Here is a 72,089-nt window from a genome sequence, read left to right on the forward strand (position 1 = left end):
CATGTGGCCTCCCCAGCAAAACAGCCAACAAATGTATACAACAGCAATGAAATTTATCAAGAACCTGCAGCTTCTCACTCGATCACTCACCGAAGAACATTCTTTGCTAGCAAGTTGCAATCCCACATATAGTGAAACTTGAAATCTCTTTTACCATTCACAAGTACAAATTACAATGCTTAAGAGTTCAATAAAGTGAAGGTTTTTGTCGAGTAGAGTCCCGTATGATGTAAGCAAAAATATAAAACAAAGAATAAAAAAATAATAATAATAAAAAAACCAAACCTTTTAAAACTGTCATTCCTTTTTCTTTTCCTATGTTTTCTCAACAACCAAACAAAACCCAGATTCCAAAACAAATGGAAGCCCCAGAATCTTCCACATTTAGAAGGATTTCACACAAAATGGTATAGTTTATAGAAACCCAAAACCACATTACAAAAACAAAACAAAAATAAGACACCCATTTAGAAAAACAAAACAAAACATGAAGAAAATAAGACATACCCAGGTCATCATTTAGTTCAAAAACCAATAAAATGGAGAAGATCTGAGAAAAGAAATGAGGCACTCACGCACAAAAAAAGTGAAGCAACTAAGAGAGAAAACGGAGAAAGGGGCAAGGGCAAAATGGGGGAAAAGAGGGAACTTTAGTCTTAATAGAGCATAAGATAAGAAAAAGTCACAAACCTGAAGGAGGAGAAACAAAAACAGAAACAAAAGTAGTAGCTTCTGAAATGGTGACGGTACACACTAACAAGGCGAGGGAGCTTCAAGGCATTTTTATGGGTTCGATTTTGGGTTTTGGGAGAGGCACTCTATTGAAGGGGTGAAGGGGAAATGAGAAGTGAAGGAAATGGGAAGTGGGTTCCGCGAGTAGACTAACAGAAGGGTCTGACTTGGTGATCAGGTATGGGTCCCACAAAAAGGTTGAAATATTTGAGTTATGTGAAGTGAAAACAGTGTCCAAATGGTGGGGTAGTGAAAATTGGGATATTTTGAGTGATGAGTGACGAAAATTGAGTGATGAAAAAAAATAACCAAACAAGCCCTTTATTCTCTCTCCTATCTCTTTCTCTCTAGCTCTCCGTCTCTCACTCTCCGTCTTATCCTTCTCACTTCATTGATTTTCTCTCCTTCAATAATTTCTCGTTCTCTCTCTCTCTCTCTCTCTCTCTCTCTCTCGTTTAGACCTTGCCAATGAAGTTAGGTCATGGGTCGTTTTGCATGGAGATCGGTGTAAAGCATGGCTTGTGGTGTTGAGATCGGTGTGAACTTTTCTGGTTGTGTAGGAGATTGGCATGGGTTTTTCAAGTTATGGAGGAGATTAGCATAGGCTTTTCTGTTGTGAGTGTTGAATTTGTGTACTTAGGTGTTGCATGTGTGTTTTTTTTTCTTGGTTATTTGATGATGGTTCTTCTGGGATTGGGGTTTGGCTGTGTGTTTTTCTCTTGGTTATTAGATGATAGTTCTTCTGGGTTTGGGTGCTATGTGTGTGGCTCTGTTGTTGCTCTATTGATGGTTTTTTTTAAAAATGGATTTGCTAGGATACATGGGGATGGTGTTGGGATATGTAAGGGTTTTGGTTTGAGGGTGTTTTTTTTTTTTTTTTTTTTTTTTTTTTTTTTTTTTTTTTTTTTTTTTTAAATTGGTTTTGGTTTGAGGGTTTGGTGAGTGGTTCTAGGATATGTGAGGGTGGCGGTGTATTGTTGTGGTTGTTTAGTGGTTTTTTTTAATGGGTTTTGGTGGGTGGCGTGGTGGAGGCTATTGTGGTTGTAGTGGCTGATGTGGGTTCATGGTGGCCAGTGGGTTTGCTGAAATGTGAGTAGCGATGGTTGCTGGGTTGGGAGTTTGGTTATAGGTGGTGGTTGCTTGTAGGAGGAAGAGAGAGAGAGAGAGAGAGATAGTAAATAAATAATAAAGATATGGTAAATAATTAATAAAAAAGAATATTTATATAAGTGCAAAATTTAGATCCAGTACCTTAGAGCATTTGCAGCAGTGGAGCTAAAAAGCTATAATGCTATTTTAGCTCCACTAATATTGCAAAACAAGCTCACAGCAGTGGAGCTAAAGCCAAAATATTTGGCTGATTCGCTACAGTGCACATCTATATATGGATGTGCACTGTAGCACTCATTTAAAAAAAAAAAAAAAATTTTAAGCAGCCTCATCTGTCCTTCCCGATTAAAATAATCCATCCTTCTCAATTTTTTTTCATTCTTTTATTTTCATTCTCCTTCACCGTCACTCCTCATTCTCCTTCTCCCTCACTCTCATCTCTTCTCCCTCACTCTCATCTCCCAAATCACTCCTGCCCTCCTGCCTCACTCGTCACCGTCGCCGCCACAGACCAGCCCAGCCCACGCCGTCCTTCGCCGTCCCAGCCCAGCCCAGCCCACACCGTCCCAACCGCATCTCCCTCACTCCTCTCTCTCACCCATCGCCGTTCGTCGCCGTCCAGCCCAAACCAGCCCACGCCAACGCCGTCCGTCGCCGTCCCAGACCAGCCTTGCCCACGCCGTCCGTTGCCGCATCTCCCTCGCTCATCGCACTCCAGCTCATCTCCCTCACTCATCACCGTCACCGTCCGTCGCCGTCGCAAGCTCTCATCTCACTCATCAAGCTCTCCACGCCGTCGCCGTCCCAGCCCAGCCCACGCCATTGCCGTCGCCGTCGCTGTCCCAGCCGATCCACTTCAGGTCAGTGCTCTCTCTTTTATTTTGTAGTGAATTTTTTTCTGTTATTTGGTCTCTGTGCACATGAATTTTTTCTGTTTTTTCTGTTTTGGGTTTAGTGTGATTTTGTGGTCCCTGTATTGGCAATTTGATAGATGAATTGTTGTGTGGATTCTGTGCTCTCTGTATTGGGATTTTTCTGTGTGCAGGAATTGGTTGTGTGGATTATGTGTCTCTGTATTGGAAATTTTGTGTTTGGAAATTTTGTGTTATTTTGTTGAGTGGATTCTGTGCACTCTGTATTGGGAATTTTCTGTTTGCAGGAATTGATTGTGTGGATTATGTGGTCTCTTAGTGTGAATTTGTGGTCTCTGTGCCCTTGGAATTGGTTGTGTGAATTTGTGCGGGAAAGCTATGTTTTGTTGTTAGTGTAAATTGTGTGCACAAAACCACGTTCCTGTGTTGCATAAAACCAAAATTGACTCATGGCTCATATAAATGTCTCTGTAATATAACCTATAAAAAAAAAAAAAAAAAGTCTTTGTAATATAAATGTAAGTTTATTGTGTAATTTATCTATGTAATTTGTTGTGTCGATATAAATGTTAGTTTGGAAATTTTCTGTGTGCAGGGAGTTTATATATATTTTTTCTAATTTTTTCTAATTTTATAGACCTAATCTTATAAATCTATGGACTACATTATAAAGTTCCTTCATTTCATAGTTCACATTATTTCAAGGTTGCTTCCGGATAATTGAGACGATAATACGTTATCATGATAATTGAAAAATTGTTTTACTAAAAAAAAAATGTATGAGTATAATTTGGGGTTAAAAAAAAATATAACACTAGACGATTATTTGCTATCACGCGGCGGCGGCGGCGGCGGAAAAAGAGTTGTCGGTGGCGGTGGCGGCGGCGACGGCGACGACGGCGGTGGAAAAAAAGTCGTCGGCGATGGCGGCGGCGGCGACAGCGGCGATGGTGGTGGCGGCGGTGGCGGTGGCGGTTGAAGGTGGTTGTGGTTGTTGTTTATTATATAAGATATATTATTTTATTGTAGTGGATATATTATTTTATTGTAATGGATATATTATTTTATTGTGATGTTTATATTATTTTATTGTGTTAAAAGCTAAAATAGATCCACTGCTGCAGCATGTATGTAACTAAAATAGATAAAGTAACTTTTGGTGGAGCTAAAAAGCTAAATTTTTAGCTCCACTGCTGTGGATGCTCTTATGTCCTATACCTCAGATTCCCTTTTTAAAATTTTGACATGTGACTACTTAACAAAATTCATATAACCGGCTCTAAATATTAAAAATTCTTTCAATTCTAATTCAATACCCACATAAATGCCACAAGTTCCGAAAACTAGATTTAGCAATTCCATTATTTTGCCTATGAATTTGTCCAAAATCAGTAACTTTCAATTCACAGCAGAACCAGATTGCAGTGAGACCAGGAGGAGAAGGTTCTTTTGTAGAACCCTTAATTTGTAAGGAAATCCTAATGCCACAAAGATTATAATTAGAATAGTATTCCCGGTAACAATTTCTCAAAGATAAATACAAGTTCGAGAATTACACCAAGAATTCCACAACCACCAAAAAATAATGATGATAAACTAAGATGACCAATGCAACCACAGCTTGGACTATAAAAAGTATATTTATTCACTGAAGTAGAAGAAATATGTTACAATACAATACTATGTTACAGTCTCTAACAGACCGTAAAAGACAGCCAGTGCCACTATCAATACAATAATATCTTAAAAGGGTTGGAAGAGGGGAATCAAGTGAGCATTGCTTGTTCTATGATACAATTCCAAATGTATAATTAACCAATCTATCTACCCACAAGAAGAGACAACCTCGAACCTCCAAGCACATATTGCAGTTTATTGTTGTATTACATGACAAAAATCCAAAAGAAAAAAAAAAAATTGTAATATACAACATGTCGGTGCCATTGGACACAGAACAAATTGCGGATTTCTGACCCACAAAATGTTCCAATCACATCTCTATGTCTTCAAGGTCGGGCAGTGGGAAGCGCAGGATTGCTGCAATGCCAGTTATCGTCGCCAGTTCTGTTCAGAATGATATTGAAATAAACCGTCATAGGGAAAAAATTTGCATAACCCCACCCAACCACACAGTTCCCAAAAAAGGGGGGGGGGGAAGGGAAAAACAAAACCACATTTCTTCACTAATCCAATTCCGCACGTTTTGTAATTTATATGGGTTTTAAGCACAAAAGAAATCAAGGTATAGCAAAATAATACTCACGTTCTCCTGAGACATGCAAAGATGAAAAAATATGAACAGTGCCCCCTGAATCCTTCACTGAATCAACCAAATTGGCATATTTTTTCCTTGTAGCTACATCAGAATTCCTACACACAGAAATTCTTGTTATTGACACTCCTGGCCTTTTAGTATTGTAACTCATCAAAGTTACACAAATTTTTAATGCTACAATATGAAATTTTCAGAGTGCGTGCCAAAATAAACAAGTCAAGAAAGAGAGATCAATCTGTAACTCATGAGTTAAGTAAAGAAAACACAATGGAGTTAAGTAAGCAACATTGCATGAATAAAGAAAGCAAAAAAAGATGGAGTAAATTAACCAGTGAAGGAGACAAGTAACTCATGACCAAATAGGCAAAGAGAGAGAGAGATCTATATCAATGTACTAGAGGTTGTAACTGCAAAATTGCATGTGTAATTAACAGATTATAAATCAAGTTCACAAGAATACATTTCAGAACCACAAACTGCAATATGCTATGCTTCCGTATATACTCCCTCCACCCCTTTTTTTGTTTATGCTTAGATGCCCCATCTTTTTAAGAGAACTCTGTATATACTCCCTCCATCCTTTTTTCATTGGTCCTCTTTATAAAATCCAACTTTTAAAGAGAAAATAATTTAATACATTGTCTTTTGCATTGTTATTGCATGGGTTGTACCCTTGTGCTGTACAGGTCATTCCCTACAAGAAGTCTAGAATATTTAGGTGATGTGGTGTCCCGACCAGCTGACACCATTGGAATATTCCACATAACGTCTGTTTTTCCTCTAGACGTTGCAAGAGTGGACAAATGCTTCAGGTGTTTTTTTATTTTAATTCTTTGGCTGATTTGTTTAAATAGTTGTACTCTCTTTAGTTTTTTTTCCTGATTTTGCTGGCTCCATAGTACACTAACCCTGTATCAATTTCTTTTTTCAATGAATTTATATTACCTATCAAAAAATATTGTAACCAATTCTCTAAATAAACCTAATGAATTGACTGAGGGCAGGAGAACCTCCTATTTCTTTTAATCTTTCTAATTGAATACTTTTATGAAATGCTTCTCTAACATGGCATCAGAGCATTACTCTAATTCAGTCTTTCAATACATTCATTCTTTGAGTACATTCCTTCCTTACTTCTCATCTGAAATTTCATACCATTTTTTTTATCCATTGTTCTCATCAAGCACAGGGGTTGGCACAGTTAGTGGAATCTGTTAGTGGTTAGGGTGGATGAAGATTAGACTTCACTGCCAGTGTTGTTGTCATGGTTCAGAAGGGGAACTGCATATCCGGCATCGCAACTGCCGAAAGTTCTTGTTTGTTGTTATTCATGATAGTTGGTGGTTTTTAAGGGGATTAGGGGTGTTTTCTAGTAGCTATTGGCACTTTTCTTCAGCTCCAGAGCCGGCAGGCAGTGTCTAATGTACTTCCCAGGTGGATTCTAGTTGTCACCATGTTTTCTTAACGTTGAAATAGATGCTGCCAGCCATTTTCAAGTGGTTTCTAGTCATCAACATCGTGCTTTGACATCAAAGAAGTTTTATCTGGCCAGTTCTGAATCCTGCCAGCAGAGTACCTCGTTGGAAAGAAAAGGGAACACCCCTGTGCTCGGTTACACCTAGGAAGCACGGGTATGGGTATGATACAGGAACATAGCAATTTTTGAAATATTAGGACATGAGTACAACAGAGATACATATATTAATTAATTAATTATATATATATATTTATATATTTCAAAGCTTACAAAAATTTGTTTCATAACAAAAATATTATTATTTTTTAAATAATTGTTAAAAATTCTTTTGTAAGCATATTAAAAGCTTAGCCACTATATATATATACACATGTATCTACTGTCTACTTAAATGATGAAAAAAGAATGGTAAAAAGTTAACTCATAAATGACAAATTTGAAAAGCAGCTATTCACGTGGGTGGGAAGGTAGAGATAAATGCTTCACATGTGTGCTAGTGCGAAATAGATCTACTGGCCTGAGTACACATGGACAAAACAAAAAAAAGGGCAAAAGGCAGAAATTGCAAAAGAGAAATAGATCTAAGAAGCTTGTCCTAAGCGAGATCGATGTGACTCGCATGAGAAGTACAGCCAATGTGAACCTTAGATCTTTTAAAAGCTCTTCTCTTTGGTACTTTGTCTCAGTGGGCGCATGTCTAGTGTTTTACGAATTGTATTTCCATTTCCAAATTATTACACTCTATTAGATTAAGTTTTTGAACCTGCTGTATTTTTTCTTAGTCAGAATGTTCACCATCGTGAACATGATGCTCAACATTATTGAATAAAAGTTTTATTACCTATCAAAAAAAAAAAAAAAAAGTACAGTCTGTGTGCCAACTGTATCCCCGCCGTGTCCATTATTTTTCAAAACATAAAAAATAAAAAATGGCCTGGGACACGTGTGCAGCTGTGTCCAACGCGTGTCCCATGTCCCTGTTGTGTCAGACATGGGCACAGCAACCCAAATGCCGTGTTCGTGCTTTCCAGGTTTACACGTTGTGGGTACTCCATCTCCAGGATAAGCATAACCTTATCCATTATAAGGTCAGGCTCTTAAGCTTATTTGGTTATGCATTTTACTGACCTTAATCTAGAATGAGGATATCCTCATCCAAACCAAACCAACCTCAGCCCAATTTGGATCCAATCCATAGCAATCAACCCAAAACGTCAACAGGAGACCCATTGAGCTTTGATACCTCTGACACCGTGTCATTCTGCTCAAAGCCCCAAACAAAGGCGGAAAGCATATAAAATTAACAACTTGAGGCTCCAACTCATCTTTGTTAATTCCAGTAATTTCCCTCATTAATTTTAATCTATTATCCATGCATTCCTTGGCAATAAAAATAGAATCTAAAATCTGTCTACCTTGAATAAAAGCTTCCCAAAACCATCTTCAATCTATTGGTCAACACTTTTGCACTTATTTAGCGAATCCCACAAAGAAAGATTAACATGCCTAAAATAGTTAATAACCACAAACCCCGCTTTCTTGGGAATATGAGGAATGAAAGAAGCATCAAGGCTTTTTCCCTGGATATCTTATTTGAGAACAGCTCAGCAAGTGTGGAAGAACACAATAGAAAAGCAATCTGGGCCTGTAGCTTTATCACCATCCATATGAATTATTGCCTCAAATCCTCTTCTTCAAATGCTCTTTCTAACCATTCAGCCTTTTTATGATTGATAGACAAAAATTGTCAACCATCCAAAGACGATTGCAATCAACAGAATTTGTAGAATTCTGACAGCCTTAGACAGTGTTCATTCCACGTCCACCTCATTTGTAGAATTTATTGATCTTTTGAAATTTCAATATAATATTGCAGGTGATGCGGGAGATGAAAGAGAATTATTATTTAATATTATTTATGTTTGCAAGTCAATTGTATTTTTATGTTTTAGGTCCTAGTAGTTTATTGAGCTTTTAGTATTTTAATTTAGAAGTAAGGTTATTTTTGTAATAAGGCAATTAGGGTTTCCTAGCCAGCAAGGGTATTTTTGTAATAAGGCAATTAGGATTTCCTAGCCAATTAGAACTAGAGTTTAGTAATCCTTTATAAACAACCTATTGTACTCCTTGAGGGGACAGTTGATATTTTGATGAATGAAAACAATGGCCGTTTGGTCTTTCTTTGATCTGGTGCTGACTCCAGGTCTATCCTAGGTGCTGACTCCTAGTGGTTTCCCCGCTTGGTGCTGACTCCAAGTAAGGCCTAGGTGCTGACTCCTAGGTCATATCTTTTATTTTTCCGTTATTTCAATTTTGTTCTGGTTGTCCTGCGTCAGTTTTGGTATCAGAGCAAACACCGATCTGTTGAAGCATCACCGCAGGAAAGAACCAGAAAATATCACCCGCAAAAAAAAAAAAAAAAAAAAAAAAACCCACAAGATCAACACCCACCGCCTCAAAACCCATCAACCACCAGCCGCGAAACCACAAGATCAACACCCACCGCCCCAAAACCCAACAGCCACCAGCCGCCGAACCCATTATCACGTCGACCACCGTCATGTCTCGTGCCGCCGCTGCCTTCCCTGTCGTCGCGCCACCACAGTTGTCAACCCCTAGCCCCGCAAGCCCATCGCCAAGCAACCTTCTTTCAATTTAGAGATTCCGCTCTCTTTCATTAGTTTCTGTGGTTTCTTTTTCATAAGTCTGTACTTTGAGTCCGTGTCTTTCAATTTAGAGTCTTTCGTTTGACTTTCTTTTAAAGTCCGTGTCTGTAGCTTCTTCAATTTTAAGTCCGTGTACTGTATTTTATTATTTTGCAAAAAAAAAAAAAAAAAAAAAAAAAAAAAGAAGAAGAAGAAGAAGAAGAAAAAGTCTTGTTGCTGCCAGCCCATTGCACGTATAGGCCCCAAAGCTGTTATCCACAGTTGCTGCCAGCCCGTAACTATAGTACAGTAAGTTGGCCACTATCAAGGAGAAAATCACAGTAGCTATTTGTTGAAGCACTATTTTAGAGAATCATGGAAATATTAGAAGCACCTTATTTTGATGGTTATGAAACTTATCCACGAGATTTTGTCAACTGGATGAATGGGATGGAGCGATTCTTTGAGCAAGCAAATTTTGCAGATAACATAAAGGTTAGGTATGCCAAGTCGAAGTTAATAGGTAAAGCACAGAGGTTTTGGGAGAATCTTGAACGTTTCCGCTATATGAATTATGAACCTGCCATTACTGTGTGGGAAGATATGAAAGAAAAGTTTTGTGATGAGTATTTGCCACCATACTATCGAGCTAAGTATCTACCCCAATCTCAGTGTGGTACTTTTCAAGTTGAAGCAAATGCGATGAATCCTCATCCTCATCCCATATCATGTCCTCAGTGCACTTTTGAACAATCTGCCAAGGAATTATCTACCAGGAAAGTAACGGAATTAACTGTAAAGCTCATGAAAGAGATTCAAGACAGGACTGCTCAGATGAAGCAAATGAAGACTCAACTCGATTCAATTGGGAAACCAAGGATAATTGATCCTAATGAACTTATTGCTACCCCCATAGAAGACAACATTGATGGTGATATTTCAATTTTGTTCCGGTTGTCCTGCGTCAGCAGGAGTTGTCCAAGTATACTTCCTATCTACTGGATTAAAATTTATATATGAGTGCAGTACTGACTGATACATGGATTAAACAATTACCTAAAAGACCAAGCCTAGGACTTAAGATGACCAGGAAACAAAAAACCATGTTTTGAACACTTAAAATAATAAAATATGTTTCTCAGCTTGTGTACTTCAGCAAGGAAAAAAAAAATTGCATTGTGTTCTTTTATTTGTGAATGTATACTACACATAAACCTTCACACCACCAGAGATAATATGCATAAATGGATAGAACACGCAGCAGAATATAACTGGGTTGAGTGCAGCAAACATGGGTGACACATCCAAGTAAAAGAAGATTTTCCAATCAAAATACCAATATACTATGGCTTTTAGCATATCCTGCTGAAGTCCAAAATTTATAATGCTAACCTGAAAAGTTCATCTGTAAGGAGAAGTGTTTGTATAGCCAATCGTTCATGGGCAACTTCAACGTGCTTTGGTCCGTAGCAAGCACGAGAAGGATCCTGCATAGTACTAAACTTCAGTTACTTAAAACAGTCAAAATAGCTTAAGTAGATAAATATATAGTTTAAGTAATGGTACTTAAAAATAAAAACTATAATAAAAATAAAACCTAGATATTTTCAGAGGAAACTTGATAGTAGGGGCAAACAGAGATCTAGCCCAACAATGACTTTCAGAGGATAGCATTCAACATGAATGAATTATAATAAACAACCCAAAAAGGATTTATACACAAAAACTACAGACTTCCAACGACAAGAATCAATAGAAGTCAAGAACACCCACAAAACCAGCTAATATAATATTTCTTTTCTACTAAATTCCTGTAATTTTACAAAAAAAAATCACCTTGAAAGTCACCAGAAAAGCACACGGGCACAACAGTCAACTCCTCACATGAGAACCTCCAAACAAAAATATCATCACATGGGTTTGGTGACTCATTAAAGTTTTATTGATATCAAAAAAAGGGACACCGTAGTACACAGGGAGTGTACTAGGGTCAACAAATCAAGTAAAAAAATTACAAGAATCAAGAAAAGCAAGAAGAGAAGAGAATGATTGGTTTTGCAAAGCAGACAACCAATCCAATAAAGTTCTAAAGAAAAATAGCTTGAGGTCTGGTATGGATCTCTCATTATTTTCAAAACACCTACTATTTCTTTTCTCCCAAAGACAAACATTATTAAACAATGGGGAATAATTATCCATATATGCCCATTTCGATGACGACCAAACCAGCCTTGCCAGCAAGCTAGGAGTCCGACAATTGATTGTGACATAACCCAACTTACTCCAAATAAACCCAAAACCATAGACCACAAATCCATAGCAACTGGACAATGAATAAAAAGATGGTCAACCGATTCATCATTGCACTTGCAAATGCTTTTCTAGGAAAAACAATAATCATGAGAGCCCACTAGAAGACTATAATAATCATTAACCATGAACCCCCTATTTTTTATCTAGTTTCCAATTCACCTTATCCTCCCCAAACACCCTTGCTAAAGAGCCATATATGGTATCTATGAAGCTCGACATAGCCTCTAATTCCCGAACATGAATACCCCTAAAGAAACTAACATCCCAAAAAAGGACCCCATTAGTGAACTTCATAAGCTCAGCCACACTTGCCTCCCTATCTCTGAAAAATTTAAACAATTCAGGATAGCTAACAGCAAGAGGTGTCTACCCACACCAACAGTCTTGCCAAAACTTAACCCTTGATCCATCACCAATATCATATAGAATATAACAAGAAAAAGAAAGTCATCCCCGACTAATATTTTTCCACAAACCAACACCATAAGGAGCAGAAACTGGGCTGGAGCACCAGCCACCCCATCTACATCCATATTTCACCTCTATCACTAGCATCCAAAGGGCATCCCTTTCAAGCCCAAATCTCCATAGCCACTTCCCAAGCAAAGCTTCATTAAAAAATCTTACTTTCCTTATCCCCAAGCCACTTGAAGAAAGAGGAGTACAAACAGTAGGGGAAAGACAGGAAACCATATAATGAGTTATCAAGCAACTTGTTGTTTCTTCAATTCTTTGGCACGAACCAATAGACCAGGGGGAAATTATGTGGCACATACCAATAGACTAGGGGAAAGAGCTGCATAAGATCTCGTGACAAAGCACCTGACTAGTATTTACTTCCTTTCCTATATCACCGTTCCATAATCCAAGATTTTGAAAAAAGCTTTTGAAGAGCAAATCAACTAATCCATATAAGACATAGGTTACCGGATAACGGAGGACAGAAGCAGCCTTTATAGACTTGTCCAAGCATGTCAAAGCTAATTTCAATGCCTAAGCAATACCAAGGCCACTCAGGACACGCATTTTAAACTAAAACAAACAAACCCTTAGTTGTTTCCAATGGCCTATCTTTTAGGACTTTATCAAGAGTCTACTATTTATAAGAATTATATTTATTTGTTTTGCTATTACGATGTAATGAAAGATTTTTTATATGAATTAGGTACAAAGTATCAAGTAGAAAGTAGCTGGATCATGTTTAAAAAGGTAGCTGCAAGTCACTTGGGATAAATGTACATATATATTAATCAAGTCAATAAGAAAGGTGCTTATGGGTCAATGCTTCCCTATTGAGTATCTAAAACTTAGTTCTATGGTTGCATCACTTATCCACCTAAACCCATCGTTTCTCTGTCCCAGCCCTCTTTTCTTTTTTTAGGTAATAGATATTTTCATTAAAAAAAGTACATGTTCACGATGGTGAACAAAGTACTAGGAACAAATACAAACAAATCAAACAGAAACAAAAATAGATTGCACGAAATCAGAAACAAAGATACATTATGTGAAACCCCAAATATGAGACCACCCAAACAAAGTCTCAACTAACAAAGACTTCAAAAAATCAGCAGATTTCTCAACATCCTCAAAAATGCAGGTATTACATTCCTTCCAAATCAACCACATCAAACAGGCCGGCACCATATTCCAGACCGAAGAATAGTGTAACCCCAAAAAATTCTCTGATGCAAAAAGAAGAGAAACAATCGTCCTTGGCACCACCCATTGCAAACCAAACATCAAAAACACTTCTCCATAAGGCTTGTGCAAACTAACAATGAATTAAAAGATGATCCACTGTTTCTTCATCGCAACGGCACAAGAAACACCAATTAACCAAAGAAAGGTTCCTTTTTACAAGGTTGTCAATAGTAAAAATACTATCCCGAGTTGCAGTCCATAAAAAGAAAGACACTCTTCTAGGTACCTTAATACTCCAAATATACTTCCAAGGGAAAGGAAAGGTAGGAAGAGTAGATAAGGAATTATAGAAAGAAAGCACATCAAAAACACCATTTGGGGTTAACTTCCAAAACAAACTATCAATCCCCTCACCCCTAGGCATTTTGGAATAAACATGCTCGTAAAAAGCAAACACTATCTCCTTTTCCCAATCATCAGGAGCCCTGTGGAATTGGTATTCCAACTCCTACTACCACCATTTGATGAAATAGTAATCAACTCAGAAATCAAAGCTTCTATTCCCATAGCACGAGAGAAAAGATCAGGGTAAAGATCCTTTAAGGGAATATGCCCACACCAAAGATCATACCAGAATCGAATACAAAGACCCTCTCCCGCCACATACAATACATGACCAAAGAAACTCTAAACACCTTTCCTAATATTCTTCCGCAGTCCACATCCCTAAGCACCTCTGCTAACTCTAGTGCACCAACCTCTACTGACAGATTCTATGTATGGTATGTGTGGATAGCTATATATGGTATAATCTTGGGCGTGAAGGTGAAGGAAATATTTAGAGAAGGAAATATTCAGAAAAGGAAACTGAGTAATTAGAGATTATATGATTTCTTATTTCTGCTATTGTATTCCTATTATAAGTTTAGGGTTTCTCTATTTAATCAGAGTTGTACATAGTGGAATAAGCAAGTAATAATACAATCATTTGATTCCTCTCTTCTCTAGTTACTAGTTTCTTTTGTTTCTTCATGGTATCAGAGCTTCTCTGGGTGTCGTCCATCTGGTTTGTTTTCTGTTTCCTGCCCAGCTTTACCACATGTAATTATTCTTAAAAAAAAAAAAAAAAAAAAAAAAAAAAAAAAAAAAAAAAAAAAAAAACCTGTCTCTTTATTTGAATATTACTCTATGTTTTGATTTGTGCTACTCAGTTTTTTTTTTTTTGTATTAAGCCCGGTTGTGGAGCTATTTTATTTGGATGGCTGATTCGGAGAAGTCAGAAGTTAGTAAGACTTCCGAAACTCACACTAGAGGGGTAGAGAGTCAAGTGACCTCCCTGAGTGAGAATCCAACTCTCCAGATTACAACTCAAAAGTTGGACGGGCTAAACTACCTAACATGGTCCCAATCTGCATTAATGTTTATTCGCAGTAAAGGGAAAATGGGCTATTTGAATGGGAAAATCACAGAGCCCTTGGAGACTGATCCCACATATGACAGATGGGAGGCAGAGAACTCTACTGTCATGTCTTGGTTGGTGCATTCTATGAAACCAGAGATCAGTCAAGGATATTTATTTCTTTGTACTGCAAAGGAGATTTGGGATGCAGCAGCTCAAACCTACTCCAAAATGGGAAATAAAGCACAAGTTTATGATTTGAAGCGTTGTATTCAAGCGACTTCGCAGGGTGATTGGTCTGTCGCAACTTACTACCATAACCTTCGCGGTTTGTGGCAAGAATTAGATCACTATCAAACTTTCAAAGCTAAATGTACACAAGATGCGATAGACTTTCAAAATTTTGTTGAAGATGAACGTATTTATGAATTCTTGGGAGGACTACGAGCTGAATATGATCAAGTTTGAGTCCAAATCTTGGGAAAGGATCCCCTTCCCTCACTCAAAGAGGTGTTCTCATATGTTCAGAATGAAGAAAGTCGTCGGGGTGTCATGTTATATTCATCTACTCTAGAACAATCTGCACTGGCCACTACTTTTCAAAGTGGTGCCAAAGGAGATTCTAAGAATCGGGACAAAAGTCATTGGAATGAGAATGCTCTAGATGACAAGGACAAATTATTTTGTGATCATTGTAATAGGCCATGCCATACTCAGGAGACATGTTGGAGGCTCCATGGCTGTCCTACAAGGGGGCGAGGGGGCCGTTCTAGTGGATTCTCTCGTCCACGTGCAAATCACACTACTTCCACAGAGGACATACCTCTAGCACCTACTCCAGCACCTACTCCAGCTCCTAATCATGAAAGGGCACTTAACACAGAGGAGTTAGCACAGCTGCGTCAGTTTATGGCTCGATTGGAAACACCTACTGATACATCCTCATCCTTTGCCCATTCAGGTAATTTAGCTACAGCCCTTAATGCATTGTCAACGGAGTATGATAATCCTTGGGTAATTGACTCGGGAACTACAGATCATATGACTGGTAAATCCTCATCTTTTTCTTCCTATAACCTCTGTTCCAGCAAGGACAAAATCAGAGTAGCCAATGGTTCTTTATCACCTATCTGTGGTAAAGGTTCAATTGTTGTGACTCCATCCATGCCTTTATCCTCTGTGCTTCATGTTCCTAACCTGGCAGCAAATTTATTATCTATTGCTCGTATAACCCTTGAGTTAAATTGCCGAGCCATTTTTTACTCATCTTACTGTTGTTTTCAGGACCTAACCACGGGGCGGATGATTGGCAGTGATAGCCTTAAGGATGGTCTCTACTATCTGGACAAACAGCCCAAAGCAAGTTTAGAGCAATGGCCCATGGGATATGTGAGATATTATGGATGAAGATACTATTGAGGGAGCTTGGATATGATAGTAAGGATCCCATCAAGCTGTTTTGTGACAATAAAGCAGCAATTAATATTGCTCATAATCCAGTTCTACATGATCGGACAAAACATATGGAAATTGATAGAAACTTTATCAAGGAGAAACTGCGTAAAGGCATCATTTGCACTAAATATGTAAGAACTGGAGATCAACGCGCAGACATCTTGACAAAGGGTGCAGCAACTAATCACTTCCATAGAATCTTGGACAAGCTGGGCATGAGAGATATCTATGCCTCAGCTTGAGGGGGAGTGTTGACAGATTCTATGTATGGTATGTGTGGATAGCTATATATGGTATAATCTTGGGCGTGAAGGTAAAGGAAATATTTAGAGAAGGAAATATTCAGAAAAGGAAACTGAGTAATTAGAGATTATTTGATTTCCTATTTCTGCTATTGTATTCCTATTATAAGTTTAGGGTTTCTCTATTTAATCAGAGTTGTACATAGTGGAATAAGCAAATAATAATACAATCATTTGATTCCTCTCTTCTCTAGTTACTAGTTTCTTTTGTTTCTTCAACCTCCACTAGACACTCCACACTTGGTAGCTATAACCTAACGCCATAAATGATTGGTTTCACTTCCAAACCGCCATAACCATTTTCCAAGCAGGGCTTGATTAAACAAACCAATCTTTTGAATCCCCAAACCTCCATTCTCCACTGGCCAACCCACCTTATTCTAGGCAACAAGTGGATATTTGAAAGCTTCCTCAGAACTCCCCCATAGGAAATTTCTCTGGATCCTTTCTAATCTATCTGCTACAGCTTGAGGGATAGAAAAGAAGGATAAGAAATAGGTGGGAAGGCTTGAAAGGGTACCTTTCAATAAAGTTAATCTTCCCCCTTTCGACAAATATAAACATTTCCAACCAAAAAGCTTCTTCTCCATTTTTTTCTATAATAGGATTCCAAATTGATGGATCCTTAAAATGAGCTCCAAGAGGCATACCCAAGTACATCATGGGCAACCTACCAACATTGCAACCTAAAACACTAGCCAGAGTAGTCAAATTCCCTACCACCCCCACTGGAACAATCTCTCTCTTACCAATATTACTTTTCAAGCTTGTGATAGCCTCAAAGAAAATCATCACCATCCGAACATATAAGAGTTGTTCCCTGGTTGCATCACAAAAAAGGATAGTGTCATCAGCAAAAAGAAGATGAGAAATACACAAACCTCCTCGTGAATGGGAATTTGCTTGAAAATCCCTAATAAAGCCACCCTCTTCTATTCTTTTCAACAACCTACTCAAAACTTCCATTACCAACAGGAAAAGAAGAGGAGACAAGGAGTCCCTTTGGCGAAGGCCTCGAGTACCACCAAAAAATCCCACTAGAGAGCCATTAACAAGAACTGAAAAATGGACTGTGGAAACACAAAACTTCATCCACCTTCTCCACTTCTCTCCAAAACCCATCCTCTCCATGAGATAAAACAAAGCATCCCAATTCACATGATCATAAGCCTTCTCAATATCCAACTTGACAATCACACCTAGAATTCCACTCTTCATTCTACTATCCAAGCATTCATTAGCAATCTGTCCCAGTCCTCTTTTACTTGATATTCACAACAATCATAGAAAGATAGCCCCATAATCTTCAGGTTTTAAAGCTATCATGCATCAAAAATCTCGCAATGACTTTATGTTAGGTGATGACTGCCAGTTGCAGGATACCATGACCATCAATCAGATTGCAGACCCTACAAACATGCACAACCTACATCTTGTGGCTTAACCCAAGCAATCATGTGTTAAGCTAAATTTGGTCAGCAATAATTATCTATAGTGTGTGACTAGGCATCTAAATCATAAAAAGACATAAAACAAACTGTAATCTTAAGAATGATAACATCTCAGATATAGAACCTGACATTTGAAAGCATGTCGAAAAAATCCTTGAGAGCTCGAATCTGAAGAAAAGTGGAGAGAATCAAAGCTGTTATTGCCCGGTCAAACAACCAAAAACAGAAAGTATGTTAAAACAAACATAAGACTAGAAATAAAGCAAATCCTGAGACCAAAAATAACAACTTTTCCATGTAAAGGTCCAAGTGAAAAATGATATCCAATTTGGGCTTTCCATGATACCTCTTGTGCTGCTTTAGTATCTTTTATCATATTCATGACATTAGGGGCATCCAAAACCTCTCTCAAACTATGCCTGCACAGAACATTTTTAAGTTAGGTGACATCTGTATTTGAATAAAAATTCAATGATATTAAATTCATTCTTGCAAGAAATAAATCAACACGGGATGCTAATTCCCAGGAAAGGCATAAACCACAGGAAGTACTAGCTACATAACAACGTTAAAAATTTTAAATAATGCAAAACAATGGATAATTTACAGGTAGCAAAATTGACAAAACATAATAGAAAGATGTAATCTTTACATAATTTTTTTTCTAGGTAAGTAACATTTTGTCATAGTATTTTTCAACTAGTATTCCCCTTCTCTAGCATGTAACATGATTGTTCTACCTTTTCCTCTACAGATCCAACCTTTACTGTAGACACATGGAGACAGGTATAATAATACTACATAACAATGTTAAAATAATGCAAAACAATGGATAATTTACAGATATAAAAATTGACAGAACATAATAGAAAAGATGTAATATTTACATACTTTTTGTTTTTCTAGATAAGTAACATTTTGTCATAGTATTTTTCAACTAAGTTCACTAGCATTCTCTTTCTCTAGCATGTAACCTGATTGTTCTAACTTTTCCTCTATAGATCTAACCTTTCACTGTAGACACATGAAAACAGATATTTAATATCACTCACTAGTTACCTCTGTTGCCCAAGAAAATTGTTAAATAGACAGCACAAGGCATAGTGACACATCAATTACCCATATCAGATAATATTGAAATTTGATAAAATTTTATAGCCCAAAATATTTAGTTTGCAAACTTGATACATTCAGTTGGCTATAAACTCCTTATTGATTATAACTAACACAGTTCTACTCTCAAACAAGGATATGGAACCATAAGGATGTATAAAATCCTGATAATTTTTACACATTCCACAAACAACAAATTGGCAAAAGGAGCACAGATAAAGTTGCGATGTTTAGATGGACCAATGAAATCGGGGAAGGAGGGGAAAAAAGGAACAAGTTTACTAGTGAATGCATTCTGAGATGTCAGAAGTAACACCAATAGCAGATAAACTGAGAGAAAATGCAATCATGAAGAGTAAAAGGTCCAAATGATGATAAAAAAACTAAGAGAAAATGGAGGGCTAAAAGGTCTATCTAGATGCAGTTAAGAGTTAAAACCATTCCTACAATGTTATAATGTATCGGCTAAAGCAACACAAAGACAAGAATAAAACTGAAAAGATCTACAATGCAAGAAGACTAGCTGTCTTACAACTTGACCTCAAGGTTATTCCTTACACAGAGCATTCAAAGACAAGAATAAAACTGAAAAGATCTACAATGCAAGAAGACTAACTGCCTTACAACTTGACCTCAAGGTTATTCCTTATACAGAGCACAAATGTGAAAAGGATATTTGAGTTTTACTCAGAGATACAGATACTGACAAAACAAACAATTAAGGGAATTTCATCCACAGCTACATCCACGTGTGTGCAAATCAATATTTTTTGGATCCCTATTAGCTTACTGTTAGTTACTATCACAGACTATCTCCTTTACTACTATAAAAACTTTAGCACCAGAAGTAAAAAAGATAGCCACCATACTTGTATCCTGATGTTGTATGCACAAGAACTATCCGTGACTTGTTCTCGATAATAGGTCTCAGCTGTCTTCTTTCTGCCTCCAACAATAAGTGACGATGAAACTGATCCTGAAACATATTTGGAGGCACCAATCAGGGGAAAAAAAATGTAAACCTATATACTCCAAACATATGTAGTTTATACTTAAAAGGAAAGATCATAAAACCTACACCAGACCTTTGTGAAACCAGGACTTGCAATCACAGCACAGCGGACAACTTCAAAATCAACATGCTTCAAGAAAGCCTAAAACATATTGATAAAACACCCACATATTGATTAAACTTACTAGAAGTTGTTGAACACTCCATTAAGATTTATAATTGGAAAACACATTCAGAAATGGCACTAAAAGTGTCACAACAGAAATTGAACTAACCTGCAACACATTCTCAAAGAACTTATTCAGAGCCTGCAAGACAGAAAGATTCTCAGTCAAATTGCTGAAATGAAATATTGGAGATAAAGGCCTTGAAATAAGAGAGAATAATTTCCTATAACTTAATAACCATACCGACTCATAACCAGCAATAGCAGGTCCATGTTTCCGAGGAATTGAAGTTTCTATCCGTGAACGAGTAATTGTCACACTGTTAAATATTATTCACACAACATAAGTTAGTTATAATTGTAAAGATACCATCAAAAAAATAGCACTAAATAATGGAACGAACAGAATGTCATGCAAAATCATTTTATTTATAATTGATATGCAATTTTTTTTGTAAGAGGAACACCCCTTGTACACAGGACATATAACCTAAAAAAGTACAATGTTCAATAACTACAAAATAAAGAAATGAAATCAATAAAATCTACTTTTTTTATAAGTAAAATTTCTTTTAAAAAAAAAGGGCCCCGGGGGGGGGGGGGGTGGGGCTTGAAAGGACAACAAATTAAATGCTAGAAGTTCATCGATCAATCAAATCAGGCAAAGAAGTAAAAGAAAACAACCCAGAAGCAATTATCCACTCAAACAAAGTGTTGAGGAATAAAAGCTTCAGATCATGAACAGATTTCTAACAACCCTTAGAATTCCAAGCATTCCTCTCCAAATTGGGCACATTAAGCACAGGAGGATCATTTTCCAAATAGACCTCCTTGGTATACCGTAGCAGTTCTTCCATCCACCAAGTACTTCGACTATCCTCTTAGGCACTACCCAAGCACCCCAGTCATAGAGAAAACATAATACCACAGATCATAGGCCACTGCACAATGAAGTAACAAATGATCCAGTCTCTCCATCCCCTCCACACATGCAACAACTATCCACTAATGTTATGCCTCTCATAATAAGATCAACAATCGTAACTTACCACATGAACACCAACTCCTGACATGCCGCCATGTTTATGGTCCACCACCCTCCTCAATAAAGCCTTTTTTCTCAAATGTGTACCCCCAAAATCATTTCCCCAACAAAGTCTGATTAAACAAGACTAAATTAAAGATGCCTAAACCGACACATTGAAGAGGTTTACAAACTATTCTCCGATTTACCAAATGAAACTTAAACTCGTCTCTAATTTTGCCACACAAGAAATCCCTTTTTAAATTGTAAATTCTCTGACAAACAACAACCATGGGGATGGAAAATTAAGATAGGTAGTAAGTAGGTAGGTTGAATAAGACGCTCTTAGTTAGGTCAGTCTATTGCCCATAGAGAGAGACATTCTTTTCCAAGCATCCAAATGTCTCCATTTTCTCTAAAACTGAAATCCACACAACCTTCTCTTTAAAAGTGGATCCCAAGGCTTTTACTCCCCAAGGTGGGTCCAAAGGGCCCTGCTTTTGGTGAGGTTCCACATCATCAAAAAAAATTGGATCCTAAGGGTGTTGCCAACACTTTACAACCCAAAATGTCTGCAATTGCTTCTACATTAAACATATGACCTGCCTGAACCAATTCAGATTCCCCCAAATATGTCAAGGGTAGTGCCAGCAATTTACATAGGAATACTAAACCCTATTTCTAATTGGAATAGGTAAAAGTAATTGCCTTATTACAAAAATAAACATGACTTAAATAAAAATATTCATAAACCTAACCAAATACTAAAACCTAAAATAAAACACAATTGACCAAAAATACAATTGATTACTAAATTGGCATAAATATCTCATTGTGTCTCTTGCATCACTCCTCTCGCTTACAAAATTGCTATGACCGTCCTTGTTGCCATTATAAATCTACTGCTGGAAATAAGTACTATTCTTTTTTCTTTAGTATAAAGCCCAAGACCATGCCAGTCATTCCACCCTTAAGGGAAAAAGTTCCACTTGAGCTAGGAAAAAAACCTAATAACTTAAAATTAAAACTTGTCAAGAATCTTGTAACTTAACTGGCACCTCCTAGTGTTTCCAAAGAAGACATCCAGGGTTAAAATCCCTCCTCCCCCATTGTAACCATTGAATTATCAAATTTATTACTTAATCTATTGCTTATATATTTATTACATATATGAAAAAATGAAAACTGGGATAAAAAGGTCTTATACTTACTACAAATAAGCACATAAATCAATTCTACAAAATGATTAGAACGAGAGAAGTGCCTTTCTTTTAGTTCCTTAGGACATGCAAGTACTTCGAAGCACCTAACAAATCCTAAGGTAAACGTAATCACCCATCCACATGTATTTATAAACTACATGAAATATCCCCACAACTGGATTCAAACTCAAAAAAATAAAAATAAATAAATAAAAATCATGAAGCACTTGAACTCCAAGCTGAATAACCATTTTAGCCCTAATCTCTTGGGATTAAAAAGTGCCTACTTGCAAAATGGTGTGTATGGATTACAAATGTCAAAACATTCAAAGACAACCATCATCTAATGGCATATAATAAGGATTTACAAATGAACCATATCCCTAATGAAATCATGCATACCTTTTACCAACAAGTAAAACATGCGCTAATCCTTCTTGCATTAAAACCACAGCTAAATCAGCACTTGCAGAAGGGTCTGAAAAGTACAGAGAGAACACCATTATTACAATAAATGGCCATTATCCGATGAAAGTCCCACCAGAGAGGCATCAAAAGAGGGATATCTTGGATGTGATCCAACACACAATTTCACAAGTTGATGAATTTAATAAATAATCAATACATGAACTGAAATCCAATTCCATCCATTAAGCATCAATCCTGAAAAGCATTGCATGGCTGAGAGGTGGTACCCTCGACACCACCTTACCCAGCTGGACCACTTCAATCTGCCATTGCATATGAATTTTTGTGCAATATAACATCAACAAAGTTTTCTCCCTCATGAAACACTTCTATTTACATTGTCCTTAGATAAAGGAGCCCAAGTTAAAAAGATGTGTAATAAACCAAGATTCTTGAATCAACATATACTATCCTCCTTACTGATCCTGTGTATAAATATCTTTAAAATTATTGAAGTTGCAACCAAATAAAAAGTATAAATTGCACTAATAAGGCCATTTGCAATGTCCCCTAAAATTTAAATTTGATCAATTAACTCCATAAGCAATGTGATTAATTCCAATGTAGTTAATTTTTGCGATTTCTATCATATTTAACCTTAAACTCTACATACTCATCACATTGCAAGGCATTTTAAGAATAGGAATAGAAAATCAGATCTGTGAAATTTGGGGTGCATTTGAATTGGACTTTTCCTAGTCTTGCAATTGAGCTCTTATCTTTTCATAAAGCTCATATGCTACTAGTCTCTTCTCTTTTTTTTCCTTTTTCTTTTATAATTTAAGAGTCAAAGGTGCTGATAACTTGCAGATTTTCTGGGATTGGCTATCACAGCAGCCCTTGAGTCTTATTTTCTTTGGTTCTTTCGTTCTTGGTTCCCTTAAGGGGAATGGCATTTTTAATACCCAGTCTTTCACAGGTAGCTGCAGGGTGCCACTACAGCCCTTTTCCCTTGGAAAGGCATTTGGTCCATTAAGGTTCCCAAGAGAGTGTCATTCTTTTGGGGGACAGCAGCATTGGAAAAGATTATTACTTTGGATAATCTCACAAAGAGGGGTATGTCATTTGGTTAATCGGCATTGTATGTGCCAAGGTATTGGGGAATCAATGGATCACCTTTTAATCCATTGCGACGCTGCTAATGCTTTGTGGGGAGATGTATTTAGAAATTTGGGATTCACTGGGTTATGCTAGGGAATGTTGCTTCTTTGTTATTCAGCTGGAGAATTGGTTAGTTAAACATGGCTCGGATACTTGGAACATGGTGCCAGCTTGTTTGATGTGGCTAATATGGAAGGAGTGGAATAGACGTACTTTTGAAGACATGGAGAGCTCCTTGGATCAATTGAAAACTTTGTTAGCTCATACTCTTTTTGATTGGTTGGGGTTTCACACATTTTCTTCTATTTTAAAGTTTCAAGTTTCTTTTCAATTTTCCTTTTGAGACTTCTGTACTTATTTGACACTTTGTGTTCATCATCGTGAACATAAAGAATATTTGATTTTTTTAAAATTACATTACTTCTTTTTTTTTTTTTTTTATAAGTACCACCTCCGTCCCACTTTGTTTGTCCTCTATTCCATTTTAGGATATCCCAAAATATTGTCCTATTTTTAAAAATAAAAGTCATTAATTTATTAATGTTCCTATTATACCCCTATTTTATTAATAATTCAATTTTTTGATAAATTGATTTAAAGGTAGTTTTGGAAACTTATACAATTTTAAAAAATAGACAAAATAATAAATAATGTTTCCTTAAAAAGTTTGACTTTTCAAACAGGACAAACAAAGTAGAACAGAGGGAGTATTTCACTAAAATTACATTACTTACTAATCAATAATTATAAAAATAGATTATGCTTGATTTCTTTCCTTGTTGATTTTGTACCCTAGTCCCTTTAAGTAAACTAGTTAAGCAACCTATTTAAACACACAATTTGTTCAGAATTGAATAAGAGAGTTTGCATCTGCTCTTAATGCTCTTTGAGTTTGAGTGCTTAGGAAAATTTAGGTGTGATTGCCTATGCTATGTTCCTATTCTTCTCCATTCCTTGTTTTACACAGATTTGATTTGACGTATATGGCAAACCACCCCTTGAATGTGGAGTATATAGAATATAAGATTAAATATGACACACCACACCTTAAATGTGGAGTATATAAAATTTAAGGTGAAATATGCAAACCACACCTTGAATCTGGTTTGCCTATGTTAAGATATTTATACAAAGTTGTTAATTGTGTTAATTGGGTCAATTTGGGCCTTCTAGGACTTCACATAAGAGCATGGCAATGAACTCGTGCTGCTGGATGGTCTTTCCATGATGATTTCAGACTTGCTTAAGTATGCATATCGTAATGGTGCAGCCACAAGGCTTATTGGGTTTTTGAGAGAGGATGGTCAGTGATGGGGCATGCCTGAGAAGGAAGGTCTCAACATCACTATATGCAAAGGCCAGAGCAGCAAAGGAGCCACTTGGCCGCTCGTCAAAGCTTACAGCTAATGATGGTAAGAGTTTTGGAGAGTGATCTTGGTTGAGAAGAAAATGTGTTGAGTACCAAAATTATTAAATTGACCAGTTTCAAGATTTTTGTGCTTATTCCATAGTAAACCCAAAAACAAAAGAAATCAACATGAGATAAAACTTATGAATGTAAACAATAACTTTGCACGCCCTCAGCCCAGAAAAATCTAAAAGATAAGAAATTGATATAACATACCAGAGGCCTGATGAAGTACATCTAATGCCAATGAGTCCCAAACATCCTAAAATACATCAGCAATAGCAAGCAATTAATTTAAGAAACAAAAAGGTAATATTTGGGATCAAAAAGCAAAAAAGTAGAGCTCTAATTGGCAATAAAATTAATGATTGAGGCAATGTCATGCATTTCAAAAAGGAAATAAATGGAACAGAAAATAAACTTAACAAAGAATTATCCGTGAAGATATCAGCTTTATAATCACAGCTGCACATATAATAAATTGAACTAATTACAGGGGCAAATAATAGATATAGCTACTGGGAAGAATTTACTTATGAAGCAGCAGGAAAACTCTTGAAAGAATTACATCATGAATTTCCATTTCCTAATTGTGAGGAAGGAATTGTACACTCTTTATGAACTCTAACAAGAAAGTAATACAATCTCATGATATTAGATGGTCAAAGTAACCTTTTTTTTAATCATCATCACCAAATAATAATAATCATTTTTTCAAAATTTTGATATGCCAAGACTTACAACACATAAGAATCAGCTTCTAACATCAATGACAAGTTGCCTTACAGGCATTATGTGTTAATTGCTTTTTCTTTTTTCTTTTTCTTTTTTCTTTTTTTATGAGTATTATGCATAAATTTCTTACCACCACCTTCTCCCAAAAAACAAACACCATAAAGAAATTTTACAAGTATAGAGCGCATATTCAATATCCTTTGGTCTAATGGCACCTCCATCCTTTTTCCGTACATGGGTATCAAGTAAGGTCACAAGCTCAAGTCCCTTTGGGTGTGCAAGTCATGTACCAATCTAAGTGTCAATAACTACGAATTGCAAGCAAAAAAATATACGCCAATACATATACTGCAAACTATGGCAATTAGAAAGAAGATAGTCCTTTTACCTAGAAATCTCTCTAAAACAGTTAACAATGCTGTAGAGTATAAGTTGAACAACAAATGGGAAATTAACATATAAAAAGTTCTAGAACTTGAATGTTCTGCAACTAATATCTATTGTCATTGTATCATGTCAATCATATAATTTTATACTTTTATCATAAATTATGATTTCTTAACAGAAGAACCAAAACCATTTATAATGTTTAAACACAAGCTTGCAAGAGCTGCATGCCTACAGTCCATAGGTTAACAGTACCTCTTCCATAGAGTATTATTACAATAAAAACTACATTACAGTAACATAAGCATGGCTGAAATTAATATCAACTTTACATGAGTTTTGCCTGTAGAAACGAAAAAGGTGTGCATGATTTGTATCAACAGAATGTAAGTCTACTCATAAAAGCCGAAAACAAATTTGATATGGATACCAATAGCATGTCATATGGTGTAGACATTATCTGGACAACAAAAGGAGCAACTGTACGTTTTAGAGACTTAAAAGAATTAACAAGAAAGCACACCTTTCGTAACACAAAAGGTCGATGCAGCTCAAGTTCTAAAGTATGGAATGCCCCAATCTGCAATGAAATACTGATAAGTACAAAGCAAGAGTGAGAATAATCAATTTATAATTAGTTATTTCAATTTAGCATTGCATTTACCTTTACATGCTCATTCTCTAGAACATTTTTCCCACGTATGCGCAAAACAGACCCTACTGAGTCATAATCTGCAACCTGAAAGAATATGAGAGGGTAAGAAAAACATTTTATCCAAAATCATCTCAAGCAATTCACTAATTCGAAAATAAAATAATCATAATTTGTGCCTTCCAATCTCGATGTTGAGATTCAAGTGCCATGCATACAAAGAACCAAATTAATCTATAAGTGGGCAAACATTGGTGTCTAAAGATACATGTATACCAAAAAATGATTTAAAAAAGAAATATCCAAGTAGGGTTGCAAACATCATGTATGAGACATTACACAAGCTTAGCACATTGGCTTTCAAAATAAGAAAAAAATACTCTCTTAATGAGACAATTTTGCATTAATATAATTAAATACATCTTTTCCTATCTGTGTGTATCTTGGGAGAAAGGAGGGGAGGTAGTGTGAGCAAGAAGTACATGGGTTTTTGTACTCATTAATTCTTTGTAACAAAATAAGCAGTCTGTTATCATCATATTTAGATACAGTATTAAATCAAGACAAATTTTAAGAAATTTCCATCCATGATAATGTAGTGTATGACACAATCTTTTTTACATTACATCCCAAGTTCCCAACTAGTATGACTGCAGTAGTGCCAACATCAGACATAGATTATGATGGTTTAAAGTTTACCATGTCACATTCCCTATCAAAAAATGACTTAAATACAAAGCCTCAGCAATATTCCTCCTTCTCTTAACAATAACATGCTATTTATTAGTCAATGTTCAAATCCCTAATTGTTGTAGGAAGTTCAAGTAAAACTATGAAATTGAAAGATGGCAAGAACTGAAGGAAAATTGTGCATATCATGACTGTTATGACTTGGTGGCATCCTCAACAATTTCTCTTCTTGACACCGGTACCTAAACCTTCTCTAGAAATCTCTATATCTTGCTGTGCCACTCCAACTTTTAAATGACCGTTCCGCGCATGGTCAACAAAATGTCATATTATCTACAGTCCCATGCCCCAAAGCCCCCCCACGTGTGCGCAGCAGAGAGAGCATTAAAACTTATCCTCCAATGCAATAAACTATATAAAAATTAAGAAATTAAAAAACCAACAAAAAAAATAAAGAGCCAATCGTCATGAACTTGTCATACCTCCTCAACTTTTATTTCCAACTTCAATTTCATACGTTCAGCATCTCTTCCTCCAGTAGCCGCTTGTCTAAGAACTTTCCTATTAGAGAATCCAAATAATCATTAAAAAACATGCTATCGAAAGCAAGCAATATCAATCGAATTGCAATTCATTAGAAAGGAAACACTGAAAAGATGACCTATATCCCAAACCATCAAAGCCTATTCATACAAGCAATCAACAAGCCTATTTTCCATAAGAGCAAAAGGCATATTCAGGAGAGAAAAAAAAATGCAATTCACTTTTTTTTTTTTTCATTTATCACTTTTTAAGTGAGTAGTTGTGTCTAGTCTTAGAACTTTTTCCTTTTTTTTAATTTTTTTTGCCTATTACACTTGAAGACTTAATTTTGCTTCTTTTGAAAACCACACCAAGTAAAGAGCTATCACAATCTAGTTACTCGAGACCCCCAAATTAATTACGTAACTCTGATTCAATTCAAACTTCTATAAATTTCGAGACTAATTTCATTTCAAACTTTTATATATTTAGAGACTAACATATATTTAACAGCGCAAAGCATTGAAACTATTTTCCAATGAAACAAACAAATTCTAAAATTGTGTGCTCCCAAAGCCTAACAAGCATTACCCGAAAACTTTACGAACAGTTCCTAGGGTGCAATATATTAGATTCCCCAATTGAATTCACACCTGATTGTCTTGTGTTGACCAATGGAATATACACAACGTTATCTTTTCCAAGAACAATTAAATTCAATGCAACTGTGTGTTTAAATTTAACTAGAAGACCCTTTTTTCCCAATGGAGCTAAAAGGCTCTTTGGCTTGAATTTAATTTGTGGTTGGGAAACAAAACACTAATTACAAATTACTGTAACTAAAAGTTTTCAGGCTTTAAATAAATAAATAAATAAAAATAATTATTTACCTGACAGTGACAGCCATGACAGAATCTCCAGGGGATATGAGATTATAAACAAACCATAAATCATCGGCATCCACTGGTACCATCTGAATTCACAATTCAAAAACACAAATTCTTAATTTTGTTTGTTATTTCCTAAAGTAAAGTAAAGTAGAAAGTAAAGTAGGTACCTTAACGCTACCAGGACCGTGAGGAACTAGGTCTCTGCGAACAATCTTCATGCTTTACTTTTCTTCACCAACAAACACACACTCCACTCCTTAATTCGCTTCTCGTTCTGTTGTGATATGTTTTTTTTTTTTTTTTTCTTTGAAGAGAGAGAGGATGTTAGTAGGGTCGAGTTGTGGAGAATTTATAGGGTTCTCTCTGGAGTTTAACAAGCTCCAACAGTTTTACAGTAAATTTTATAAATTAAAAACAAAAAACGAAAGTACAGCAAGTCCGAGACTGCTTTTAACCTTTTTTTTTTTTTTAATCCTTATGTAAATTACCAATTGTCCACCCCTTGTATCATGAGATAGTCTATTTTTCTATTCTAAATTGGTAAATCACATCCTATACGGTATTTTTTTTTTTTTTTTTTGAGAAAGAAATCCTATATAAGGTACTTGACTTGTCAGTTGTTTCTCACCAAAAAAAAAAAAAAAAAGTGCTTGTAAGTTGTAATATGAATGAATTTTTTATTTTCCTGCGTGATGCACAAAATGCACTGAGTGTGAGGTTCAAGATTTGACTCTGAGAGTCCGTTTGGATACAGCTGAAAACTAAAAATTGAAACTGAAAATTGAAAAATACTGTAGCAAAATAATTTTTAAATGTGTGAATAATACCGTGGGACCTATTTTTAATGAAAAAGTAGCTGAAAAGTGAAATTTGTGTGTCCGTGAATAGTAAAATTTGTGCTGAAAAGGTGGAAAAAGTCAAACTTTGCGGCTACTGTTCATGAACAGTGCATGAACAGTAGCCGTGTTGGTCTCTCAAACGCGTGCAAAAAAAAAAAAAAAAAAGAAAACGCAAACGCACATTGAATGTAGACTCACTTGGGTTACCTCCCTCAATAGCTCAAGGTTCACTGGTGTCCCTCGTGGGGCTAGGAATGTATGGCTCACCGTGGTCCCCTGTACCCAAACTGGACCTTGGACCTAGCAAGTAGGGTGTCACTATAGTCACACGTAAGTAGGATCGCCTTGTTGGTCACCTCCCTACCCATATTTTGCTCATCAAAAAAAAAAAAAAAAAAAAAAAAAAAAAAACTTGTCTATTGGGTTTCGACTCTGGATCCATCTCTGTGGACTCGCTTATACTACATTTGACATGTGTTTAACAATAAAAATAAAAAATAAAAACTAATTTGGTTAGAAGAAACTAACTAATTTGGTTAAAATAACTACAAAAAGTGGGAGAATGAAAAATATCTAAAGCATAAAAAATATGTTCTTTTGCTTCATGTGTATTTGGTTGGAACAATGAAAAAGTGAAAAAGATTAAAAATTAATATAAATTTTATTTATTAGGTTTAAATAAAAATAAAAAGGGTGAATATAGACACCCAATTTTACAAGTGTTAACTGTATTTTACCTATAATCAAACATATGAAAATGGAAAAACATTTTTCAAAAAACATTTTATTTCAAAACAAACAAATAGTTAATGGACAAACTAAGACATTCATATCTTATCACATTTAGAACTAGGGGTGTTCATGGGTCGATTCCGGTTGAGTTTTGTGCCCAATCCTCAACCAACTCGATGACATTGGGTTGCCAACAAGAAGACTTGCTGCTGACCGAGAAAATTCACAGGTCAAGTCAGATCGAACTCGGTTGGTCGACGGTCAGGTCAGTCGAAGTAGACAATGATGCTGTCGGAAGTTCCAATCGACGATGATCTGCATTTTTTTGTTGGATCTTTGCTTGATTTGAGCAAAACCCACTAGATCTAAGCAAAATAACACTGGATCTTTATCGAAATGGAGCAGAACCCATTAGATCTTAGCAAAAAACCATAAGATTTCATCGAATTTATGCAAAACCCATCGAATCTGAGCCATATTTGAACAAAACCCACTAGATCATAGCCGGATTTGAGAAAAAATGACGAGATCTAACCAAAAACCACAAGATCTTGACTAAATCTGCGCGAAAACCACTATGTTGTTGCCAAATCGAGGTAGATTTGCCCTCTTTCAAGGGCTTAACCAGTCGAATAGGATGGCTCGGGTTTTGGAGAAAGAGACCTATCATTCAACCCACTGGCATCAGTTATGGCACTCTGAGACCCGCCGCTGACCAACTTTCTCCTAGAATCGGACGATTTCGGTTTGGGTGGCTCCGGGTTGGGTGGATTAGTCGAGTCACGGTTGGGTATGGACAGGCCTATTTAAAAACAAATAAATAAAAAATTAATTATATACAAATTCCTAGATGGAAACTTGCAATTATCATGACTTGCAATAAAGTAAAACTAAAAATTTTAGAAACAAATAAATATATTTTAAAGAAAAAACCCACCAAATCCTAAAATAACCAAGCATATCCTAATAAGGGTAAGTGTGGGTAAGTGCCTTTTTAGATCCACAAACCTTGACTCAATTTCCACAAAAAGATTTACAATCAATAAAGTTAACATGAGGAAGAAGGTTATACTAAAATCAAATCTAATAACCTTCAACAATTAATTTATCATCTAAACCATCTTTTTATTGAAACCCCTTTGCAACCAATCTCACCTTCAACAAATCCTTCAGCTTTTTGTTTTACTTTGTGCACCCACTTTTTTTTTTTTTTAATCACATTTCGATTATGTAGTCTTGGACATAGATACCAAGTGTCATTAGACTTGGTGCAGTAAACTCCTCTTGCATTGCCTGCTGCCACTCTGTTAACTTTACAACTTGGGAAAATGATGATGGTTCAATAGGATAGCTTGGTTGTATAAGGCGCACAATGGATGCTTAGTTGAGTAATAGGTCTTGTAATCTAGGAATATCTTATTGCAGTTTCTTCACACTTTACTTGGTTTTGTCCTTTACCTAAATCTTTTGTTGCATCATTCCTTGCTTTCTCCGCCACAAAGCTTTTGTCTGCACTCAATTATGTGTTTTTTATTTTTTGATGGAAAGCTGTGCATTTTGTTTATCAAACAAATGAGTTATTTTGGATCTTGGATTTTCTATTTTGTCAAATTGTCAAGGGTTTTGAGTATTCACATCAAGAATGCTAAAATGCTAAAAAATGCTAATTTAACAACCAACACACAAAAAACACACTACATCAAACATGTCAAATACTAAAATGTTTTACACTCAACTACATTGAACTGCCATCTCTAGCAACTCATTGTAGCTATACGTTAAAACCAAATATCATTTGCTTTATCCCCCCATACACGTGCTCTTTCTCTCTTTCTCATTACACGCTGCCTCTCTCCTTTTTCTTTTTTGGTTCTCCCTTAACCTACGCCTCCAATAATCTCCCTTCCCTTCTCTCACACCTCATCACATGTTGCCTCCTCTTTGTTATTGTTTTTTTTTTTTAGATGGTTCTCCTTCAGCCCACGCTGCCAAGCTCCCTTCCTTCCTCCCACGCCTCACAATGCTTCCCTTCCCTTAACCCATGCCACCAAAAACCCAAGTTCTTCCTTCCTTCCTCTAATTGAAGTCGAAAACCCAACACCATCTCGTCTCCCTCTGGGGTCATGAGGCATGGTGGTTCATGGTTTTGATTTGGTGGGTCTCAATGGCTAGTGGATCTTGGTTGTTTTGTCTTGTTAGTGCCGATTCTTTCTCATCTCGGTAGTCTCATTTTTGTGTCGGTGGATTTCGATTGTTTTTGTCTCATTGGTGGTGTTTCTCAGTAGTGGTGGGTTGTTGGGTTGCTCAATGGTGTCTTAGCGGTAGTTTTGTCTCGTTGGGTTGCTGGGTAGCGATGGTGGGTTTTTTTTGCTTGGGTTGCTGGCTAACAATGGTGGGTTTGGTGGTTAGTGTGCCATGGGTTGAGACTGAGAAAAGGATGAGAGAGAGAAATTAATGGTTGTGTCATGGTTGGTTGTGCCATGGGTTGAGGCCAGTGGGTTGAGGTTGGTTGTGTCGATGGTTTGAGGTCATTGGTTGTGAGTTTGTAGTGGCTTGGGTGGTGACATTGAGTGGGTCATGAGGATAAAAAAGAATTAAAAATAATAAATAAATAATATTTTAAAAGAGTGGTAAAAAAAGTAAAAGTTTTGATATTGAGTATATTATAAAGCGGGGTGTTAAATAGATAAAATAATGTTTTAAGTTGCTAAAAGTTATATATTTTAGCATTCTTGATGTGAATGCTCTTAGAGCACTCACAACAGTGGTGTTAAAAAGCTAAAAAGCTATTTTTAGCACCACAAACTACAAATTTTGGGCTGCAGCAATGTAGCTATATCTAAAAATTTTAGCTCTTGAGCTACATGGATGTGCACTGTAGCTCAAGAACTAAACCCAAATAATATTTTTTATTCTCCCTTTGCTTTAAAATATTGTTTTAATTCACCCAACACATTTTACTCTCTGTCTTTCTTCATTGAGCTTCTCAGACAGTTCTCTCTTCTCATTCTCCCTCAATTCGATCTTCATTGAGCTTCTCTCGCTTCTCTCTCTTGTGCCTCTTTGAGTAAATTGTTACCGTCTTGCCACTGATGGGTCACCGTCACACCGCTAAGGATCACCATCGTGCCGATGGATGGATCGTCGACTTGCCGCTGATGGGTCACCGTCATGCCGCGATGGATCGCGTTGTGCCACTAGATGGATTGCCCCGTGCCATTGGGTAGATCGCCGCCGTGCCTCTCGTCTTTGGGTGGATGAGTTTGCAGTTGGCTTGTGTTGGCTTTTGATGGTTTGGATTGGTGGTTAGTGGCGGTGTGTTGATTGGTGAATAACATGGGTTTTATGGGTTTGTGGTGGTGGATCGTGGTTGGTGGCAAATCGATGGTGGGTTTTGCCATGGATTAGTTATGAGTTGGTGGCTAGGTTGGCTTGACACAACAGTGAGTGGTGGTGATGGTGGTGGTGCTGTGAGGGACTGTGGGTTGAAGAGAGGGAATAGAGGGAGTAGACAGAGACAAAGATGAATAGTGAGAAAAAAATAATAAATAGGTGTTTGTGGATATATATATATTATTTTATTGTGATGTTTATATTATTTTATTATATTGAAAGTTAAAGTAGATCCACTGCTACAACATGTAAGTAGGTAAAATAGATAAAATAACTTTTTGTGGTGTCAAATAACTAAAATTATAGTTCCACTGTTGTGGATGCTCTTTGGATGGTTAAAGAGTTAAAGTTATATTTATTTTACAGAATTCACATGATGTTGTCCTTTTCACTTCTTCCCAAGTTGTTTTAATAAATTTTTTTAAAAAAAAAAAAACTTATTTCTTCACATCTTTTTTTTTATTAAAAATTTAAAACTAGCCATTTGCTTAGACATTTTAAATGGGCCAATTGGGCCACTATATTTGATAAGAAATTGTGGTGAGTTGGGCAATCATATTGGGTGTTTGATTATTATTATTATTATTTTTGCTAAATAGTGGTTGTTTAATTTAGTTGAACTCTTTATTTGGAACTTTAGATAACATGGATGTTATGCTACTTCCTCATTTTTTATTATTGTCTTTAAATTAACTGAGTCCAAATATTTTGTTCCATTTTTCCTGCTCCACTCTATACTCTACTAATAAAAACTTGCCATGTGTTCACCTAATTAATTAAATACTACTATTAATTAATAACGGTAGTATTAATAAGTCAATATTGATAGTATTTAATTAATTAGGTGAACATGTGGCAAGTTTTTTTTTGGTGAAGTATAGAATGAAGCAGGAAAAGTGGAACAGAAGATTTGGACTCAAATTAACCTATATCATATACTATATAATAAAAGTTGAGCTTAGAAGTCGTGGTTGCGCCAAATGGCTTCACCATATTGTAGAAATTGTTTTAGATTTTTAGATTTAAATATATATATATATATATATATATATTGTGGGGGTAAAATTCATCAGTCAACAGTGGGCCTTGGTACCCGTACGGAGCCCAGCCATAATAGGAAGCGAAGACACGGCCAGAGGACTCCCAGCCCAATCCTGTTGGGCCGGGCTTGTTTAAGGGGCGTCCGAGGAGGAGTGTCTCCTCGGACGTACCAAATGGGAGTCCAACTCACACCCTTTACATGGTGAGAAATCGTCCAAAATCAAAGGGAAATGCTATACGTTCAGGGGGCAACCACAACTGCAGCATTAAATGCAAGGAAGTTACTTTTCCAGCCGCATTAATGTAGAGAGGACAGGAGAACAGTATTATCTTGGCCAGTGCAACTCATAGAAAAGAAGGAGGATGTCCTATGGGACAGGCACTCAAATAGAGGCCCAGATGGTTAATAAGTGTAGGGCCATTATCAATTGAAGGATGCTATATAAGAGAAGAAAATCCCCATGACTAAGGGATCGAAAACTGGAGAGAAAAAAGGCAAGGAAAAGAGAAAGAGAGAGAGAAGTTCTGTAAACAAAGCATAAGATACAGTCCCATGGACTGTTATCTCAAAAAACTTAATGAAATATCCCCACGTTCAAGTGGTTGCATGGCTTATTAATAGTTACGTTCACTCTGTCAAGACCTAGTTCTGTAACCCACTCTCTACGAATTCATTGTCGAGGGTCTTTTGGGCCAGAATCGCCTGCTTGTTGGGCCTGGGCCCCAAAAACCGCCCTTACAATTGGCGCCGTCTGTGGGAAGAATTTGTGTCTCGACAAGTGAAACAGTAAGAAATGGAAGGATCAGGCCCGCGCCAAACCGGACGTGCAGATTCTCAACGGTAGGACAATTTTTTAAATATCGAACTAAGGAAAGACCAAGATAATCAGCGAGAGGGCAGCGTGAACACCTCTCACACGAGTAAAAGCCGATCAGAAGGGAAGGATCATGCATCCGATAAGCAAAACGATCGAAAAGCTTTACAACAAGAGATTGATGATTTGAAGAAAAAGCTGCGCCGAGCACAGCAGAAATGTCCTTCACCTAGCTCGGGCACTAGCAGTGACAAGGATAACGAATACCGGCGAAGATCAAGAACCCCTCCGAGCGAGACCTTCTCCTATGAGGAAGAGAGGCCTCGCAAATGCAGCCACAAAAGCCCATCTTACCAAGGCTTGGCCAACGATGCCATGAGCAAGGCCCTGGACCGCATTTCTCAGTCGCCGTTCACGCGTAGAATAAAGAGGGCAGTGCTTCCTCGGCGGTTCCATCAACCAACGTTTGCCATATACAATGGTCGGACCGACCTAGTAGAGCATGTGAGCCAATTCAATCAGAGGATGGCCGTCCACTCTAGGGATGAGGCGTTAATGTGTAAGGTATTTCCATCCAGCTTGGGACCTATGGCGATGAGATGGTTTGATGCCCTCCAGCCGAATTCCATAGATTCCTTTAGGCAGCTGATGCAGGTTTTTGGTTCCCGTTTCACCACCAGCACTAGAGTCCCTCGGCCCCTCGACTCACTCCTGTCCTTGTCCATGCAGGAAGGAGAGACGCTGAAGGCCTACTCGGACAGGTACTGGGAAACGTATAACGAGATAGAAGGGAATTATGAAGACGTCGCCATCAGTACGTTCAAAAGGGGCTTGCCGACAGAACATGGCTTAAGAAAGTCCCTTACTGAAAAGCCGGTCACCAGTGTGTGCCAACTCATGGACAGAATTGACAAGTACAAAAGGGTCGAAGAGGACTAGTAGGTGGGGAAGGGTAAAACGAAGGTCGTCCCTCAGGAGAGGAGGGACTTCAGGTCGGAACGATTTAACAACAGTAACAGGCTGAGAAGGGACTATATAGAGTAGCCCGGACCTACTGGGGCTCAGGCAGTCCATGCTGTGTTCCGAGAACCGCCTCACAAAATCCTAGAGAAGGTGAAGTATGAACCTTTCTTTCAATGGCCGAACAAGATGGCTGGTGATCCTTTGAAGCGCAATCAGAACCTGTATTGCGCGTACCATTAGGAGCCAGGTCACACCACTGATGATTGCAGGAACCTAAAGAACCATTTAGATCGGCTCGTCCGAGAAGGGAAGCTGAGACATCTGTTGCATCGCCCTGAAGGATGGCAGGAACCATCAAACAATGAAACCAAACAAAGTACGTTGAGGCCACCCATTGGCACAATTAATGTCATTCTCGCCGCGCCTGGAAGGACAGGCTCTATCCCCTCCAGGGTAATGTCAGTGAGCAGTTTCCCGACTGAGCCAGACGACAGGGAATCCAAGAGAGTTAGAGTGAGTGTCACGCCATTAATCGGGTTCACGTAGGAAGACAAACAAGGAACTATTCAACCCCACGACGATGCCCTAGTCATCACGCTCAGAATAGGAGGTTATGACGTGAAAAGGGTGTTAGTTGATCAAGGCAGCGCCGTGGAGGTAATGTACCCTGATTTGTATAGGAGGCTGAATTTGAAGCAGGAAGACCTGTCGCCATACGATTCCCCCCTGGTCAGCTTTGAAGGAAAAATCGTCATCCTGAGAGGCATGATTAGGTTGCCTGTGCAAACAGACTCGGATATGGTAGAAGTGAACTTCATTGTCGTAGATGCATACTCCCCTTACACAGCAATCGTGGCCCGGCCATGGCTTCATGCACTAGGGGCTGTGTCGTCAACCTTGCATCAAAAAGTGAAGTATCCGTCAGGAGGTCAAATCAAAGAGATAATAGGGAACCAGGGAATGACTAGGCAATGCATGGTGTCGGCAATCTCACGGCGGCCGAACGGCGAACCTCCCACTTCAGCCGAGAATGGCTTATAGCAATCAATGACCCCGGTCCCAACTGCGGGTAGTGATGGACCGGCCATGGAAGTGAACTGTGAGGAGCTGGAGAAAGTACTCGTCGGATTAGACCCTGAGAGGTTTTTTCAAATTGGTTCAGAACTACCGCCCTAGGAGAAGTCCGCATTGATTGCTTTTCTTCGACATAATGTAGATGTGTTTGCTTGGGACCCCTATGAGGCCCCCGGGGTCGACCCAGATTTCATCTGCCACCACCTTAATGTGAATCCGGCTATAACACCTAAAAGGCAGGCTCCTCGACGACCGTCAAAAGAACATACCAACGTCGTGAGAGAAGAAGTCGTAAGATTGAAGAAAGCAGGGGCAATCAAAGAGGTCTTCTATCCCGAGTGGTTAGCCAACATGGTAGCGGTGAAGAAGAAGAGTGGGAAATGGCGGGTCTGCGTAGACTTCACAGACCTAAACAAGGCGTGCCCAAAGGATCCCTTCCCTATGCCTTGGATAGACCGGTTGGTAGATTCAACTGTCGGACACCCTAGAATGAGTTTTCTAGACGCCTTTCAGGGCTACCACCAGATACCCTTGGCTGCCGAAGACCAAGAGAAGACTGCTTTTGTCACCCCAGTTGGAAATTATCATTATAAGGTGATGCCCTTTGGCCTGAAGAATGCCGGGTCAACCTATCAAAGGATGATGACCAAGATGTTTGAACAACAGATGGGTAAAAGCGTTGAAGTGTACATAGACGACATGGTGGTTAAAAGCAAGGTGGTTCCCTACCATTTTGAAGACCTCGACAACGTTTTTTAAATACTGAGAAAATACAAGCTACGACTGAACGCAGCCAAATGTTCATTTGGAGTGGGATCAGGAAAATTCTTAGGTTATATGGTGACTCACAGAGGCATAGAGGTTAACCCTGACCAGATAAGAGCCATCCATAGCTTGCAGCCTCCTCGGAACCCTAAAGAGGTCTAGAAGCTTACTGGCATGATAGCTGCTTTAAACCGTTTCATCTCACGCTCAGCAGACAGATGCAGGCCATTTTTTCTCCTATTACACAAGTGGAAAGGATTTGAGTGGAATGAAGACTGCGCTATAGCTTTCCAACAGTTAAAGGAATACCTCGCCTGACCGCCAATTATGTCCAATCCTGATGCCGACGAGGTTTTGTTTGCCTACATCGCAGTAGCCCCACATGCAATAAGCTTGGTGCTAATCTGAGAAGACAACGGCACACAACGACCAGTCTATTACGTTAGCAAATCACTGCAGGAGGCAGAAACCCGTTATCTTCCCCTCGAAAAGGCTATCTTGGCAGTCGTGCAGGCCACACGAAAGCTTCCCCACTACTTTCAAGCACACACTGCAGTGGTGCTAACACAACTTCCCTTAAAGTCCGTCCTACGCAGCGCCGATTACACAAGCAGAATTGCAAAGTGGGGAACGATCCTGGGCGCTTTCGACATTAGATACATGCCTCGCACTACTGTAAAAGGCCAGGTCCTTGCCGACCTAGTAGTAGAATTTGCGGAGCCCACGCTAGAAGCACAAAACGTGGCAGGATCGCTAGGGGCTGATGAGAAGATGATCAGCACAATCTCTCAGCATGAACACACTCGGCGGAAAGCGCACGTCGATGGCACAGCGAATCAAAGGGGCTCAGGGGTAGGACTCGTTCTGCTCTCACCCGAAGGGATAACCATAGAGAAGTCATTGAGACTCGGGTTTTCGGCCACAAATAATGAAGCCGAGTACGAGGCGCTACTGGAGGGAATGTCGATGATCCGAAAAATGGGTGGGAAATCTGTGGATGTGTTCTCGGATTCAAGACTCATTGTGGGACAGGTAAATGGCTAAGGACGAAAGAATGCAAGAGTATTTGGTTCGGGCTAAGCACCTACAGACCCATTTCCACCACTTCCGCTTGACGCACGTACCTAGGAGTGGGAACACTCATGCTGATTCCCTCGCGACGTTGGCTACCTCCTCGACTCAGCCCCTTCCTCGAGTCATTTTGGTAGAAGATCTCATCCGTCCATTAACGGAGAAGGCCAACGGGATTCGAGTACATAACATCAGGATAGGACCGAGCTGGATGGATCCTATAGTGTTGTACTTAAAGCACGACACCTTGCCAGATAATAAGGTTGAGGCTGACAAAATCAGGAGAAAAGCTACTCGATTCTGGTTATCTGAGGACTCCAAGCTCTACAGACGCTCGTTCTCAGGGCCATATTTACTGTGTGTGCACCCAGAAGCTACCGAATTCATCCTGGAAGAGTTACACGAAGGAATTTGCGGAAGTCATACGGGGGGTAGGTCTTTGTCCCACAGGGCCTTAACGCTGGGTTATTAGTGGCCGAACATGTATAAAGAAGCTCTAGAGTATGTGAAGAAGTGCGACCAATGCCAGAGGTTCGCCCCAAACATACACCGGCTTGGCGGAGAGCTGAACCCATTGTCCAGTCCCTGGCCATTTGCACAATAGGGCCTAGACATACTTGGTCCGTTTCCCAAGGCAACAGGGAACATGAAGTTTCTTCTCGTCGGCACGGACTACTTTACCAAATGGGTGGAAGCGGAGGCACTGGCGAACATTAGGGACGTCGATGTCAAGAGGTTTCTTTGGAAAAATATTGTCACCAGGTTCGGCACCCCACACACCCTGGTGTCGGACAACGGGCTCCAGTTTGACAGCAAAGCCTTCAGAAGGTACTGCAGTGAGCTAGGAATTGTTAACCGGTACTCCACGCCAGCTTACCCCCATAGTAATGGACAAGCAGAAGCCGTCAATAAAACCATAATGAATGGATTGAAAAAGAGACGAGGAGCTAGCCCATGTCTTATGGACATACCGTACCACGCCTCGTAGGTCCACAGGGGAAACCCCTTTTTCAATGGGGTTGAGGCTGTCATCCCATTGGAGGTGAACTTCCCAACCCAGAGGACTACCACCTTCTGCCCCGCTACCAATGACAAACTTCTGGAAAAGAGCTTGGACCTCATCGACGAAAGAAGGGAAGGCGCGATGGTCCACCTAACTAACTATCAGCAGAAGCTCAAGCAAGGTTACGACGCCAAGGTGAAGTCCAGACCATTGGCGCCTGGGGATCTAGTACTGAGGAAGGTCTTGGGCGCTGCGAGGAACCCCGCATGGGGAAAGCTCGGACCAAACTGGGAGGGACCGTACCATATCACTTCCGTAGCCGGCATAGGAGTCTACTTTTTGGAAGACTTAGATGAACGTGTAGTGCCACGCCCTTGGAATGTAAACAACCTGAAAAGGTACTATTATTAATGAAAGATATAATCTTTGATGCCGTATTACTGTGCAGTTACTTGATTTAAGTGTTAAACAGAACCCAAGTCCTGCATGGCTCCTCAGCCACAGACTTGGGGGAAATTAACCGTGATACGATTCTCACTAAGTGTTAAACAGAACCCAAGTCCTGCATGGCTCCTCGGCCACAGACTTGGGGGAAATTAACCGCGATACGATTCTCACTAAGTGTTAAACAGAACCCAAGTCCTGCATGGCTCCTCGGCCACAGACTTGGGGGAAATTAACCGCGATACGATTCTCACTAAGTGTTAAACAGAACCCAAGTCCTGCATGGCTCCTCGGCCACAGACTTGGGGGAAATTAACCGCGATACGATTCTCACTAAGTGTTAAACAGAACCCAAGTCCTGCATGGCTCCTCGGCCACAGACTTGGGGGAAATTAACCGCGATACGATTCTCACTAAGTGTTAAACAGAACCCAAGTCCTGCATGGCTCCTCGGCCACAGACTTGGGGGAAATTAACCGCGATACGATTCTCACTAAGTGTTAAACAGAACCCAAGTCCTGCATGGCTCCTCGGCCACAGACTTGGGGGAAATTAACCGCGATACGATTCTCACTAAGTGTTAAACAGAACCCAAGTCCTGCATGGCTCCTCGGCCACAGACTTGGGGGAAATTAACCGAACGAACTAAGTGTTAACAGACTTGCATGATACGATTCTCACTAAGTGTTAAACAGAAACCAAGTCCTGCATGGCTCTTTGGACCACAGACCTGGGGGAAATTAACCATTAGGCCATTCTCCCTAAGTGTTGAATAGAACTCAAGTCCTGTCTGGCTCTTCGGACCAAGGACTTGGGGAAAATTAGGTTCGCAGCCATTTTGCTTAATTATTAACTATCGTTCTTTTCACGTATTCATTCGCTTATGCTTGGTTCTCAATAGTTAGTGACGGAATAGGCATCCATTCATGATGAAAACAAAAGAGAAGAAAACAATGATATTTGAAGGGAAATAACCTTTATCATTAAAATCCAAAAGCGGTTCTGTTTACAAACACTAACAAGGCAAAACAAAACAAAATACAAAAGATAAGACAAATAAAATCCTACACTACTTTCCTAAGAGCCCTGAGCAGGAGCGGGCTGATCATCTGCTGCTTGGGTCCCCGGGGCAACCTCCTTAGCCTGTGCAACGATCTCACTAATACAAAGGCTATCCTTGGATAACTTGCCCTGTGCGGCCTACTCCGTACCCCCAGCCTCGGGAATGGAGGAGTCCATTGGAAGAGGCTCTGTGGAGGCAACTTCGTCAGGAATTTCGCGAATGTCCTCCGGGAAAAAGATGTTCTCAGCCTTCTTGAGATCGAAGTCTGCCGGGACAGCTGCGTGATCCAGGGCTACACCCCAGGACGTGGTGATGTATTCTCTACAAACGGTGGCCACTTCCTTGGCCAGCCTGACCTCAGTATCATGGACTCCACGATCATATGAGGCCGCCACTGCCTTCTCGGTAGCCTCCCTGGCCAAGCGGGCCTCCTCCTTGGTTTTTGCAAGCTCAGCATTGAGCGTTGAAACCGCCTGCTGCTCTACCGTGAGTTTCTCCTCAGATTGGCGGAGCTGTATGCGCAGATCGTCAGCCTGCTTTGTGGCATTCTTAAGGCCAGCCTTCGCGCTCGTATGAGCCTTCTTCACCTCCTTTATTTCATTATTCAGGCGATCAAAATCCTGTTTGAGATCGCCAGCGGTCTTCTCGGCGGCAGAGCGGGACTGAGCCTCCCTATGCAAGTCCTTACGAGCCTTCTTAGCCCATTCCTCAGCAACAAAAATTTGTTGAGTAACCTGCGCCCAAAAGGAAATAAAGACCCTGTTAAAATATGACGATAAGGGGGTACATAATATGAGAACGAGATAGAAGATTCCACTTACCATGGCCATGTCCCTCTTCAATGACATGAAAAGGTCTGGCTGCCTAATCTTTCTGAGACCCTCCATGTCAAGAGGCAAGAGCAGAGGCTGCTGCAGGGCCTCAGCCAGGAATGATGACTGCCCTCGTTGGGATTCCCACAGGGTCACGTCCCAGGGAATTGGAGCGCCGTCTAATTCGATCCGCGGCGACCATGTTCGTTGTTCCCTCCGAATGGCCGCCTCATCTCGGCTATCGACGGACCTAGTCCTTTTCTCTCGGGGCTCTTTCATCTCCTTGCCCTTCTTCTGAGGCTGGGCCTTTTCACGGCCAATCTCTCCTTCCTCCAGTTCTTCTACAGGCCTTTTTCGCCTTAAATTGGGCATAGGCTGTAGCGCCGCATCCGATGTAGGAGGAAGAGGAGGAGCAGGAGCCTTAGGGGCAGTTTGTTCCTTCTGGACGTCCTTAGAGGATTGCCCCTTGTTCTTGTTGGATAGAAGGCTCCTGAGGCCCGACCTTGGTTTCAAGTCCATTCCTTCTTCCTCAGTCTCTTGGCTGGTATCAACTTGTGCGACGACTAAACCAGGGTCAGGAGCTGCTAAGGCACGGTCTAAATCTGTGTCGGAGTCCGAGAGCTCTACTACCCTAGCCGACACCTCTCCCTCCTCGGTAAATCGAAATTGTTCTATTTGTTCTTCTAAGGATGAACGCGAAGAACCAGCCTCCTCCTCCAGGATAATCACTGCGGGAAAGGCGCGTTGGGCAGGCAGTTGAACGGGAGGTAAGTCTGTTGAAGCAAGAAACCCTGGTATGGATACGTCAATACGTGACAACCGTGGGCTGCCAGCCCTTATAGCTTGACCGGCGTCTACCAAGGATCGAGTGAGGGGAACAAAATCCAAAATCAAAGGAGCCGACTGTAATTGTCCGTCCTCGCTTACGAAAATCTCAGATCTGAGGAGGTAATTTAGAGCCGTGACGTTGACCAAGCTCAGCCGAGGGGATGTTCGCTCCTTATCTGCAAAGACAGTTAAAAGGGTTACGTTAGTCCGAGGAGGCATGCAACCAAACCAATAATTTTTAAAGAAAGAGAGAAAGGGGGGGGGGGAGGAGAGCTCAAAACTAAGGTCCTCTCCGCGGAATCTAGTTCTATGACACCCCACATGGCATTCCTGCCCTAGTCGGACAGTGAATGCCGTCGTGCCATGGTCCGGAGACGATCAAATGGTCGTCCTTTAAGCTTTTGTTGGACTTGGAAAGGCAGGATATCAACCTCACTTCATCGGTCCTGAACTTTAAGTAGTATGAGTCGCCGAGCTTGTGGCATTCATAGAGATGAACCATGTCGTGCCATGAAAGGCCGAGGTTCATCTGGTCGTTTAAGACGTCTGTGCACCCCAAGATCCGGAACAGGTTCGCGGTGCACTAGTGGAGGGCTAATCTTTGACCACGTAGGTAGTCCCTAGTTATTCTCCCCATTGGAATCGTCATTCCTCCTTCCACGAAGGCTATCATTGGAATTGCGACTTCCCCTGTTCTTCTCTTGAACAAAATTTCCTCCTAGTGGCAATACTCTAAACCTATCTCCGGTGGAATACGATACTTCGCCCTGAAGCCCGCCATACCGGCCGGAGAGTCCACCATTTTTTCAAGCCTACCCATCCCCCCTAATCCTAGACAACGTGAAGGCAGTTTGTCTAAGGAAGAGTAACGAAGAAGAAGCGCGCACTTACAGGTAAGAAACTCGACAGAGTCTTCAAGAGAATGACGGCGAAGGTAAGAGCGTGCTGAAGGAGAAGGTATTAAGATGTTCTGAGTACTGGAGTGTTCGTCAAAAGTGAGGAATGAACGCCTTCAAAACCTTATATACTCAGAGGGATTTGGATAGACACACTCTTGCCTAGAGCAAATAAAACATTGTCCACCGTTGATCTGGTCCCCAACCGTTGGATTGAAAGAGCGTAAAACTCCAAAAAGCTGCAATTACTTCCCCCGGGTCATTAAATGCCTTCAGCATTAATGAGGCACGTGAGGGCATACCCCCGCACGTGTGAAGTAGGAATCAACAACGAACTGTCCAGTAGGTATCAAAATCCCGCCTTTCCTCCTCGGACCAAGAAGAAAGAGCCAGAATTTTGAGGGGCTATTGTGGGGGTAAAATTCATCAGTCAACAGTGGGCCTTGGTACCCGTACGGAGCCCAGCCATAATAGGAAGTGAAGACACGGCCAGAGGACTCCCAGCCCAATCCTGTTGGGCCGGGCTTGTTTAAGGGGCGTCCGAGGAGGAGTGTCTCCTCGGAAGCACCAAATGGGAGTCCAACTCACACCCTTTACATGGTGAGAAATCGTCCAAAATCAAAGAGAAATGCTAGACGTTCAGGGGGTAACCACAACTGCAGCATTAAATGCAAGGAAGCTACTTTTCCAGCCGTATTAATGTAGAGAGGACATGAGAACAGTATTATCTTGGCCAGTGCAACTCACAGAAAAGAAGGAGGATGTCCTATGGGACAGGCACTCAAGTAGAGGCCCAGATGGTTAACAAGTGTAGGGCCATTATCAATTGAAGGATGCTATATAAGAGAAGAAAATCCCCATGACTAAGGAATCGAAAACTGGAGAGAAAAAAGGCAAGGAAAAGAGAAAGAGAGAGAGAAGTTTTGTAAACAAAGCATAAGATACAGTCCCATGGACTGTTATCCCAAGAAACTTAATGAAATATCCCCACGTTCAAGTGGTTGCATGGCTTATTAATAGTTACGTTCACTCTGTCAAGACCTAATTCTGTAACCCACTCTCTACGAATTCATTGTCGAGGGTCTTTTGGGCCAGAATCGTCTGCTTGTTGGGCCTGGGCCCCAAAAACCGCCCTTACATATATATATAATTTATCTTCTCCTATAATTTCTAAGTTGACAAAAATATTAATTTGATTACAATCCAAATTCTTCATCTTATCCGTGTAATCCTTTTTTTTACGTCTAGTGTATTATAAAGAAAAAGCAACAATTTTTTTTAAAAAAATTACTACACTACACATAAAAAGAAAAATTTTATATAAAAAATTTATATATTACTAATAAAATTCTAATCAATATTGAAAAAAAAAATTAAATGATAAGACACGTAAAAAAAAAAAAAAAAAACCTTAGAAACATGGATAAGATAACTAATTTACTTAGATTAGAATCGTGTAACCATTAGTATTTTATTTAAAATTTAAAATTTAAAATTATAGATACTTCTATAATTTCTAAGTTGATAAAAATCTTAATTTGATTACAATCCAAATTCTTCATCTTATCCATGTAGTCCTTATTTTTTACGTGTAGTGTATTATAAAGAGAAAAATTTATATAAAAAAGGTTATTTATTACTAATAAAAGTTTAATCAATATTGCAAATTTTTTTTTTTATTTAAAATGATAAGACACGTATAAAAAAATAAACCTTAGAAACATGGATAAGATAACTAATTTACTTAGATTAGGATCGTCTAACAATTAGTATTTTATTTAAATTTTAAAATTTAACAATACATAAACATTTTTTAAACATTAGTAATTTTTTTTTTTGGATAGAAACATTTTTTAACAATATATAATTGATTAGAATTTCACATAGGATAGGTGTTTCTTTAATTCCAAATTATCTAATAATTTCTCTTATAATTTGACTTCAATATAATATTTATATGCACAACTTCTCCACTTACAGCTTCTTTCTTTTTTCTTTTTAATTTAAAATTTTTGGAGATAGAAACACTACTTATTGTTCTTATCAATTTTTTCTCTCCCCATTATTAATAATGAGTTTGTATCTCTCTTTTTGTTTGCAGCAGACGATAGAATACTTTATTAAAACCACAATATTACAGGTATATTTCTATTCTTTGTTTTTGTTTCTATGGTTTTGCTTATGAGTCATAAATGCAATTATAAATCCATGAAATCAATTATATGAATCTCTATAAATATTTCACTTTTATGATTTGCTAGCATCAATTATTATTTGAGTTTGTTTTGTTTGTAGTAGAATGTTTTATCAAAGCCACCATCCACACTATTAAAGGTATGTTACTTCTCTTTGTTTTTCTTTTCTATGGTCCTGTTTATGAGTCATAAAATCAATTTTAGATCCATGAAATTCATATATAAGCTTATATACATATTTAACATTTATATTAGTTATTATTATTATTTTTTATTTCTAGGTTGTATTTGAGTTATGCTTATATGTGCATTATTGGATTAAATTAATTTTCTTGAATAGTAAAATTTTTATGTTACTATTTCTCATTTTTATTTTTGTTGTTAGTAATATTATATGTTTGTGTTACAAAAATGTCATTATAAGACAATTGATAAGTTAGAAGAGAATTATGTTTATTTTTTTGGCAAATGAAATACCTTTGGTTAAGTTTCCATGGGTTTTTAATTATTAAATTTAGGAATTTTTTCATATAAATATGTTGTGTTATTGCTTGATACTTTTAAGAACAATAATTTATATAATCTAGATTCAAGTGATTATTGATTTATTATTTCTCAATAAAATTATACTAAAAATTTATAACTAAAACCGTGCAACGCATAGGCATTATACTAGTATAATATAAAACTAAAACGTTTGACTTATTATTGATTTCATAAGTTTTGAAGTGATTACAATTTTTTACATCATTTTTATTCTTTTAATTCTTAACTTATTGGGCCAAAAACCTTGTAACTAAATTGATACCTCTCCATGTATAAAAGTGCTTGGGGGTTTAGGGAGGGAAATGTTTGAGCTGCGGGGTTAGCAGCATGTTGTAATTATCTCTCAAAAAAAAATCTTAACTTATTGGACAATATAATTTAAATGCAAATAAATGAATTTTAATTAAACTAACAAACAAGAGAAATTGTGGTTGCACGATTTTTCTGGCCCAAACCCTATTGATCAGGCTTTGGCCCAAGACGCAACCCACAATAAATATTTGTAGAGGATGGGTCAAAGAACTTAGCCTCAGTGAGCTTACTTGGTCTGATGCATGAACAATATTGTTACAGGAACAAGAACACAAGGATGGATATCTAATAGAAGATTTTATTTCTTCAGTTCTCAATACATTTCTCTCCTCCCTCTTTGAGGGGTTTTACTACATTATATAGTTCTCTCCTTCTTATCTGAACCTTACACTTGTTGATCATCTAAGCCTCCACTTGAGCACATGTCCCATCAGACACCCCTATCACTCCCTTGTGAGTTGCGGTGGCCAAGGTAGTACTGTTCAGGGGTCTTTTCCTCATTAATGCGGCCAAGAGGGTGGTTGTGGCACATTTAATGTGGTGGTGGCAGCTTTCCATGAGATATTTTGGGTTTTATTCTTTTTATATGCTGGGAGGATGAACTGCAATGGTTGGGGCGTGGTCTTTGATCTAACTTCGTAATGTCCGAGGAGGAGTTACTCCTCGGACAGGTTTCTTTTATCGTAATTGGGCCTGAATAATGCTTTATTTGTGACTTCTCCTCGGACAGGACGCTCCTCGGACGGGCCTGAATTTAGACTAGCCCATTATTTTTGGGCCAGGCCCCACAATAGCCCCTCAAAACTCTGGTTTTTATCTCCTTCCGAGGAGAAAAGCGGGGTTTTGATGTTAGTGAGAGGATGGAATTAAGGAGAGCTTGGGGCGCGCGTGCGGACAGTTACTTTAGACGCGCTACAATTTACGAGGCGCGGCCATTTACTTCTGGAGGCTTTGTGTCCCCCTCATCCAACGGTGTGGCGTGGATCGAACGGCCATCGTTCTTTCTCGTATTTTTAGGCAGGAGCGATCTTTTCTCTCTCCTCCCGGCTATATAAGACGTCAGAGGGGTTCAGTGTTTTCTTTTTATCTGCATTTCATAAACCTTAGAGGATTCCAGAGAACTCCATCGAACCCTAGAGATCTACGAATACTTGCGTCCTGCTAAGCCACCGTAGCCGTTTTTCGTGAAGCGTTTCCTCCAAGAGAGATTTCCAGGCGTCCCATTGAGCGTTTTGTGAAGGTACCAGTAAATTTCGTTCATTTCGCCGTTTCAATTCCCTCCTCGGACTCTACTTTTCTTCTCGGTCTTTACTTTCATTCCTCCAGTTCAGCTCAGATGGGTAGATTCGAAAAATTAGTAAAAACTCCGGCCGCTATGGAGGCCTTTAGGGCAAAATACCATATTCCCTCGGGGGTGGGGCTGCAGTACTGTCCTCTTGAAGGAGTATTGACAGATAGAGCTGAGGGAGAAGTTGTTATCCCCATGATTGCTTTCATAGAGGGAGGGATGACACTTCCCATGCGTAGGATTACAAGGGAATACCTGTCCAACCATAGGTTGACGCCGCATCAGTGCGCCCTGAATATGTTCAAGATACTAGGCTGTGTAGATGTCTTAGACGAGCGGATGAACCTAGGCCTTACTTGGCACGATGTGGCTTATCTGTATGAGTGTCACGCCTCGAGAGTGGAGGGTATTATCTTAAATCTCGATCCGAGGTCGTTAGGTTGATCTCTTGTCTCCCAATATCCAATAAGATCGTGAAGAATGACTTCCTTATTGCTTCAGGGGAGTGGTTCGATGATATTCATTGTCCAACTTGGGTAGGAACCCCAGGTGCGGCGTCTTTAAGGCCAATCCTTTTTGGGAAAGGATTTAGTATTGGGGGGTTATTTTTCTCGCTTTCTTTGCAATTGGAAAATTTCATGAACTAACCCCACTTTTCTTGGTCGTTTGCAGATAAAGTTCACGTCGCTCCTTGGATAAACTTCGTGAACGTGCCAGCGTTGAACTACCTTCTTAGGTCGGAGATTTACGTTACTGAGGACGAACAGTTGCGTGCGGCCCATCTGGTTCTGGGCTATCAACCTCTGAGCCGCTCTTTCCAAGCTATCGGTCACGCCATAAGGGCCGGCAGTCCGAGGTTGGCTAGGATTGACGTGTCTAAGAACGGGTACCTAGCTCAACGTGATCTACCACCAGTCGTGCTACCCGGCGTCAGAGATCCCTACTTAGCAGAGCAGTTACCTCCGCCAAACGAGCCTGGCGTTGCTGTTCCGGTTGAAGAAGAAGCTGAATCATCTCGTCTTTCCCTTGAGGAAGAGATAAACGAGTTTTATTTTGAGGAGGAGGTTCAGCAAACCCCCTTGGTGGAGCTTTCTGATCCTGAAGGAGAGCAGGACCAACATTCCGCAGTTGGTGTTCCCTCAATTATCATCTGCTTGGACGATCCCTCGGACGAAGAGATAGAGCCCATGGCAGGGAAGGGAAAAACCTTAAGGAAGTTGATGGCCTCCTGAGGGAAAGGTCAGTCATCAAAAGGTCAGTCATCGAAGGGACCGACTCAGTCGCAGGTCCAAACCCTTCCTCCTGTGGTCCCTCAGGACACCTCGGACCTTGGCCTTAAGGTTAATCCGGACCTGAAGAAGAAAAGGCCGGTTGACACTCCTGAGGAGGGTGAGGTGGTTGCCCAGCCGACCAAGCAGCAAAAAACTACGCGGGCGCCAAGGAGCAGACGGGGTAACTCCTCGGAAAGCAGGGATGAGGAGAACCTTGCTGAGGTGCGCGCTACCCCGTGTACGTGGAACCCCAAGTTGGAGCTGGATGGGGTTGCCATCCCCTACAATGCATCGGTCCGAGAGTATAACCGAGGCCGAGCAGGGTACGTGGTTGATACCTTAGAGCAACCCCTACTTCTTCCTCGGGATATGGAGGCTTATAGGCGGTTCTCTCAACCCGAGATCTTCTTATCCCTCAAAAGGGATCTCGCGATGGTAAGTAATCCTTTTACTGTTTTATTAATTTACTTAACCCTGTTAAATTTTTAAACCACCCTTGTTTCGTTCGCAGATTACTCAGCAGGTATTTGTGGCTGAGGAGTTTTGTCGTGATAATCGCAGCCGAGCTGAGGCTGAGACCCAGTCTCGGACGGAGATGGAGAAAACCTTGGGGTCCCTCAAGCACGACCACCTTGAACTCACGGAGAAGTTCAAGGAGTCGGAGAGACGGCGCAAGAGCGCAGAGTCCGGTTTGAAAAGTGTTGAGACCCAGGCTGAGGACCAGCGCAAAGAGCTGTACTCGACCCAGATCAACCTTGCCACTGAGAAGCAGGCAGTGCTGGATCTCAAGATTGCTATGCAAAAAGTCGAGGATGAGCTGCGGCGGGTCAAAGAGGAGGCTCAGTTGATCCGAGAGGCCATAGATGCTGAAAAGAGTGCTTCTCGCCAGCTCGGGGCCCATGAAACGGAGGCCAGGCTATCCGAGGAGATTCCCGAGGTGTGCAGGGACTACTGCAGCATCTCATGGGCTCATGCCCTTGATGCTGCAGGAGTTCCTGCAGATTCGGTGCTAAGACTGCCCGAGAACATTTTCTATCCTGAGGAGATTCGAGAGAATCCTGATGGCGTCCAAGTGGCTTCAGAGCAGGACCTGGCGGTGCCTGATGCCGCCCCTGCGCCTGATAAGGCGAAGGATCCCGCCACGGACCCTACCATCGAGGTTCCTCCTCCTTAGCCCGAGCAAAAAGAAGATCCTCTTGCTGAGGCTTAGCTTTTAGGCTTTCAATTTTTGTATTTCCTTCTTTTTTTGAATGAGAGTCGTCCTGTTTTTGCGCTCGTTTGTAAGGACCTCTCTTTGTGTTATCCTCGGAATATTAATATAGAATGTTTGCTTTGCCTTCTATGGATGTATGCTAGTACCGTTTTCTTTTTTTTTTATAAACATTTGCAGCGACATAGATAAATGTAAATGCTCACGACAAAAAGGGTTGTTGGGCAGCGAATTTGAATGAGGGTTGCAATGGTGCTAGACTGCGCACGCCTTAAAATGATTTCCCTTAAGTAATAATCTCCCAATCTGTCATAAGTAATAATTTCCCCTAAGTCCGTGGTCCGAGGAGCCATGCAGGACTTAAATTCTGTTTAAAACTATGAATAATTGTCATGAGTAATAATTTCCCCTAAGTCTGTGGTCCGAGGAGCCATGCAGGACTTAGGTCCTGTTTAAAACTATGAATAATTGTCATGAGTAATAATTTCGCCTAAGTCTGTGGTCCGAGGAGCCATGCAGGACTTAGGTTCTGTTTAAAATTATGAATAATTGTCATGAGTAATAATTTTCCCTAAGTCTGTGGTCCGAAGAGCCATGCAGGACTTAGGTTCTGTTTAAAACTATGAATAATTGTCATGAGTAATAATTTCCCCTAAGTCTGTGGTCCGAGGAGCTATGCAGGACTTAGGTTCTGTTTAAAACTATGAAAAATTGTCATGAGTAATAATTTCCCCTAAGTCTGTGGTCCGAGGAGCCATGCAGGACTTAAGTTCTGTTTAAAACTATGAATAATTGTCATGAGTAATAATTTTCCCTAAGTCTGTGGTCTGAGGAGCCATGCAGGACTTAAGTTCTGTTTAAAACTATGAATAATTGTCATGAGTAATAATTTCCCCTAAGTCTGTGGTCCGAGGAGCCATGCAGGACTTAGGTTATGTTTAAAACTATGAATAGTCGTCAGTAAACCAGTAGGCAGAGGATAGTCATGAAACAAAACGTGGGCTAAGCCATTTTCATTAATAACAATATCTTCTGAGGTTATTTACATTCCATGGTCGAGGTACAGTTTTTTCATCCAAATCTTCTAGGTAGTAGGTGCCTATCTCGGCCACGGATGTGACACGGTATGGTCCCTCCCAATTGGGCCCCAACTTGCCCCAAGAGGGGTTTTTTGCGCTGCCAAGAATCTTCCTCATCACGAGATCACCTGGACCTAGAGGCCGCAGTTTAACGTTAGCATCATACCCTTGTCTCAGCTTCTGGTGATAGTAGGCCATACGAATCATTGCTTTTTCCCTTCTCTCCTCGGCTAGGTCCAGACTCCTTCCCAATAACTCGTCGTTACCGTTTGGGGTAAACGATCTAGACCTTAGTGTGGGAAAGTTGCTCTCGATTGGGAGCATGGCCTCAGCCCCATAAGTCATCGAAAAGGGGGTCTCACCGATTGACCGTCGCGGCGTTGTCCGATAGGTCCATAAGACGTGCGGGAGCTCTTCTACCCATCTCCCCTTTGCCTCATCCAGTCTTTTCTTCAGTCCGTTTACTATGACCTTGTTTACGGCCTCGACTTGCCCATTTCCTTGGGGGTAGGCGGGGGTGGAATATCGGTTAATGATCCCAAACTCGCGGCAATACTCCCTAAAGTTCTTACTGTCGAACTGAAGACCATTGTCGGAAATGAGTGTACGTGGAGTTCCGAAGCGGGTGATGATGTTCCTCCAGATGAATTTCTGGGCATCCACGTCCCTAATGTTGGCTAAAGGTTCAGCCTCCACCCATTTAGTGAAGTAATCAGTTCCGACTATTATGTATCGCTTGTTCCCCGCAGCTTTAGGGAAAGGTCCGACAATGTCAAGGCCCCATTGTGCGAACGGCCAAGGGCTAGAGAGGGGGTTGAGAACCCCTCCGGGTTGGTGGATATTCGGGGCGAATCTTTGGCACTGGTCGCACTTCTTAGCGTATTCTTGGGCCTCTCTATGCATGTTCGGCCACCAGTACCCTTGGGTAAGTGCCCTGTGCGCCAGCGACCTTCCTCCGGTGTGACTTCCACAAATCCCCTCGTGTAACTCTTCAAGTAGAGACTCGGATTCTTCTGGATGTACGCAGAGTAGGTACGGTCCAGAGTAAGAGCGCCGATATAGTTTGTGGTCCTCTGAAAGCCAGAACCGAGGTGCATTCCTACGTATCTTCTCGGCTTCCAGTTTTTCCTCCAGCAAGATGTCGTTTTGGAGGAAGTTCTTTATGGGGTCCATCCAGCTGCGACTTTTTCTGATCTGATGGACTTTGGCCGGGTTTCTGCTGATAGGACTTGCCTGGACTAGATCTTCAACAAGGATCATTCGCGGCAGATTATGCGCCGAGGACGTGGCGAGAGTGGCCAGCGAGTCTGCATGGGTGTTCACACTCTTGGAAATGTGCGTAAGATTGAAGGATTCAAAACTCGTCTGTAGCCGTTTGACTTGTCCCAGATACCCTTGCATCCTAGTATCTCGAGCTTCCAGCTCACCCATTACTTGTCCGACCACCAATCTGGAGTCCGAGAATGCTTCTATTATTCTTCCGCCCAATCTTTGAACCATCGTCATCCCTTGAAGTAAGGCTTCGTATTCGGCTTCATTGTTCGTAGCTGAGAATCCGAGCCTCAGTGATTTTTCAATGGCAGCACCGTCCGGCGATATTAAAACTATCCCAACTCCAGATCCTCTCTGGTTGGCTGCGCCATCCACGTAGACATTCCAACGCGAGGTCCCCCCTGCTGAAATTGCACCAACCGATTTTCCATCCATGTCTTTCTTCTCGGTTATTGTTTCTATGGAGGGTTCAGCAAACTCCGCCACCAAGTCTGCAAGGACTTGTCCTTTGATGGAGGATTTGGGCATATATTTAATATCAAAGGCCCCCAAAAGCGCACTCCACATGGCGATTCTTCCTGTGTAGTCAGCGCTTCGAAGCACTGCTCGAAGGGGAAGCTGAGTTAGCATGATGACCGTATGCACCTGAAAGTAATGAGGAAGCTTCCGGGTGGCATGTACTATCGCCAGGATTGCCTTTTCTAGAGGTAGGTATCGCACTTCGGCCTCATGTAATGATTTGCTCACATAGTAAACCGGTCGCTGCACCCCATTATCATCCCGTATCAGTACCAGGCTTACAGCATGGGGAGCTACGGCAATGTATGCAAATAGCACCTCGTCCGCCTCAGGGCTGGACATAATGGGTGGTCGTGACTGATATTCCTTAAGTTGCTGGAAAGCGTGAACGCAATCCTCCGACCATTCAAACCCTTTCCACTTGTTTATTAGGAGGTAAAAAGGTTGGCATCGATCCGCTAATCGCGATATGAACCGGTTTAATGCTGTAATCATACCAGTGAGCTTCTGCACTTCCTTCGGGTTCCGAGGAGCCTGTAGGCTGTTAATTGCTTTGATTTGGTCGGGGCTTACTTCTATTCCCCTATGGGTCACCATGTACCCTAGAAATTTCCCAGACCCGACCCCGAATGAACATTTGGAAGCGTTTAGCCACAACTGGTGCTCCCATAAGATGGCGAAGATTACTTCGAGGTCTTTCACGTGCTCGGCCACCCTCTTACTCTTCACCACCATATCGTCTATGTAAACCTCGATGATCTTGCCTAGTTGTGGCTCGAACATCCGGGTCATCATCCTTTGGTAAGTTGAGCCTGCGTTCTTCAGCCCAAACGGCATCACCTTATAGTGATAATTTCCGATGGGAGTCATGAAAGCTGTCTTCTCTTGGTTTTCTAGCGCAAGGGGTATCTGATGACAGCCCTGGAAGGCGTCCAGGAAACTCATTCGAGGGTGTCCGACGGTTGCATCCACCAATCGGTCGATTCGGGGTAGGGGGAATGGGTCCTTTGGGCACGCCTTGTTCAGGTCCGTGAAGTCCACGCAGACCCTCCACTTCCCTGTCTTCTTCCTTACCACCACCGTGTTTGCCAACCATTCAGGGTAAAAGACCTCTTTGATAGCCCCTGCTTTTTTCAGTTTTGTCACTTCATCTCTTACGGCACTAGCATGTTCCTTTGAAAGGCATCGGGGTGGCTGCTTCTTCGGTGTGGAAGAGGGGTTGACGTTCAGGTGGTGAAAAATAAGGCTAGGATAAACTCCCGGGGCGTCGTAGGCGTCCCATGCAAACACATCGACATTTTTTCTGAGAAATCCGACCAGTTCCTCTTTTTCTCTAGAAGGCAACTCAGAGCCGACCTGAAAGAACTTCTCTGGGTTGTGGTTGACAGCGATCTTATCTAAACTTTCACACCTTATCTCCTCGGCCATCCCATCGCCTTGCCTTGCCGAGGAGGCTGGTTGCTATAAGCTCTCCTAGGCTGAGGACTCGGCTTGGGGCCGATGTAAAATGGCGGCCACCATACACTTCCTGGCCACGGCCTGGTCTCCTCGGATCTCTTCTACTTGTCCTCTGGATGGATATTTCACTTTTTGGTGAAGTGTGGAGGTTACGGCTTCTAGGGCGTGGATCCATGGCCTGGCGACTATTGCGGTGTAGGGTGAGTAAGCATCGACCACGATAAAATTCACCTCTACCACCTCTGACCCAGTTTGTATGGGTAGTTGGATCTGCCCCTTTGGCGTAACAATTTTTCCTTCGAAGCTGAGCAGGAGGGAATCATAAGCCGCCAAATCTTCCGGCTTCAAGTTCAGCCCCTTGTATAGATCAGGGTACATTATCTCTACCGCACTTCCCGAGTCCACTAACACCTTTTTTACGTCGAAGCCCCCAATTCTCAACATAACCACCAAGGCATCGTCGTAAGGTTGAATAGTTCCCCTCTTATCCTCGTCCGAGAATCCTAGTATCAAAGAGCTTTCCTTTTTTGATCTTTTGGGTTCCCTTCGCCTGTCCTCGGAGGGGAACTGACCAACAGCCAGTACCCTGGGGAGGGGTGGCCCAGTTCTTCCTGGTGCAGCGAGGATGACATGTATTGTCCCGGTAGGGGGTCTTAAGGACACGTCATTTCGAGACTCTTGTGTTGCTTGGCCGAGATGGCCGCTCGATGGGTGCAGCAGGTGACGTAACTTCCCTTCTCGGACCAACTAATCTAAGTGATTCCATAGATTCCTGCAATCCTCAGTGGTATGCCCATGGTCCTGATGATAGTGGCAGTACAGGTTCTGGTTACGTTTGGAAGGGTCTCCAGCCATCTTTCCCGGCCACCTGAAATAGGGCTCATTCCTTACTTTTTCCAGCACCTGTTGTACTGGCTCCCTAAATACGACATTCACTGTCTGCGGGTTGTTCTGTCCAGCCTGTCGCGAAAAATCTCTCCTCGGCTGACTGGAGTTATACCGTTCCAACCTAAAATCATTTGCTTTGGGGGGGATAACCTTCTCCTTTCCCCTTCCTTGCAGCTGATCTTCCTCTACCCTTTTGTACTTGTCGATCCTATCCATCAGCTGATGAACGTCGGCAACTGGTTTTCCAGTGAGGGATTTCCTTAAGCCATGCTCGGTGGGGAGACCGCTTTTGAACATGCTGATAGCAACATCATCATGGTTGTCATCTAAATCGTTATACACCTCCCAATATCTATCCAAGTACGCTTTCAGGGTTTCTCCTTCGTGCATGGATAAGGACAGTAGCGAACTGAGAGGTCGAGGGACTCTGGTGTTTGTAATAAAACGGGAGCAGAAAGCTTGAGTGAGTTGCTTGTAAGAGCCTATGGAGTTTGTCTTTAGGCTATTGAACCACCTCATTGCCATTGATCCCAAGATGCTCTACCAGGTCTGCTCGGCCGTTATAGATGGCGAACACCGGTTGGTTGAAGCGTCTAGGCAGCTTAGCCCCTTCGATCCTATACGTGAAGGGTGACCTTGAAACCTGGTCCAGCGCCTTCTTCATAGCATCGTTCCCCGAACCCTTGCTGGATGGGCTCTCATACTTCCATACAGGGCGTGGTTCCCTTTCGTAAGAAAAGGTTTCACTTGGGGGGGTCTTTGACCTCCGTCGGTAACTCGCATCCTCCGCATTAGAAGACTCGCCTGAGTCAGAGGGAGATCATTTTCGCTGCACACGTCGTAACTTCCTTTTCAGGTCATCTATCTCTCGCTGCATGGCCTGGTGACTATTTCACCTTTGGGACACGTGACTACCTATCTGAGTGTGACTCTGGCTCGTTCGGATAGTATGCACACTTCCCTCACGATTCCCCCTGCCACCTGGGTTGGTTAGGTTATTTTGCCTCTGGGACTCGGCGGGTTGTGTCTGTTGGGAGTTAGCTTGGTGAGGATCCTCCTGGTGTGGACCTAGTTCTGCCATGCTCGACTGTTGTGCTAGCTGATGCCTTAGTTCTTCCCACAGACGGCGCCAATTGTGGTTGCACGATTTTTCTGGCCCAAACCCTATTGATCAGGCTTTGGCCCAAGACGCAACCCACAATAAATATTTGTAGAGGATGGGTCAAAGAACTTAGCCTCAGTGAGCTTACTCGGTCTGATGCATGAACAATATTGTTACAGGAACAAGAACACAAGGATGGATATCTAATAGAAGATTTTATTTCTTCAGTTCTCAATACATTTCTCTCCTCCCTCTTTGAGGGGTTTTACTACATTATATAGCTCTCTCCTTCTTATCTGAACCTTACACTTGTTGATCATTTAAGCCTCCACTTGAGCACCTGTCCCATCAAACACCCCTATCACTCCCTTGTGAGTTGCGGTGGCCAAGGTAGTACTGTTCAGGGGTCTTTTCCTCATTAATGCGGCCAAGAGGGTGGTTGTGGCACATTTAATGTGGTGGTGGCAGCTTTCCATGAGATATTTTGGGTTTTATTCTTTTTATATGCTGGGAGGATGAACTGTAATGGTTGGGGCGTGGTCTTTGATCGGACTTAGTAATGTCCGAGGAGGAGTTACTCCTCGGACAGGTTTCTTTTATCGTAATTGGGCCTGAATAATGCTTTATTTGTGACTTCTCCTCGGACAGGACGCTCCTCGGACGGGCCTGAATTTAGACTAGCCCATTATTTTTGGGCCGGGCCCCACAGAAATAATTCTATTTTATTTGGCTAGGTTTTTAATTAATTAGTTATTCTTTTCTGAGTCCACTTACTTTTATGAGTCCGCTTAAGAATTCTTTTCCAAGTCCCATTGTTATTAAGGTTTCCAATATTGAGATTGCCATAAAGAACTATACACAAAAGAGACTTGCAAACCGACTACTTCTCAAGTATTAGAAAAATTCAAAAATAAAAAAAAAAATTCTTAATTTTTTTCAGAAAGTATTTGAAAAATTTATTAACTAACAGTTGTACAAAGTACGTACCTTAACACTACCAGGACCATGAGGAACTAGGTCTCTGCGAACAATCCTCATGCTTAGTTTTCTTACCAACAAACACAATCCACACTCCACACCTTATTTTGCTTCTCTTTTTGTGATGTATTTTTTGTTGTGATAATTGGATTTTTGTAATTTTATTTTATAGCGCAGAGTGAAACAGCGTTCTTTTCTTCTTTTGTTTTTTCCTTTTAAAGAAAATCGGTCTAACTGCATGAGTGGAACGGCTATCATCAATGGCGGAACTAAGAATTCATCTTTGAGAGAGTCAAATAAAAAATGTGCATGTATATTTTTTTTTAGCTATATATACTATATCAACAACATATACAAAGGTCAACTAAGAATTCATCTTTGAGAGAGTCAAATAAAAAATGTGCATGTATATTTTTTTTTAGCTATATATACTATATCAACAACATATACAAAGGTCTAAAATAGTATTAGAACAAAAAATATATCATATTCTAAATTACTATATTCCTTTCTTTTGAAAAATGAATTAATACTTTTTTAATTTATCTCTATAAGCCATCAAGTTACAACTAAAAAAAATTATTAATTATAGGTTAAAGATTGCTAATAAATAGACTAATATTATTGAATTAAAAATAAAAAATCTAATCAAATAACAAAATACACATTGTAGATGAACAATTTGGTGACCCAATCCTTGTCGCTCAAGTCTTGGTCCAAAAGGTCCCACACAATGAATTTTTGTAGAGTATGGGTTAAAGAACTCGGTTTCAGTTAGTTTAAACGGTTTGATGCATGGGTTAAGAACGAAAATGCCACTGTGTAGAAAGGTCTCCAGAAATGATAAGGCTAAAAACTTGATTAATAGATACAGATCAATGCAGTGAGGCTTCTCTACAGTATTCTCTCCTTTTTTTTCTCGTCCCCTCTCTTGGAGGACTTTTACATATTATATAGGCTATTTCCTATCATCTGGGCTTTACACTTGTTGATCATCCAAACCCCCACTTGAACACCTGTCCCATCAGACACCCCTCTCAATTCTTTGTGAGCTGCGGTAGTCAAGGTAGCACTGTTCAGGGGTCTTTTCCTTATTAATGCGGCCAAGAAAGTAGTTGTAATGCATTTAATGTGGTGGTGACAGCATTTGCTGAGATATTTCGGGTTTCCTTCCTTTTTACGTATTTGGAAGATGGACTATAGTGACTGGGATGTACCTTTGTTCTGGATTTTGCAGTATCCGAGGAGAAATTACTCCTCTGACATGTTCTTTTTGCCCTAGTGGGCCTGAATAAGGATTGCTTGGGCCACGCTAACTCCTCGGACGAGCTGCGTCCTCGGACAGGCCTAGGGTCCAGCCAGCCTGTTATTTTGGGCCGGTCCCCACACACATTATATTATATTATTTATAAAATATAACCAATTTTACAAATTTACTATCTCTATACATTATATAATATATTTATTAATTTTAATAACAAATAAAGAAGACAAGAAAAGTCATACCAGGAGAGTAGAATTTTACTTTTGCTTTTGAAGACCATACACGCTGTAGAACCTAAAGTAAACCATAACATGCAAAGAAACAACTATTTGACACACCATATTGTCTTGAATTAAGAAGTAAAGAAGAAAAGTCATGAGCGACTGGAGTGGGACAAAGAAGTAAAAAAGAAGGAAAAAAACAAAAAAAAAACTAGAAGAAACTAATTAGTGAGTCCAACGCCGGAATGAGAAATCAAAGATAGAGATTAAGAAAAGAGTGAAAGATTCACTTGTGTGGTCGTTCTGCTCAGATTCAAATCAACTGCAGCTTGGATATTGGGGTTGGGGTGGGGAGCAGTCTCATATCTTATATTTTGAACAGTAAAATTGCTTGAATTGCGCATATTCAGAGTCTATCTGCTGAATTTTTTAGAAGAAATTTGGGCGGGCCATGGTCCCCTTCGATCTCAATGTGGCTTCGCTACTGGGTGATGCGGCAGCTTTTGCTTAATACATAAGGCAACTTTTGTTTAATACATAAAAGATATCTTGTTAAAATTTTACTGGAAGTAAACCGGACCTAGTTGGTGGCAATATCTATAGCTTTGGAATAGACTTAAATCCAATTTTCCCAGTTGTCTCTAATGATGCCCCAACTGCCAATCATTTTTAAGTTACCATAGGAGCCTTCCAGGTTTACTTTAACCCAATTTGCACCAAGTTTTTATCCCACATCATGGTTTCACCTTGCACGCAGAAGGTGAATTCCATTCCAACGCAAGCTTTTCCCACTACAAAAAACGCACTTTGGAGCTGCATTTACAAAAAACGCACTTTGGAGCTGCATCTACAAAAAAACGCATCTTCAAAGTGATGTTTGAGCTGCGTTTTACACAAACACAGCTCCACCACTGGATGTGTAGCCGCATTTACTAAATGCGGCTATAGACCAGCTTTAAGCCGCGTTTTGTGATGTTGAGGCTGCGTTTAGCTGGGTAGGCCTTAAGCCGCGTTTTTAAAAACGCGGCTATAGACCCATCCGGGGATTTTTTTTTTTTCTTTTTTTTTCAATGAGGCCGTTTGGATTCAGCGTTTTCCGCTGAATCCAAGCTGCATTTTTCCTTTTTTTTTTTTTTTTTTTTCTTTTTTCCTCACTTCACGTGTTTCAGGAACAATAAGCACTATAGCGCACTGTAGCAATACTGTAGCAGCACTGTTTATCACTGTTCATGCACTAAAAAATATTAAAAATGGGTCTCACGATACTATTCACACATTTAAAAATTATTTTGCTACAGTTTTTTCAGTTTTCAGTTTCAGCAACAATAAGCTCAATCCAAACGGACCCGAGCTGCATTTTATAAAACGCAGCTCTGGGTTTGTTATTAAAAAAAAAAAAAAAAAAAAACCCTTAATAGGACACAACAACGAAAAAAACCCTAAATTGAAAAAACTCTCAGCTCACTCTCTCCACCAAACTCAGATCGATCACTCTCAACACCAAACTCTCAAACAAACCCTCGCTCTCTATCACTCTCAACACCACGCCACCATTGCCGCCTCTCATCGACGCCACTACTGCCTCCGAGAACCGATTGCCACCGCCGCCGCCTTCAACCTCTCTGTCAGCCATCATAGGTCAGAACCTCCTTCTCTCTCTCTCTCTCTCTCTCTCTCTCTCTCACACACACACACACACACACAAACTCTCTTTTCCTCTTGCGATCTCTCTCTCGGTTGTGTCACGTGTGTGCATTTGGCCATGGGTTTGGGTATTGCTATTCTTGTGGGTATGTGGCCATGTATGTATGCAGATGTGAATGAGTGTAATGTGTGCTCTGTTTGTATGTTTTTGATTTGGGATTTTGGGTTTACTGTTTCGTATTGCAGAGGCTGTGAAAATGGGTTTGCAAGAAGTAAGGCTTGCCTTAATCTTGTTTGGCATCACAGAACCGCTCTTGGCTTGACCCTAAGAAGCTTCGAGCTCTTCGCAAGGGCAAAAGTAATCTCCTTCACTTCTCTCTCTTTTTTGGCTTCCCTTTAATTATTTTGGGTTAATTTGATTTGGTGAGTATTTGAATTTTTGTTTGTGTTTCGGAAAATTTGTGAAATTGGACACTACCTTTTTGGGTTTTGAGAATTACCGTGTAATTTTCATTTTAAGTATTTTTTTTTTCTTAAACCCTGAACCCTGGTGTCAATTTGTGAAATATAGACTCTTTTGCCTTTGTGGGTTTTGAGAATTGCTGTGTAATTTGCATTTTTTTTTTTTTTTTTTTTTTTAAGTTGCCATGATAAAAAATGCATGCTTGCAAAAGCAATATTATTGGGACAAGTTCGTTTGTGAAACATTAGGAAAAGTTCGAAAATATTTGGACTCAGTGACATGCCTAATGCCTAAAGTTGCTTTATACTCTTTGAACTTGTAATGGGTATTATCTTTTATTTAATTTTTTTTAAACTTTGAAGTAGTGAAAGTTTTATTGTAAAAGAAAGAAGGGTGTAGGTTTTAAATTTTTGAGGACGATGATATTTAAAAAGGAACCAAATATGACTTCGCATTGTGAATAACTGATCACATATGGGGCAACGTCGTGTTCATTTTAATCATTTTTGTGAGTATTTATTTATTTATGATTTACTTTGTATCTTGATCATGGGAAGTTATCGCCCCATTATTTTGTACAATCAAAATGATTATTGATGGTGTTGATGTTTTCTTTCTTTATCATTTATTTGTTAGATTACTCGCAAAGGGTGTATTTAGTTGTTTTAATCATGTCTTAAGATTGCCTGCCGCACTCAAATCCTAATCCTACCACTATCATTATTATAAATATATTTTTAATTTGAATTTTTTTTTTCACATTAAAGCCGGTTAAAACTTTGTTTTATTAAAATAAAGTGACCCAACGCTATTTTGATGATTGTCAACAGTATAAACCTAATTGGACAAATGCATAAATTCCAAATTGGAATGAATGGAATTTTTTTATATTAACCAAAAAAAAAAAGGAAGAAGAAGAAGAAGAAGAAGCTCTAATCATGCATATAGAGCGTGTGATGCTTGTGTGTGTATATCACCTGTACATGATCAAATCGACGGTGATATTTTTCGAATTGTTTAACAAGTCAGAGAACATTCTCTTGATGACTTTCCATTGTCCAGTGATCTTGTTCTATTCTATCTTGGTGTCAACCACGTTAGGGTTATAAGATCACTTGCTTATATACAAAGATTTAGAGAATGAGGATGATTAGAATCCAATTCCAAGTACTTAACTTTGCTAAGCTATTATTTAACCCAAAAAAAAATTAAACAAAAAACAAAACAAACTTTGCTAGACTAATTGTGGTCTGGTGCAATTAGAAGCATCAATGAGAGAACTGACTTTAATATCTAGATAGAGAGAAGGTCGTGGTGAGATGACCTTTCTATAGTATTTATCCATTTATCTTCTCTAATGTACACAGAATGACCATTTCCAACTCGCTACACCATACCTTTTTGATGACATTCCTTAAAATACTTTTCTAGGCATAAGATCCTAAGGTCGAATCTGGGGGTGTCAATGTTCGACTTAACCTGCAAACACGACACGGGTTTTTGTAGGTTAGGGTTGGGCCTTAATGGATTTGGGTCATAAACAGGTTAACTTGAAAGCGACACGATAAGAAACGTATCATAAGCGAGTCAACCCGCGTAACCCGCAACAGACACGTTTGATATGCCAATTTATTTGTGTCAACCCGACATCTCATTTAACTCTTATAACAAATAAATATTCATTTTATTTTAGATTTGTCAAATACCTTTTATATCCAACCTATATTTTAAATTTAAAAAGAAAGTGAGTAATTACAAAAATTTACAAAGGATATAATTGGAAATTGAAACTTTACAAACCCTGAGGATGTTATATTTTTATTGAACTATGTTATTTTGTATTTGGGTTGAAGTGTATGCACTTCTTTTGGGGTGTAAAAAAGGTACGATGAAAAAAGGCTAGGGTGCTCTCTCTAAGGAGGAACAGGAGGAGCTTTTGTGTAGTAAGAAAAAAGTTAAAGGCGTTAGTCATGCGGGATTCCAAAAAGGTTTGGAGGCAGCTGATGCATCTCCGAGGAACAATGGAGGTGTTTGGAGTAGAACTGAGTCTTTCAAAGACAAACTAGTCGGTGAAATTCCTGGTGCTTTCACGCAAGCTTTTAGCTTTGGAAATCTAATGGAAGACGATGTTGATTCTGATGAAGAGGTTGAAGGCTTGAGGGCAGGTTTGGTAGCAGTGAAGTTTTCCAAGGAGTTAAAACAAAAGATTCGCAGCCCTTGGTATAAAGCACTCATTGTTAAGGTATATGGGAGGTCCGTTGGCTTGAATTTTTTACAAAGTAGGCTGTTATCTTTGTGGAGACCGACTGGAAGATTGGACTGCGTTGATTTAAGCAATGGTTTCTTTCTTACAAGATTTTCCTTGAGAGAGGACTATGAAGCCACGCTGAAAAAGGGACCTTGGTTTATTGGAGAGCATTTTCTATCCATAAGACCATGGGAACCAGATTTTTCTCCGGCGATGGCAAACGTGTCTTCGGTGGCAGTGTGGATAAGGTTGAATGAACTCCCAATAGAGTATTACCATGCGGAGGCTTTACTTCAAATAGGCAAAGCGATTGGTAACGTGTTGAGGATTGACACTCATACGGCTTCTGAGTCAAGAGGTAGGTTTGCCCGGCTCTGCGTTTAGGTCGATGTCGAGAAGCCGCTTGTTACAGCCATTTTGATAGGGAGACGTGAGCAGCCGGTGTGTTATGAAGGAATTCATAAGATGTGCTTTGAGTGTGGAAGAATAGGTCACCGCAAGGAGCATTGTCCGTTTATTATCCGGCAGCCATCAACGACGAATACGGAGATGAACCAAACGGATGGTACGAATGAGGCGCAGACATGCTCCTTGCATGACTCTGTAAATGCCAATCATAATGTGGGGCCCAGCTTGAACATGCATGGTAGTGCGCAAGATGATGTACCCGAGAGTACATACGGTCCGTGGATAATGGTAGTGCGCAAGAAGCCAGGGACAAAACAGCAGAGGGGGGATGGGACCACAGTGAACTTGCATGGACAGCCACGAGCTGGGAAGGAAACACAGTCTTTCAAGCCGTTAGAATCAGATTGTTTGAATGTTGGGCCGAGTAGGGATATCAAGAGAAAGCTCTCACCCCAGAGAGCTTTTGATGGGCTTCAAATGGCTGATGCTGTCCAGCGCTTGGTGAAAGAGAATCTGAAGCTGTTGAATGAAACTAATGAAGCAGGCCCAAGTGAGAGGTATGTTGAGAAGGGTCTTCACAGGCCTGGGAAGGAGATGAGCTCTTATAAGCCCAAGCCCATTATTAGAAATAGTTCAGTTGATATTGGTGTCACGCCCAATTCGTCCAATTTTTTTGTTTCAGTCAAGGCCAAAAAACGTGGTGCCCAAAACAGGGTAGCTCTCTCTAATCGCTCTAGCACTGTTGAGGGATCTAGTATAGCTGGTGCGCCGCTTCCCCTGAATGCTCAAGGAAGAGGGCTGATCGATGTTCAGAAAATCAATGGAGAAAGTTTTCGGGGCTTTTCTTCTCAAGACCGGTGTGCTATCGGGGCAGATTTTGGTTTGGGCTTTCAGTTTGGAGGTGGCGTCGACGGTGAGCAAGGTGCGTGCAGCTCAGATGGTGGTCGGGATCAACAAGAAACTGATGGATGCCTGGAACGGCATCCTTTTTCCAACGGAGAGGAGTGTGATGGTAGGCGGCTTACCTCTCCAAGAACCAGCGTCGACGGCGATGAGGAGGATGTGCTGGGATTCCATGGTGGTTCGGATGAAAGTGGCAGAGATGAAAGGGCTGGGTTAAAATGTGTTGATCCGGATATCACCAATGGAGTGGGTAGTCATGCGAAGGTGTATGCTTCCGGAGGAGAGGCAGCCGTTAGAGATGGTGATTTGGATCGAATGAAGCTTGAAGGTGGAGATGAAGTCACTCCTGCCGTTTGATTCTTGTCCTTTCAATATAGTTTTTATTATGATGAATATTATAGTTTGGAATTGTAGGGGTGCTCTGAAGCCCTCTTTTCAGAGACATGTTAGGGAGTTGATTCGATGCCATAACCCAGCTATTTTGGTAGTGATGGAAACCAAAATTGGTGGTGAGAGAGCTAGGGAGATCACTGATCGACTTCCTTTTGATGGTGCTATCCACACGGAGACCATTGGTTATGCGGGTGGATTATGGTTGCTGTGGAATTCAGATAGGGTGGAAATTACAGCATTAGCCAACACGGAACAGGAGATTCATTCTGTGGTTAAGGTACGAAATTCTAATTCTAGCTGGTTGTTAACTGCAATTTATGCTAGTCCTAGAATTGCTGAAAGACATGTTTTATGGGAAAATTTAATTAAAGTTGCTGAGTTGCATAATTTGCCTTGGGTATTGGCTGGAGATTTTAATTAGCCTCTTATGGAGGGTGATAAATTTGGGGGTAGGGCTGTCAGTGTTAGTAGATCCTTACTTTTTAAGGAATGCTTGGATAAATGTAGTATGATTGACATTGGATTTTTCGGCCCGCGTTTCACGTGGACTAATAAAAGAAATGTTCAAGCTCTAATCCAAGAGAGGATTGACAGATTTTTTGTTAATCCTAGTTGGTGCCTTATGTACCCTGAAGCAAAAGTGGTTCACTTGACTAGATGTCACTCTGACCATTGTCCTGTCCTGTTGGATATGCAGCCAAGGGTGGCTGTTAACAAAAAGAAACCTTTTAAGTTCCAAACTTGTTGGCTGTCTGACCCTTCCTTTCCCAACATAGTTTCTCAGGCGTGGAGTCATTACCCCATGCTTGCGGATGCTATAGATTCTTTTACTATAGAGGCAGAGAAGTGGAATAGAATGAAGTTTGGAAATGTTTTTGCTAGGAAAAATAACATTATGGCCCATTTGAATGGTATTCAACGGGCTGTAGCGATTAGACCTTCAAACTTCCTCCTTAATCTTGAAAGTGAGTTGCTTAAAGAGCTTGATACTGTGCTGAATCAGGAGGAAGAGATATGGGCTTTAAAATCTAGAGTTAATTGGATGATTCAAGGCGATAGAAATACTGCCTTCTATCATGTGTCTACCTTGGTAAGGAGAAAAAGGAATCAGATTTTGGCTATTAAAGATTCGGTAGGAGAGTGGTTGTATGAGGAAGAGGCAATTAGAAATGCCATTTGGAGTGGTTTCAATGAAGTGTACTCTTCCTCTCTCTATAGTGCCTCTTGGTCGATTCCCTTTAGTACTCTATGGCAAGGCAGTTTATTAGATGAGGAAAAGGTGAGTATTAGTGGGGTTGCCTCGGTGGAGGAGATTAAAAATGCTTTGTGGTCTCTTAAGGGTTTTAAGGCTCCAGGGCCGGATGGTTTACATGCGGGATTCTTTCATAGATTTTGGTTGATTGTTGGCAATTCGGTGATTGATTTGGTAAAGAAAGTTTTTACTGAGAGGAAAGTTCCGGAGTTTTTGAATAGGACTCACATTGTCCTTATTCCTAAGATTCAAGGTCCGGAAACGTTGGGGAACTATAGGCCTATTAGTTTATGCAATACAATCTATAAAGTGATTACTAAGATTATTGTGGCTAGACTTAGGCCTTTTTTGGAGAAGCTTATATCCCCTCTCCAAACTGCCTTTGTTCCGGGGAGGAAAGGCATTGACAATGCAATCATCGTGCAGGAAATTGTTCACACCCTTAGCAAAAAGAAGGGAAAAGTGGGGTATATGGCTATTAAAGTGGATTTAGAGAAAGCGTATGATAAGCTAGAGTGGAGTTTTATAAGAAGCATGCTTATTAGAGCAAATTTACTCGTTGATTTGATTGATCTCATTATGAGTTGTGTTTCTACAGTGTCAACCTCAATATTGGTGAATGGAGAAGCTTTGGACCCCATTTATCCTTCGAGAGGGATTAGGCAAGGAGACCCGCTCTCCCCTTATTTGTTTATTTTGTGTATGGACTTCCTAGGTCAACTCATACAAGATAAATGCGAGGCAAAATTGAGGCAGCCTGTTAAGGCTTCTCAAAGTGGGCCATCCTTTTCGCATTTATTTTTTGCGGATGATCTGGTGCTATTTGGGAAGGCAGATGGCAGGGGGTGTGCAGTTATTAAAGATGTTCTGGATGAATTCTGTAGCATGTCGGGACAATCTGTGAGCATTACCAAATCTAGAGTGTATTTTTCTCCTAATGTGGATAGGGATACAAGAGAATCGCTTTGTGATATCCTTGGTTTTGCTTCCACGGCCTCTCTTGGTAAATACCTTGGTTTTCCCATCAAGGATCTGGTTGCCACCACTCAAGAGTTTAATTTTATTTTGGATAGAGTTAAGAATAAATTAGCCGGGTGGAAAGCCAATATGCTTTCTCTGGCTGGCCGAGCTGTTTTGATACAAGCTTCCTCATCAACAATTCCTTCTTATGTCATGCAAGGCACGTACTTACCAGGAAGAATCCTGGATGGTATAGATCGGGTTAATAGAAATTTCCTATGGGGATCTTCGGAGACTAAAAGGAAAATCCATTGGGTTGGTTGGCAGAAAGTTACTAATTCTAAAGAAGAAGGTGGGCTGGGTTTGCATGAGGCGAAGGGTAGAAACACTGCTCTCCTTGCTAAGTTGAACTGGAGGTTCCATACGGAGGAAGATGCTTTGTGGGTGAGAGTGCTTAAAAGAAAATATTGCAGCAATAGGAGATTAAATGCTGTTAACATGGATAGGCTGCACTGCTCTCAGATTTGGAGAGCCATCAAGAAGGGGAGGGAAACTTTTAACAAAGGTAGCATGTGGGTGGTTCATAGAGGCAGCACTCTCAGCTTTTGGCTGGATAATTGGACTTGTAAAGGTCCTATTCGGAGCCTCATTCATGGTCCTTTAACCCGTGAAGCAAGCCAATGGAAGATCAAAGATGTTTTGGGAAATGGAGGTTGGGATTGGAATAGAATCCCCTTTGAGTTTACTCTTGAAATCAAAGAGATCATTCAAGCTATTCCTATTTCCTTTGGGGATGGAGGAAGGGACAGGTTAGGATGGAGAGGTAATGCTAGGGGTTGTTTTGATCTCAAGAGTGCCTATTCCTTTACAAGGGAGGTGGTTGATGTGGAAGCTGCTGGTTGTGTAGATGCTGGTTGGATATGGAAGTTAGATACTCTCCCTAGAATTAAGTCTTTTCTTTGGAGATGCCTCCATAATAGCATAGGAGTTAAATCTTGCCTTGGTAGAAGAGGTTTTGTGGAGGATGAAGGGTGTCCTGTGTGTCAAAGAGAGCCGGAAACCATTTTACATGCCCTTAGAGATTGTCCAAGGGTAAAGCATACTTGGAGTCAGCTGGGAGTGAAGGGAAATAATAGTGATTTTTGGAGGAGTGATCTGCATAAGTGGCTGCATAACAATGGGAAAGTGAGAAGTAGTCTTATTCAAGGAAAGCACCTTGGAGCATCTTGTTTTACTTTGCTGTGTGGTGCATTTGGAAGAGCAGGAACTCTTTTGTTTTCAGCAGGAAGAGCCCTAATCCGAACCTATTTAGGGAGATCTCCAACCAAGCAGAAGAGTTTATGTTTTGTGTCTCTTCTCCTCGCAATCCTGTCCGAAGGATGAACAAGGGAATCAAATGGGAGAAGCCGCCCATAGGATGGAAAAAATTGAACACTGATGGTTCGATTACTGGGGGTATGGAGCAGGCGAGCTGTGGAGGGGTAGTGAGGGATGAGCATGGGAATTGGGTTGCTGGTTTCACTAGGCATATAGGAATAACTGATGTTTTTGCTGCTGAGTTGTGGGGGCTGAGGGATGGTCTTTTGCTGTGTAGTAGATTGAATATTCCTTGTCTTATTGTTGAGATAGATGCCAAAGTGATTGTGGATGTCATGAAGAATTCTGCTTATGTAAATCAGATTATATCTCCCATTTTGGACGACTGTAGGCAACTGATGACCGGATTCCAGCAAGTTCAGTTGAAGCATTGCTACCGTGAAGCTAACCGTTGCGTTGATTTGATGGCTAGACTAGGAGCTAATCAAGAGCAAGACTATATGTTGTTTTCTAGTCCACCTATGGACTTAGGAAAAATTTTGGAGGATGATAGTTCCGGTGTTATTTTTAACAGACTTTGCTCTGTTCCAGCTGTAGTTTGTTGAGTTTTTATATGAAATCGTCTTTTAATTTACCAACAAAAAAAAAAAACTTATTTCTAGATAGATATTATATTTTTGTTGAACTATATTATTTTGAATATGAGTTGAAGACTTGTGGCATATGTACTACTTTTGGGATGTAAAAAAAAAAAAAAAAATTATTATTACTTAATGGATGTCATATTTAATATTATGCAGGTTGAAATGGGTTGTGTTAAATTCGTGTCAACCTAACATAACCTGTTTATTAAACGTGTCAAGTGGTTTGGGTCAGGTCAACCCGTCTTATTAACAGGTTGGGTTAGGGTTGAAAGATCATGACATAATTATTAAATGAGTCGGGTTTGACTTGAGCCATTTAGTCAAATACCCCTATCTCAACACGACATGACACAAATCTGACACACTAACCTGAATTGACACCTTTAGTCGAATCTTTAACCTCAAGAATGGAACAATCCGAAATTTTTTTTGCTTTAAACACCTTATAGCAAAGGAAAAACCCAACAATGGGATTGGTTATATTATATTAACACCATTTATAATTTTACACCAACTAGCCAACTCTATAACTTAACGCTCTATTTGTTTCGATAGAAAACTTTCTATAAAAATAGTTTTCTATGTTTTCAAGTGTTTGGTAGTATAATAAAAAATAAGTCAAAGGAAAACGATCTTTGGTTAACAGAAAAAATATGCTTATTTTTAGAAATTGTTTTCCATTAATTTTTTTTGGAAAACAACTCTATCTCATAGTAAGGTAAATAAAGGAAGTTAGAAAATTAATTTTCAACTTATTTAAGGTAATTACCAAACATAGCAAAATGAGATAGTTTTACGGGAAATACTTTTTAGAAAATTGCTCATTTTATAGAAAATATTTTTACTTAAACAAACAAAGTGTTATACAAAGTCAAAAAGGCAATAAAATTAGAGACTAATAATTGGGGTTGAATTTTGATTTTGGTGAGTTTAAGTACCCGTTTGGATTCAACTGAACGCGGCATTTACGTTTTGCATTTTCAGACTTTTTTTTTTCCCTGCGTGTGAATAGTAATATCACATGATTTTACTGTGCAAGGGACAAAAAACACTGTTCATGTACTGTTCATGCACTGTTCACGGGTCCCACGATACTATTCACATATTTAAAAATTATTTTGCTACAGTGTTTTCAGTTTTCAGTTTCAGCAAAAATAAGTTCAATCCAAACGTATAGCTTATTTTTAGAGATTGTTTTCCATTAAATTTTTTTGGAAAACAAGTTTATCTCATAGCAAGCTAAATAAGGAAAGTCAGAAAATTAATTTTGAACTTATTTAAGGTAATTACAAAACATAAAAAAATGAGATAATTTTGTGGAAAATACTTTTTAGAAAATTAGTCATTTTCTAGAAAATATTTTTACTTAAACAAACAAAGCGTTATACAAAGTTGAAAAGGCAATAAAATTAGAGACTAATAATTGGGGTTGACTTTTGATTTCCGTGAGTTTAAGTGTTTAATTGATAA

General features: G+C 40.0%; 1 protein-coding gene across 2 annotated transcripts; it reads right to left on the bottom strand.

Annotated features, from left to right (window-relative positions):
• Window positions 1-4,335: 4,335 nt before the first annotated feature.
• On the bottom strand, window positions 4,336-29,436 carry LOC115991162 (protein PELOTA 1-like). 2 transcript variants are annotated; one of them, XR_004092173.1, is made up of 16 exons: window positions 29,213-29,436; window positions 29,046-29,128; window positions 28,116-28,194; window positions 26,956-27,030; window positions 26,815-26,871; window positions 25,386-25,431; window positions 22,595-22,670; window positions 20,211-20,286; window positions 20,076-20,108; window positions 19,874-19,942; window positions 19,658-19,764; window positions 18,022-18,094; window positions 17,800-17,843; window positions 10,504-10,598; window positions 4,978-5,084; window positions 4,336-4,778 (listed from the first exon to the last, which is right to left on the bottom strand). XR_004092173.1 is itself a non-coding variant. In XM_031114900.1 (16 exons), exons 1-16 carry the CDS (start codon window positions 29,261-29,263, stop codon window positions 4,705-4,707), a joined length of 1,140 nt encoding a protein of 379 aa, XP_030970760.1. In that variant the 5' UTR covers window positions 29,264-29,434; the 3' UTR covers window positions 4,336-4,704. The 2 variants fall into 2 exon arrangements, 1 of the variants encoding a protein (XP_030970760.1); XM_031114900.1 differs by having other exon boundaries at window positions 17,805-17,843; window positions 29,213-29,434.
• Between the last annotated feature and the right edge of the window lie 42,653 nt (window positions 29,437-72,089).

The sequence above is a fragment of the Quercus lobata genome, chromosome 5, assembly GCF_001633185.2.
Source record: "Quercus lobata isolate SW786 chromosome 5, ValleyOak3.0 Primary Assembly, whole genome shotgun sequence".
In the NCBI taxonomy this organism is placed as follows: Eukaryota; Viridiplantae; Streptophyta; class Magnoliopsida; order Fagales; family Fagaceae; genus Quercus; species Quercus lobata.

Bases quoted from the DNA above. Each gene is read 5' to 3' on its own strand.
- LOC115991162 (XM_031114900.1), bottom strand. From the start codon at position 29,263: ATGAAGATTGTTCGCAGAGACCTAGTTCCTCACGGTCCTGGTAGCGTT. The intron at 19,765-19,873 runs GTCTGGTGTAGG...AATATGTTTCAG, and splicing joins CAAGTCCTGGTTTCACAAAG to GATCAGTTTCATCGTCACTT. The intron at 10,599-17,804 runs GTCAGGTTCTAT...AGTACTATGCAG, and splicing joins TTTTCGACATGCTTTCAAAT to GATCCTTCTCGTGCTTGCTA.